Source organism: Magnolia sinica, chromosome 11 (genome assembly GCF_029962835.1).
Source record: "Magnolia sinica isolate HGM2019 chromosome 11, MsV1, whole genome shotgun sequence".
Classification (NCBI taxonomy): Eukaryota; Viridiplantae; Streptophyta; class Magnoliopsida; order Magnoliales; family Magnoliaceae; genus Magnolia; species Magnolia sinica.
The window spans coordinates 8,016,272-8,085,856 of record NC_080583.1 but is presented as its reverse complement, the minus strand read 5'-3'; the positions used below and the strand labels follow the sequence as shown (position 1 = coordinate 8,085,856).

Sequence of the window (69,585 nt, the reverse complement as noted above, 5' to 3'; positions counted from 1 at the left end):
GATTGCAGATGGACAGTTGGTCCAAGCAGACAGTGGGCAGAAAACCAGTTTGATATGTGGTGCATGGCATATCTGTTGTAAGGCATGATACTCCGGTTTCCTTGTCATTTATTGACAGTGCAAGTGTTGTAACTACAGAAATTGGAAACGGGAAATAATCAATTATAATAAAACGGAATAAAGGAACTCCACATCTGTATTCGAAATATGCAATGTCAGCACTAATACAATCATTGATAATCTAAAATCACTGGGTCGAAGGTTGCTAATGTGGTTATCTCTCAGGATATAGCTTCCCAGCAAATGGATCTCCATATGCACTATCAGTGAGAATATCAGCACATAAACTACACCACTCAACCATTGAGCCCATGATACCAAAATAAAGAGAGAGAGAGAGAGAAAAAAAATAAAAAATAAAAAAATCTACTAGAGGAAGTTTGATCAGAAGATCCCACAGAGGGTATATTTTTTTTAAGCCCTGCAATCCAGCTACATTTACCTAGTGGGCCACACATATATGTATGAAGAAATGGATGGTTAGAAATGCCACCAACTGGTCTACATTCGATCAACGGTGGTGGTAACAAGATGAATAATCCCGAATGATGAATCCCATGAATCAGCTGTTCTGTGAACAGATGGCCTGAGTCGTGTTTGTGCTGTTGAGTCTGGCTCAGTTCAGTTCAGAGGCCCACCTACATGATTTCTCGTTTCGTTTGCATGAGGTAGGTCCTCGTCAATGGCCCATTCACAGTGCAGCCCTAGACCGACCCATCTGATCACGGGGCTCATACTCCACCTAACCATAAGTTTCCCAAGTGCTGCAGTGGCAGGGCAATGGGCCAGATTGGCACATTAGGTTTCGGATCCTGTCCGGATACACCAGACCGCAATACAGGCCCTTGAATTGGGTATGTGCCTGATTTTTGAGCCTGCTACTGAATGGGTCAGGCCCAACACCATCCATAAACATCCGTCTTGGGCCTTCGTTTGTAAAACAGGGCCCGTGCTTTCATGGTCCTGTCCATTGGCCTGATTGGCTCCGCCATGTATTGGTGTTACATATCAAGTACTGGTGTTACATCTTATAAATAGCATCTCATCATACGGTTGTCACATCTAAGCTCTTTACATGCACTACTGATCTTTTGCAATGCATATTCGGCAATGTTTTCTTAATTATTGTAGCAATCATGTTACTTAATTATATAAGCATATGGGTGATTGCTAGCTCCTATTATTTGAATACACATCAATTTTGAGCCTATTAGTCTTCTTCTGCATTCAAATGGGTATGAAGAGATTTATCTAAAAGATTTCCCATTACATTAGTTACTGGACATGCCAGTTTGATGTATACCATTTCATATCTTTGTATCTTAGATGTGAGTTTGTAACCAATTTGATCTTTTGTACGTACGGATCAAATATTAATGGTCCTCACCTTATGGGATGGAGTGGATTTTTCATGTACAACATTCTAGACCTAGGAACCCATTGTTTTTATGGTCTATTTGAATTGTGTATCGGACTAAGATGAGCTAGAAAAGCAGATGAATGATATGGATAAAAACAAATATTATGGTGGGCCCTATAGTCGGGTTACTAAATATAAATTTGGTGACCTGATCTTAAGGCACAATACAGTAAGGCACACACCTGAGTAAAATGGTGTAGTAGAATGGATGAATCGGACTCTCTTGGAAAGAGTCTGAAGCATGTTGAGTAATGTTGCATTAAGTAATGAGCTTTGGATTGAGGCCGTGAATACAACCTATTAGCTTGTGAATCGGCCCCTGTCTACTGTAATAAACTATAAATTTTCTAAAGAAGCGTGGAACGGTCATGATGTTGATTACTCACGATTGCATGTATTTAGTTTTGAACTTACTTTCATGTACCGTTAATTGAAAGAGATAAGTTAGACCAAAGAGTGAAAAAAACTTACCTTTGTGAGCTATGGTGATGGCATTAAAGGATACAGGCTATATGACCGGGTTACTCGAAAAATCACTTTGATCTGTGATGTCAGGTTTGAGGAGGATTTTGCATTTCACAAATACGAATACAATGGACCAAAGAAATCGGCAGTGATCATTGTTGAAATAAAAAAGGGTAAGACATAGTTTGAAGCTGAACTGTAGACAAATGTATATGAGTAGGTGAATCAGCCATCTCTCATAAGAAATCCGCCAAAGAATCGTATATTACCAGTTAGATACAAAGATGATTTGAATATTGCATTCACCCTTATTATAAATGATGGAGATCCGTTTACCTTTCAGGAAGCATTAGATGTCTCTAATGCTAAGAAGTGAATAACAACTGTGGATGACGATATGAACTCTCTATATAAGAATGAGACTTATGAGCTGGTAGAGCTTTCAGTGGAATGTAAAGCGATCGATTGTAAGTGGATTTACAAAAAGAAGCAAGAGAGATAAAATGGAAGATTGGTCATAAAAGGGGATGCGCAGAAGGATGGTGTCAACTTCAATGAAATTTTTGCTCCTGTAGTCAAGCATGTATCTATCAGATTTATATCGGCGTTAATTGCCCAATACAACATGGAATTGGAACAGATATATGTGAAGACTTCTTTTTTACGTGGGGAGTAGGAAGAGAAAATTTACATAACGTAACTAAAGAGTTTGAAGTACAAGAACTGAGAATTGAGTTTGCAAGTTGAGGGGGTCGTTATACAGCCTAAAAAAGGCGCCTATGTAGTGGTACAAAAGGTTTGATACTTTCATGATGGGTCAGCAATTTACCAGAAGTGAATATGATCATTGTGTCTATTATATGACATTGAATGATGAAAAGATCATCATACTGGTATTGTATGTAGATAACATGCTTATTGCTAGCCATAACATTTCTGAGATCTATACATTTAAGACTCAATTATCAGGGACATTCGAAATGAAAGATTTAGGAGTTATAAAGAAAATTCTCAGCATAGATATTCACAGAGATAGACAAATGAGTAGGTTACAATTATCACTAGCAGAATACCTTGAGAATATATTGGTTAAGTTCGGTATGGATAAAGCGAAACTGGTTTATACACTTCATGCTGCTCACTTTAGGCTTTTTTTAAAATAATGTGATGTCTCGTATGCCTTATTTGAGCATTTTTGGTAGTTTGATGTATGTCATGTTCTCTATGAGATTGAATATTTCACATACAGTGGTATTATAAACAGATATATGAGAAACTCCAACAAGCAATATTGGGAAGCAATAAAATGGCTACTTCTATATATTCGAGGTAAAGTGGACTAAGTCTAGACATTTAAAAAGTCAGAGAACAAATTAGTAGGCTATGTAAATGTCGGTTTCACAGAAAATGTGATTAAAAGGGGATCGACTTCTGGTTAATTATTTGTTCTAGTGAGTGGTGCAATCAGTTAGATATCAAAGCTTCAGTTTGTGGTTACCTTTTCCACCATCAAAGCTTAGTACATGGCGGTGATAGGGGCTTTCAAAGAATGTGTTTAGTTGAGAGAGATGATAAATTAGCAAGGGCTTCAGCAGTAAGTCGTGCCGATTAATTGTGATAGCAAAAGCAATTGACTAAAAACTCGGTTTACTACTCTCGTACTAAATATTTTGATATTCATTATCATTTTATCCAACAAATACTTGAGGAAGGCGGTGTGACTCTTAAAAATATCCACATGAGCGTAAATCCGTCTGACATGCTTACAAAAGTAGTTCCTATAGAGAAGTTCAAGTTTTGTACAACTTCTCTGTATTTAGAAAATGCTTAATGAAGACAGATTGTGCACAAGAAGCGACGATGAAGATATAATAGATGATAATTAGAGATGGTGATAATATGATAGAGCAATGGAGCATGAAGATTGAATCCATAGTGGAGATTGTTGGATGGATGTCTTCAATTTTACTGAAACAGAAGACTTTGAGCGATCTACAGCCTTGCTCGATTAATCGAACCTCTTCGGAATTAAACAAATTGCTCACTGTATAGTTTGGACCATGTGTGATCAATCGAACCATCGAGTTAATCGATTGACAATATTCGAAAAATACCTTAAAACTCTCTAGACGTTTTTGGCACAGTTCAATTAATTAAACTGGTGCCTGCTCGATTAATCGATAGACCGTTGGATCGACGGCGCATGCGGAAGTCCATAGGTGCGCGTGTAATCGGGATTATGGTAATATTAAGCATGTTTAAGGGTTCTAAAGAAAAAAAGTTGAGAATTTTGAAAGATTCTAAGGGGTTTTCATCATTGTAAGTTTCTTTCATCTCTTGTGTATTGCTTTCATAATTGATTGAGTGTCGCTTTGTGCCGTGGTTTTTTTTCGGGAGGATTTTTCCACATAAATCTCATGTATTCTCTATGTGCTTGGTTATATTTGGTCTCTAATTGTTTGATTCGAACTTAGGATTTCTTTTGTACTATCCCTAACAAGATGGCCCATCCAAAGCATGCTTTAAAGTTGTTGGGTGGGGTGCCCATTGGGTATATCCCCACCAGGACCTAGCTAGAGACGAATGGGTCATGTCAGGGGCTCCATGGGGCCCACCGTGATCTATATGTTTTATCCACGCCGTCCGTCTATGTTGAAAGATCATTTTAGGGCATAAGCCTAAAAAAGGGGGTAGATTGAAGGCTCAGGTGGACCACACCACATGAAGCGGTGGCAATTTAAAACCTACCGTTGAAAACTTTTTGGGAGTCACGGAAGTTTTGAATCAACCTAAATATTTATGATCCCTTCATACAGGTCTATGTGACCTCATAAATAGGTTAGATGTCAAATAAGCATCACGATTGACCTTAGGATGTTTCCAATCCCATTGCTTCATGTGGTGTTCTCCATTTGAGCCTCATATCTGCCTCCTTTTGGGGCTCATACCTAAAATGATCTGTCAAGATAGATGGACCATTGCTTCATGCGGTGTTCTCCATTTGAGCCTCATATCTGCCTCCTTTTGGGGCTCATGCCTAAAATGATCTGTTAAGATAGATGGATGACATAGATGAAACATATAAATTAGTTGGCCCACAAAGTCCCTAATAGGCCGTCCATCTCTAGCTAGGTCCTGGTGGGGTAACACCCAATCTGCACGCTGTGTTTGGTGGAGCACCTACTCGAGTGGGCGCATCTCTAACAGCGGCAAGTGGCCATTCAAATCCAACAGGATTCCAGCACCAGGCAATCAGCTTCATGCCATGATGGTACTCATGCACATAAAAATTCCAATTTAGATTCATCATATGTACCAAAATCTATGTTTATTTGATTATTTAACCATTGGATTAATGGAAATTTATTAGATGGAAAAAATTAAAAAATGCAATATATATATATATATATATATATATATATATATATATATATATATATATGGTCATATTTCAACAAACAAGTTTCCAGGAATCCTGATTTCTCAACCAGTCTAATCTTGTAAATGTAACTTTAGCAGCAGTGGGTTCCATGATTTTAGGGGTTCAAAGTGAGATAATATAATGCCACATGTAAATATTTTGAGTGCTTGAGGATCACGCCACCAGAGTATTTTAAATGAACTCCTTTTTCTTAAAAAATTAAGAAAGGTTTTGATGCTCAGGAAAGCGCGTTGGGTGATACTTGGCACATAGAAATTCCTTAACATGTCAGTCAGTCAAATGATAACGATCAAAGTTATGTTTATTTCATTTTTCAGCCTTTGGATTGATGGACATTTAGTGAACGGTTTAAAAAGAAAATTCCAATAGTCTGATTTGCACAAACAAGTGTCTATAAATCAAAGGTCATGATTGCTCAACCAATCTGATTCTGGGAATGTGACTCATCGAAGTTAGGTTCTACAAATTAGTCAGTTGAATCTTAGTTAACAAATGTATAGGTTTTGAGTGCTTGCGTATCAAGGGTGATGCTGCCAGAGTATTAAATAGATAATTCAGCTTGTCCACCACGCCACGGCCACTGCAACTTTGCAACATACGACCAGAATCTCTTGCAAAAGAAGAAGATTAGTGCCTTGGACGGTTGTGCTTGGATTCTGATCTCTTTTTCCTTTTTCTTAAAGCTTGTTATAGGCAGACCATACAAATCGTGTTTTATATGTGTTGATAAAAATACATGAATTACTTTCGAAAAGCGCATAGTGAATACACATATAAGAGGGGTATTATACCATGTATTTGTTGTTGGCTATCGATTTGTTTTATGTAGTCGCGTGAGGTGTGCATGGGCACGCTAGAATCGATGTAACGGTTGCATTCAAAGTTTCAAACCAATCAACTTTGACCCCAACCCTATTTTGACCACTTGGTTTACTTTTAAATATGCATTCGGATGTTCTTGTATTATCATTATAGTAGCTTTGATTCCATAAAAAGCATTTTAAGTATTTTTAAAGATTTTTACTATGTTATATGTTTCTCTTCCTATAATGCATGCCCATCTTTAATTGACTACCTTATAAATAGTCAGAAATATGGTACAACTTGTCCTCACATCACTTTGCCTTTGGTTAAAAATATGAGAGCAACGTTAATTTGACATTTGGTGGAATAGATGTAACTGCTTGACCGAGCAAAAACATCAATTTCGGTCATCTTGATTGAAAATATCAACGTCGGCTACCTTGGTCAAATTTAACCATTTAGATAGAAAAACATCAAATTCAGTCATCTTGATCGAGAAACATGAAAGTCAGCCGCAGCAATGAAGACTGCTGGTCAACCCATTCCAAATAAGGCTTATATATGGTAGACTGGAGTAGTAGTACAACATATAACTTGGCCTGCTACTTCTTGAACCAATTAAATGATTCGGTCACAATCCAGATGATGTGGTTCAATCATTGGTGGCAGATAAAGACCTACCTAGTTTTGTCTTTCATGATACGGTGAATTTCTAAGGAGAGGCTGCCCTCCAACTACATAGTTCAGGTCGTCGAAATTAAATAGATATTGGAGCATTCCATATCTCCTGGATTGGAGCCCGATGAATATTTCGTTGTGGAAGAGGTAAGTGTGGTGCTGGCAGTATATGCGTCAGATTTCTGACATAATTAATATAAACAATTGGTTGGGGCACATTTTGTTCCGGCACAGTATCTTTCAAAAAGCATCATATACAAGCTTTCGGCCTGGCTAGGCATTCATCTGTTGAAGGTTTCTTCCCAAATTCGTGATTGCTCCGCCTAAGCTTGTAACTAATCTGTCATATGTTGATTCCACATTCGCATATCACGTAGCTCAACCATCATTATCTCAAAAAGATCTGTCGGTCATCCGTTTTCTCCTGACTTTCATACTGACTCATGTTATCAGGTCTCATCAGGTGAACCAAAATTTGTTTGCATTCGGTTTGTTTTTTGTCACGTATGGTGTGTGGGCATGCCAAAATCGATATAGTGGCTCTATACATGAAACCAATCAACTTTGACCTCAAACACTGAAATAAGCAGATACGTCCAATATGAACATATATGACTAGAATATGATTAGATTGGTCACGTACTCAATCACTCACAGAATTTTATAATGATCAGGCGATAATCGAAGTGTGGGGTCATTCCTCCAAAGATAGGTTGCACTTTGCCTTTTACAAGAAATAACTTTTTAGTATATCACTGCAATCAGACAAAAGGAAAAAACTCACAATCGATCGCTCTGAACGACTATAAGAATGCGTCTCTTGAAAGAACTGATTAATATTGGATAAAAGACAAATCTGTCGTATGAGCGTAAATTTAGATTACAACTAAGAATTATAGTTAAGAATTACCACTATTGGATTATCGTCACTCCTATGATAAATTGAGATAAAGTAAATTGATTGATTTGATTTGGTTTGATTAGTGTAAGAAAATGCCTTGCTTCATTGATTTCTTCTATTATTTATAGATTTCTCCGTAGCTATTCCTCGTACGTTTCTCTCCTTCAATCCAATGGTTATTACAACTGAGGAGCCACCACGCCAGCCTTCAAGATTCTTCATTTCTTTCTTGATACATGTCCCTTTAATCATTCCTCTTCTACTTGACCACTTTCTGCTTCCAAGCTTCTTGGCCGCTCATTCCACTTCTAGACGACTCTCGACTACTCAGTCTGCTTCTGCATGCCTCTCGACTGCATCTTTTCTCTCAGCTGCACATTGTTGGATGCCTCTCAACCACCTAGTTTGCTTTTAAATACCTCTCGATTGCACCTCTTAGATGCTTCTCGGCCGTACATTCTGGATGCCTCTCGGCCACTTAGTTTGCTTTTAAATACCTCTCAGCTACTCCTATTGCTATTGGATGGGCGGCCCCGTTGATACACCAACCCACACGCCCGTTAACATTTCGAGCTCTACCATGCAGAATAAAAACCGTGAGTCAGTGTTTTGCCATATGTTTAGGGTGCATTATAAAATTAGATGGTCCACACAATGAGAAACGATTTAAAACATGCTGAAAACCTCTAAATTCACCATTGTGTGGACCACTTAACATTTGGATTACGATGATTTTTGGTGTCAGGAGCATCTAATGGACGATTTCAATGGCTTCGAGGCTCACACGACTCGCTCAAAGTGTTATGTCATGGAAATTTTGACCAGAGAAAAGCTTAAAAAGCACGGAAGAAAGCCGTCTATCTCATGGGACCTGCTCTTGATGGTTCATTTAACAAAAGAAATACACGAAACCAGTGTCCTAAGTGGCAGATCAAACGGCATTTAATATCCAAAGGTCCGGATTGAATAAGGTTAGAGTGATTAAATAAACCAGCGGAAAACGTAAGGAGGGAAGAAGCTGGTAAAATCCAAGCCAAATTCTAGCCATTGGTCTGCAAGTACATGTATTTTTTAATTTTCAAAAAATACCCCTCGAATTTTAAAGTCCCATTTGATATCCCGTGCAATCTCAATAGCCACTATTCTCCTTAAATGAATGGGATGGGCAGACATGTCCATCAGCGCTTGGTAGAGATATCGATTTTTGAGTTGTTAAATAAATATAGTGGGTCTTAATATTTCAATGGCTAGATTTAAATCCAACTAATCCCACAAGTGTAATTCTAATCGAATGGGTAAGAACTTAATAACTTTATATAGAATAATTACTCCCCCAGCTGAGACAGAGAAAGTGGATTGGAGATAGAGACAGGTAACAGATGGAGCACTAATATATTCCAACGCGCTTAAGGTGGGCGAGAGAAAGGCCAATGTGACAGGACGCGGACTACTGGTGGTGGGATTAATTGGGCCACGTATTGTAGATAAAGATAGCCGTACAAAGCATGTCTGAACATTGTTTGGACGCTGGGACAGCCTTTCGCAGGAAGTTACCGCACAAGGATGCTGGGCAGGGCCCACCGCCATGTTTGTGGTAAAGATATCCCGTTCATCCGTTTGCAGAGTACATTTTAAGGAAAAAACCAAAACTACTAAGGTGTATATAATACTCAAGTGAACCACACGAGAGGTAAAATTGGTGAAAGAAATATATACCGTTGAAACCTTCCTAGGCTCCACCTTGATTTTCATATGGCATCAAAACCGCCAATTAGGTCATTGACACTTGGATGAAGTGAAAATATTAAAAATTTAACCTAAAACAAAGCTTTTATAGCCATAAGTATGTTTCAACGGTTCTCACTGAATCCCTGTTGTTTCCTCCCGTGTGGACCACTTGAGTTTTGCATCCAACTCATTTTTTATTGAATGTCGTAAAATGAGCTCAAAAGACGACGGAGTAGGTTTCCTACAGACATGGAGGTGGGCCCAACCGGACCGGATTGGATACTGAACACTTCAGTGGCTTTTTGGCTACTTCACATGGCAAATTTTTGTTGGTGGAATACCAATGGACGGTTTCCTGTAATGAATGCTTGTTTACTGCAGCTCTGTTAGCCTCCGTTACAGCCGTGAACCAGGTAAACTTCTTTTTCAGTTTTTTATTTTATTTTTTATATTCCTTCACTCTCTCTCAGTTTTCTTACCACCGTCTGTGACACTTTTCAATTTTATGCAAATCATAGGTCCTCGACCTAAGATATATATGGGTATTATACTAAGGCTTTGAGCTTGTAGTATTGGACCCATAGTTCAGTAATAATCCAGGCCGTTGATATTTTGGCTCACATAGAAAGTGTAAATGATCTGAAATATTTCGAGGTTTAGAAGATCAAAACCACTAATCTTGACCGTTTTTCATTTGCATGTGGAATATCATTGGTTTCTTGTCTTCACCGTTTATTTGTAGGCCACAAATCCAAATGTTATGAAAATCTGATGGAGGATTATTTTAGAAATTGGTTCATCCATGGTAGAAACCAACGAGTTAATGGTCTCAATTTCCCATTTGTGGGCCTCACTTGTACAAACCAGTATACCAAGTATAGTGCTCATGTGGTTCTATCATGGCATGCATGTGTTATATCCGCATTATTTTTTTGCGCTTTCTATGCAACGTTTTTAGAATAAGCTTACTCTACCAGGGAGCTCCCTGGATTGAATTCACACCAATGGTCTCTTGCAAGTGAAATTGTCTCATTCAAGCTATTCTCATCAAGTAAATGAGACTAGGATGACTCTAGTTTTAGTGGCCGGAGTAATCAAGAATGTCTATATTTTTTTCAGGACTGTGATACCCAACTTATAACAAGGCATATACAATGCCTATATAAGAAAAAACTTAATTGTGCGCTTAACTTTTATTGCTACCAATGACTACTAACATATTGCCGGGTTGAATTTATTGCTAAAAACTTATTAGCTAGACATTGGCCATATTTTAACATTGATGTGCTCAAATTCAGTTGTTTGGTTCATGTGTTAGAGTTGGGTATTCCTTGAGCTGAATATTATATAAAGCGTGTATTGTGAAATTGCCTATCTTTTGACTGGGTGTGCGGTGTTTGTCAACTTGAATGGGTGGTCCACTTAGTTAAGCTAACAAACCTTTTTGGACAAAGGAACAGTCACTGTCCATCCAACTTATTCAATGCCCCACATCTTGTACACATGCATCCATAGTTTGTGTAGCAAATAAGTGACCTAATGAAAAATGAGAAATCGAAGTTTCACTGCAATCTAAGAGCTCTAGAGAAGTGCTTCAGTGTTCTAAGATCACATCTTCTATGGAGTCTTCTAGTAGTGTATTTTTCATGATGGCCCATGCAAAAGTGATTTTAATACTGTCTGGATGGCTGATTCAATTGTCCACATTTTTCAAAGCACCAGAGTGGACAATCTCTCCATTTGCCTAATGACTAGAGAGAAATCCACGTGCAAGTAATTGCCACATGGGCTTATGGATACTTGTTTGTTCATATCATTTTAGCATGTGGACCCACCAAATAATATAATTGAAGAAATTACCCAAAATGAACCATCAATCCAATTTTTAGGTAGGCGCCAAAAAAGAAAAAAGAAAAAAGGGCCACACCTATCAAATATATCCAACAAAAAAAAAGCTGCACAAAAAGAGTGATTCATCCAATGGTTTCGATGGGCGCCAATAAAAAAAACTGGGGCAACGGAAGCTCCATATATATTGCTCATGAATGAATGTCATTGTCCTGCATAACAAAATTCACACTTAAATGAATAACATATTTTGCAATATCTAAATTGATAAGGTTTATTAAATATCATAAGAATTAGAAATTTTCAATTTTACCTGGCTAATCACGATATTTCCTTGAGATGAGTCTTGACTTAAATGTAAAAATTGCAGGTTGCTTGAGTGAATTTGTTGGTATAAGTTGATGTTTGGTTGGTAGCCAGAAGTAACCAAAGGAACATTCATGAATCCACTAGGGCCACTCTCGTGTATGCAGTCCGGTAACATTTGAACTCTAGTAAATTAAAAATATAATAATGGAAGTTCCAATAAGCATAAGTGATACGAATGCTAAATGTAATATAACAAGTTAACTACATTAAAACCCATGTTTACCTGATTTCCAGTTGTCAAAGGGTTATGTTGAAACATGCTAACATGAGGTGGTTGGTACCCACATTGAGTGTAGCCCACCACCGTATTATGACCATGTCCTGCATGGGATCCACTTGGTAATTCAAAAGGACTCACCACCGTAACTTGTGATCCCTAATAAAGAAAAAAAAAAAGGAATAAGAAATTTAAACAACAATAACATATGATATAACAAGCTTTAGTAAATATGTTTTCTATAATACCTGATTGAAATGATGCAATTGGGGGATTGTAAATGTATAATGAGAAGGTTGGAACGCAAAATGGTGCATGATGTTTGGTGCTTGGGCCATTTCTTGTCTCTCTCGATTTTCTTGTAGTTGCATAGATTCATGTCGGGATTTTTTTTTCTTTAATTTATCTAGCGGATTTTTATACACACGAGAGTTGCCCCCAACTCTAGGCTTTACTTTAATTCCACTTATGGTTTGTGAACTCAGACTATCAACAAAAGTAATCTCCTTTTCCATCGGCTCATGGCATGCTTGCTTATTATGTAGAGATTCAGTCGGCTGAAGGCATGCACATTCAGTATCTATACTTTCATCAATAAATTGAGACAACCTTAATGGAGGTTCCTTGATCCCTTTCATACATTCTATCACTACATCATGAAATTTATCTGCATATCTATCAGCCACTTTGAAAACCTCGTCATGTTCCCCAATCATTGCCGCAATTTTAAGAAGCTTGCGAGATAAATATTGGTACCGCTTGCCTAAAGTAACATTGGACTCGACTTGTATTCTTGAACCATTATGATCTCTAGCAACACCGACCTTTGCATCTCTTTGCCATCTCTTCAAAACATAACGGGGATGAAGCACCTTTATATTATAATAATCTAAAACTTTCAATGCATGACTACATAAAATTCCCACGAACTCAAACTTCTTACAACTACATGTCACTGAACTGTCTAATGAATCAAATATAACAGTCCGTCCTTCATCTTTGTTATTATAAATAACTTGAAACTTCGTAACTGTATCAAACTCACCACATTTATAAATTGCGGCATTAAGAATTTTCTTATACTCATTTTGAAATATATCAAATACTTCTGGAGTGTATACTTTTGCCACTTCCTTTAACATATTTGCATCAACAAACATTACAGGGGTACTTTGCCTCATTCTGAAATCAGCCATGGATTCCTGGTATCTTCGATCAGCCACCACCCGTTCGTATTGAGTAAAGAAACGCAAGAGATTGTGTTTACATTTCAAATATTTTTTTAATAAACTATTCATGCTCTCACTTCGTTGAGTGCTCTTCATATCAGCATAAAATGTATTTCGTCCATAAACTAAAGCCCATTTTTCTCTTACTTTAAACAAATCATGTAGCCACTTGTTTTGCACTAAATCATACTTCTCAAGCATAACATTCCATGCAGTCATAAAATCTTCCTCCCTCTCACAATCATATACGCACTTACCAAAATCAATTTCAAAACCTTTGGAACCTTTAAATAGATGGTTAAGGTGCTTGGCAGCATTTTGGTAAATATGCCATATACACAAACGATGATATGATTCTGGCATCACTGAAGCTATCGCATTAGCCATTGCAGCATCTTGATCTGTTAGAATTGTTATTGGTTGTTTTCTAGACATCGCACTTAAAAATGTTTGAAACAACCATTTGAAAGATTCAATCGTTTCATCGTATAGTAAGGCCGCACCAAATATTATAGTTTGCTTATGATGATTTACCCCAATAAATGGGGTAAATGGCCGCCCATAACTATTTACTCTATATGTGGTATCAAAGCAAACCACATCTCCAAAAATGCCATAGTCCATTATTGACTTTGCATCTGCCCAAAACATATTTGTAATTTGATCATCTTCATCTACTTGTATTGCGTAAAAGAAAGATGGATCCTCTACTTGCATTTTCTGAAAGTATTCTAAAACAGCTCCTGCATCACCCTTTTCCATTGTTTTCATTTGCTTCTTCCGTAAGTAATTTTTATAATCAATGGGTAAGAAACCCAGATTTTCCCGACCACCATATTGCTTACTTAGATAATCTACAGTTGCTTTAGGTGTTATTCCTGAATCATCCGCCATATCTGCTTGAGCCCTTTGAACATCAGCCATGCCTTTTTGTGATCTTAACATATGTACCTTTGATGGTGAAACAACCTCATGGTTATGCTCCGCCACAAAGCCGGTTACACAATATTTTCTATTTGCCTGAAGCTTCAAACTCATGCTTGCTTGACATTCAGTTCTTGTAATTGGACGATTAAACTTCGGTTGATTGATTTGTTTCTTTTCATATTTTCGACCTTCTTTAGAACAACAAAATCTTCTTTGAAGTATGACCCCATCTGATTTTCTTACCCAATCCTTTCGAACACTGAATCCTATCTTCCCAGCATAACTATTGTAATACTCATATGCACTCTCGTCAGAAGTGAACTCCATTCCGACTTTTGGTTGTTCATCAAACTTTTCATATGCATTGACTAGTGCATCTTGTTCTGCTTCTTGATCCTCTATTTGCTAACCTGCTTCTTGATCCTCTATTTGCTTGCTTGCTTCTTGATTATATATTTCAACATCAAATTCTAACCTCCGACATGGTTGAAAAAATGATTGACTTTTAAAAGCGTTATCATCCATTTCACTACCTACAAATGTAAAAATCACAAAACAGAGTAAAGTCAGAATCATTCAAATGCTAACCCAAAGAAATGAAAATCATATTTTTTAGATTTATTGAACCTTCAGTTGGTTAAATTTCAAGAGATGAATATCCATAGTTACAAGGCTAATGCAAATGGAAGATATCATTGTTGTGTAGGTTTTTGGATAAATAAATAAAGGAAAAACAAAATGTCTTGACCATGAAGTGAAGTGACAGGCATGTTGATCAGTGTACTAAGGCCGGCAATAGACTATACATCTAGGATTTAGCACCTAAACTTGGCCCAAGGACTAATGCGGGTTTATTTTTTTATTTTTTATTTTTTACACAAAAGATGCTAGTACTGATATTTTATACAAGAAAATGGACAAGACAATAAACAATAACCCCAGTGATGAGGATTGAGGGACATGGTCAACAAAATGCAAGGTTGTGCTTACATCATGAAAGCCATGACCCACTTATTCTAAGCTTAACATAAAGTCCTAAGATTTCGAACTCTTAGGTAATAACTTTTTTCTTAAGTGGAAAGAGCGCCATCAAGTCCGGTTTACGGTGATTTGAAACTTCAGATGCCACCATCATATTCTACGGTCATCCAAGAGTAAGAGAAAGGATCATGGCGCATTCGCATGGAAGGAGAATGTGGCAGTGAGGAATTGAGGACTTGGCTTTGTATAAACAGGCGGAAAACGGACTTGGTTTTTGGGGTGCATGTTCGTGATTACAATTTATCTAAGAGGCGATGGTGGATTGACACTTTTAATCTGAGTAATTGCATATTTAAAGCATACATATAAATAAGCAGAATTTTTGAGTCTGTGGTGGGGCAGATGTTTGCGATCTCGACATGACTAAATCTAGTCAATTAAACAGGTCATGTTACAGGTGCATGAAAGTATGTTTGTTATTTGTTAAGAAATTAGGCTTTCTTCACATTTTATATTTATTTGGCATTTTACAGTATGCCGAGAGTTTGATGAAAATTACTGAAATTCATTTCATATAGAAATTAGGCTTTCTTCACATTTTATGTTTGCTTTGTAGGGAAAGCTTTAAGAAGATCTACAAGAACGTGGATCAGATTGAGATTGATCAAAGGAGATTTCAAAAGTGGAAAAATATGCCGGAAGTGGTAGAAGTTTAACTAGAAATTGATGATAGAATATTCCCTAAATGATTTTCTTCACCTGCCTTTGGACGTGAAACTGAATTGAATTGCAAACTTCAAGTTCAATAAAGAGGAAATGACTAAATGGTATGGACATTTGCTAGCATCAAGTCCTACTTGAAATTAAATCTAATTGCAATATGGAATCTAGGCCCTCAATATCAAGATGAGGAGGGTAACTCCAATATGATTATTTCCACTTTATTGAAGTAGTTATTGCAATTCAATCATCCAAATGCAGCCTTAATGAATTGGTTATTTTGGACTTTAGTTTGTGGCTTTATTTTTTAGCAGAGGCACCCTTCTGTTGTTGAAGCAAAAAAGGTGAATTCAGCTTACTATGCAATTATGCTCAAAGAGATAAATGATACTTCAGAGGTAATAGGAACCATCTCATAAAAGATAATGAACTCATATGTGATTCTCATTTACATTTTTTTAGGCAAGTTGGGCTTGAACCTGAGTTGCAGGTTCAATTCCTAGTAGTATTACCTTTCCAAAAAAAAAAAGCTAGTGGACTCAAACCTTGCAGCACCCTGTCTACTGAAAAAAAAAAAAAAAAAGCTGGGCTCAAACCTTGCAGCACCCTGTCTACTGTTGAGCTATGGGGCTCAAATCATTTGAAACGCAGACTTAAATAGGTGCCCTCTCACGTATTATGCGAACCTGATTTGGATAAAGGCGGAGGTGGGTGTCGTTGAGGGCCTGATCAAAAAAATAGAGGAAATGAGATATTCTGTGAGTGGATGACGATTAGGATGCAAGACGGGTGGTAAGAAAATTGAGAGAGAGTTCAGGAAAAAAAAATTGAAAAAGGAGTTTACCTGTTAATGACGGAAACGGAGGCTAACGGAACCGCAACAAACGGGCATTCATTACAGGAAACTGCCCATTGGTATTCCACCAATGGCAATTTGCCACGTCACTTGTTCAGTATCCAATCCGCTCCCGGCCCAACCAGCATCCTTGCGCAGGAACTTCCTGCAAAAGCCTTCCGCAGGAAATCCGCGTCCACGTTGTTTGGTCGAGCACGGAAACGGATTGGCTACTCCCCCTGCCACCGGCCAATGGCTAGTGTTCGGTGCTCTGTGAGCCCCACCATGATATATTTGTTTCATCCATGCCGTCCATTTATTTTAATAGATCATTTTATAATATTACACAAAAAATGAGGTATATCGCATTCTCAAGTAGACCACATTACAGGAAACAGTGTTGAATGAATGTCAACCATTAAAAAATTTTTGGGGGCCATAAAAGTATTGGATCATGCTGATCTTTGTTTTTTCCCTTCAGCTGGGTCATTATGACCTAATAAACAGATTGGATGTCAGATAAACAGTACAGTGGGCCTTAGGAGGATTTAAATGATGGATATCCAATCACTATTGTTTTCCTGTGGTGTGGTCCACCACCTAAGATTTATATCTCTCTTAGGAGGATTTAAATGATGGAGCATATATCAGTACATGGTCCAATTAAATCCTACCACATCGGGACATTAGGATTATCCTACTGATTCAAATTGACGCTTGTAGATTTGGTTATTACATATAGGTAGAGTCATGTACATCCATGCACATCCATATGCACAAATATGAAACTCTTTGGATAAACTACGGCTTAGATCTTCTACCTAAAATGCCTAAAAATTTTAGGGCCAGTAGATGGGCTATAGCCATCTTCAACCGTAAATGTTAGACAATTTTCCAGTGGAGGTAGGCCACAATGACTCGATGGTGGTTAAAATTTTCTTTCAAACCATTCTTTTGTTTCTAACACAGTGTAAGCTCATCTTAAGTATGACATGGGCAGACTCTCACCGAGGGCTTGTTTGGATTTATGGAAAACCTAAGCAAAGGAATCATTATTTCACAAGAAACCTTATTTTCAAAAAACTTGTGCAAAAGTATGCGTCACATATTGTACATATATACCGAAGATTAATAATAACACATGTAGTAAATGTGGGTTGCAACTCAAAGATAAATAAAAGCTCTGGTACGAGACAAAAGATAATGGGTATTGAAAAATCAACATGTGCAACACATTGATGCAGGGAAGGATGTGTAAAGGTTGAGCACCGTCTTCTTTAAAGATTACTACTTTGATTTCATGGAGTTTCTCTCTCTTCACAGAGATGCTCAAATCCAGAAGGAAAAATAAAAATTAATTCTAAAAGTTTTAAAATAATTTTATGTATTGATGAATGTCTAATGCGTCCTTCAATGCCATTAACAAAGAAAAAATAAACCAAAATTTGTAATTACCAATGATATCAAAATCATAACTCTAATAAGAATTATAATTCTAATGAAACTCTTTTAAAGCCTAATTTTCAAAAAAAAAAATTTTAAATAAAGTTTTGCTAGAAAAGCACGAACACAATTAAGAGTTGTTTCTAAAAAAGAAAAAAATCTACAACTTCACAAATAAGAAAAAATTTAAAATTTTAAAATTACTAAAAATAGTAATTTTTTTCTTAAATTTTTGTTTTTGAGCTGAAGGTGTGTGCTTTCTGATGGAATGAACAGATCGGTTCACCTCGGATGGCCCTTTTTAGGAAAGATTAACAAATTGTGCATCCAGTAACAATACCTTATATCAAAAGTTACAATTGCTTTGCGGTCCACTTTCTTTTGTCCCAACCATACTAAGAAAGCATAGGGGACATGTTCTACATCACACATGCGAAGCACTTTGTACATGCAAGGTTCAAGTGAAGATATATCGATAGTGGCACACATCCAAAACAACATAAAAATTAGCACTTATAGCACATGTTAAGTGCTTGGGCCAAAGTGAAGATGGATGGTGACATATATATGATATGATTTTAAAAAAAAAAAATTAAAAAAAAAAAAAATTAAAAAAAGAAGAGAAGATAGTAGCATATGTGTGACAAAATTGAATATGAAAGAAGATGTAATATGTAACCCGTGAGGCAATTGGAGATCGATCGGCAAAGTCGTCCAGAGCATGCTCCCTGAGGATCGGTCTACTCCATCCATATCTAATGAGTGGGCCACCACTTAGATGATCCATACCTACTAGAATGATTGAATGACCCTGACCGTCCATTTATAAATAGTGGAAGTTTCCCGAGCAAAGAAGCCTATCCACGGTCAGGACCATTAGAGATGCAACTGCACATCCAAGAGGTGGCCTGTTGGGTTGGGAGTATGGATCACTTATCTATGATCTAGTTGGACGGTGGAGATTGTTATATCACTTAATTTGTCATGCACGCGCATATACAAGACAACGCATCAGGCGGCAAAACATGTGAAAACTTAGAAGTTGCGTGCAAGATCAAAACCGCCTATCGTCTGGGACCTGCAACACAGATGCTCGTTCTCTGAAATCATGCTAGTTGACTTATCAGGTTAACCATACTGTTAAAACAAATCAAGGGCTTAAAAATAACATCCAATATTTAATCATCAAATCCGAAAAACGTTTCGATACTAATCCATCATGGTACACATCATTTCAACGGTCCAGATCCTGGAAAATTTCCCTCAATTGTACAAATAAATGCATCATATCCTTCTCATTTATTTGCGAGAGTGGGAACTTGGAAGTGGGAAGAGAATATGTAAACAGTGTATCGCATTGGATCGTATTGTATAGAGGATACACCAGAGCTACGTTGGGCCCACCTTTTCCTAAGCATACGTAACATCCACTTCGTTCATCAGGGACAACCCCTCGATGTTAGGCTTGTGGAGAAATATCTTCCCAATCCACCATTCAAGTCAGCCACAGCATAGGAAACAATTGAAATGCAACGCCAACCATAGCTTTTCTTGGGGTCCAATATGGTTTTACATCCCATCTAACCCGTTCATCAGGTAAAAATCACCTGGATGAAGCAATTGTTTAAAAAAATCAGACTAATCCTAAATTCAGGCAGGCCAGACACCTGAGTTTAGAAGTTTCGGTTGTAATTTCATAAGTTGGACGGAATGGATTTCAAGTAAAATTATGATGGGCCACACAGAGCTCCGGCGTTGTACCGGCTTCCAATAACACCCGCTGAAATGGTAAAATCAACACCATCCTTTTGTTTCTTGGCGAGCGCGCAACTTCAAATGGAAGGTTGCGGTGAGTGTAAGTTAGAATTACATAAATACCCTTCTGTGTGTTAGAAACCTAATCTGGGAGCTTAACAAGTCAATGCAATCGAGTGTCAGATTCTGACCAGACTTTCCGTCATCACCTTCGTTCCTTTCCTTCCATAAAGTAACCATACAGTGTCAAAAGCAATCTTATCCGTCGATTCTGACCGAACATTCTCTCAAGCTTACCATCGTTGCTGGGAAGAGAACCGTGACATGATTCAACCATCCTAAGAAAGTATGCATGGCAGGGTTATGCATCGATCATGTACATCCATATTTTGGGCCATAGCACAGATGGTTTATTTTGCAAAAACGGCACTTTATTGGTGTTGGTTCAGTCACGTGTGACCGTGCGGGCGTACCAAAACCGATTGTGCGGTTTTTTTCAAACCGAGCAACCTGACTGAGTGCATGACTTAGACCCCGCTCACAAGACCACTCACGATATAACTGTAAAATTGTCAAGCGGGTTAAAGATGGGTTGTACATTGCATTCCGCGTAAAAAGACTTTTGTAAACGAAAACAACGAAACAAAGAAGAAATACTTATGATATATCATATGGAGTAACAGTAATATACATGTCTAAAAAATGAAGTGATGATATATATCGATGCTGAAAATATTATGGTGCAAAAGCATAGACTTGGATTATAGTCAAAGATTATCGTTACTAGATTATTATTATTAAAGATCACTGCTACTCCTAAGATAAAGTTAAAATATGATAATGATAGATGATTTGTTTGATTGGTTTGGTAAAAGATAACTTACTTTAGTTAGCTTCTTGTTATTTATAAATCTTTGTTGTAACTTTCTCTTCAGACATTTCTCTTCTTTATTTCAATAGTTATGACAGTTGAATCATTTGTCACGTCGATCTTTCAAATCCATGTCTTTTCGTGGAATGTTCCTCCACCTGCAGAGTTCTTTTCCACTCGACCCCTTTATGCTTCTTGGACTTCTCGATCATGCCTCATCATCAGAGATGACGTGTATCATCTACCTCAGCATCGGTTTTACTTCCTAAGGAAAGGTTGACCTTTATGGATTCCTTAATTTCTAACCTTATGAATGAAATTCGTGTTTTCTCATTTGAATTGTCTGAACTCTACAAGTGGAGGAATATTCCGCGCTTCCTGTACTGGAGCAGGATGCATGTTCCGTTGTGAAAGAAGTACTGGTGGTGTTGGCTATGTAGGCTCCCAATTTCTAACAGAACTAGTTTCAACATTTGCGAAGGTATAACAGGTGCTCTTTTAGCAAAAATAATCATCATTTAATTTAATCTCTCAGTCTAATTGGCCATCTACCTATTGAAATTTTAAGCCTGAATTCGAGATTACTCAGTCTGAACCCATGACTGCTCCACAATATGTTAAATCCCCATTTGCATATCACATAGCCCGGCCGACATTATCTTAAGTGGATTATTTTAAGACGATAATGCCCTGCCCTAATTTGGCGAATTGGGTACTAGGTTTAGTAATAATTCAGGCATCGGTTGCACCTGCATTTCTCCTTCTTGTATAGAAGGTTCATCAGCCCCATAAGTATTATGACCTCTTTGGTTCATATTACATCAGTATGAATAATATGATAGTCGGTCACTAAATATTCATGGTAACTAGATAATGTTGTGTCCCATCAATTGTTGTGTTTGCACAACTGGTATGCAATTATGGCAGCTGAGTAGATTTTAGTCCCATCAGGCATACCAGAAATTGTTGAATTTTGGTTTGGTTCGGTCACATGTGACCTGTGCGGGCATGCCAAAATTGATTGTACGACTCGATTCAAATCAAACAACTTGACCCCAAGCACCAAGATAGGTACATACGTCAAACGTAAGCGTATATGACCAAGACCTAAGAAGATCGGTCGCCTATTCAGCCACTCGCAATCTGGTCGTAAGATGATAAGGTGATTGTCGGAGTGTGGGGCTCTTCCTCTGAAGATGGGTTACACATTGCCTTCCATATGAAATGACTTTTATAAACAAAAATAATCAAACAAAAAGAAAATACTTACGTTCGATTACATAGAGCAACAGTAAGATGTCTTTTCAAAAGATGAAGTGATTATATTGATATTGGGAATAGTCCAACACAAAAGCATAGACTTCGATTATAACTAAAGATTATCGCTACTGAATTATGACTAAGGATTACCGCTACTCTTAGGATAAAAGCTAAGATATGATAAGGAAAGATAATTTGATTTGTTTGATTAGTTTGGTATGAAACATCTTGCTTTGTTGAACTTCTTGTTATTTATAGATCTCTGTTGCAACTTCTCTTTAAGCGCTTCTCTTCTTTATTTCAACGATTATGACAACTAAACCATTTTCCACGTTAGTCTTTCGAATCTTTCTGCCTTTTGTGTCCTTCTAACTATTCTTTTCCGTTTGAACGCTTTCCACGTCTTAGACTTCTCGGTCGTGCTTCATCATCAAATAATGCGTATCATCCAGCTCAGCACCAACTATACTTCCATAGAAAGTATTTCAAATTTCTAAAGATCTTTCGCATGCTATACATTTCCCATGCAAGCACACGTATCCTTTTCAAATTACCTATTTCAGGAACTCAGAAATAGGGTACAACAATCGTACGTTAAAATCCTTCTGATCCATGGCTCTCAATGTTATGGTAGAAATGGAAAGAGTTATATGTGTGTGATTGTCCGACATTTTTCATTTAAAAATAAAAATAAAAATACAAGTCATCCATTCTAGGACTCAATTGATGGATCGACCCGATTCGTGTATCATCCTGCCACGTGTACCATGGAGAGATGGCTCTACCAGTTAGGATTTATGCGTTCTACCGTACCATCTATACCCTTCTATAACTACTGATCCATTATATGATCTCTTTAGCTCCTAACAACTTTTGTTTTGCATCATCACTTTAAAGGGGCACTAATCAAATGGCTAGGATCATTTGATTGATGTGCATTCCTACTCATTTGCCATCCACGGTACAACATACAAGATGAACAGTCCACAACAACAATATGCTGTCCACTTGTATTGATACCTTTAGCATATTTTTCGCAGTTAAATCACCACTGATGAGAGAGGCCGAGTAATTTTAAGGATGTAGGTCCAGTCATCAACACCAATGAGAGAGGAAGATTGAACCATGACTAGATGAAAGGTCCACTCAAGTAGCTTGGTACCTTTAAGTGGGGTCGTGGGCCCCACATGTGATGTAGGATGAGAATTAAACACATTCCTAACACACATGGACTAGAAGAAGCCCAATGAGAAATTGACAAAATTCAGCATAGTTTCAACCGGTTGACCTTTGTGGTCAACTGGTTGAAATTCCGCCAGAAATTTCAAATTGCTTGTTGACTAATTTCTGTCAGTTTAAATAGGTTGGAATACTGTTCGACAGGTTGAAATATTGTTCTAGATTGTTTTCTGGCTGATTTATGTCAATTTATATAGGTTGAAATACTGTTCGACATGTCGACAGATCAGGTCGATAGGTCGACAATCATAGAATTTTCAGTTTAAATCTCTAGACACTTTTTGGCTGTTTCGACCTATTAACTCAACAAGTTGATGGACAAAGGAATTTTACACGGGTTTTGGAATTTTTTTCTTTATTTAATTATGACTCTTTTAATTACGTTTTAAGGTTTTTTTAGAGTTATTTGACGATGCTAAACTCATTTTTTTCATAATGAATCTATCTATCAATAAAATTTCTTAGAAATTTTTATATCTATCATGGAGTCAAGAATTTTCTCTTGTGGATTCAAGATCACCTTATGGATTCAAGGTATTTATCAATCTAGGAAAATGATGATCGACCTCATCACGTCCTCCCTTACATCAATTGGTATCAGAATGAGACTTTTCCTCGGGTCGATGGCTTCCAACAACGGGTTGGGTACAATCCTATGGACAATGCTCAAGAGAGTTATCATTTAACAGTGACGACTTTCCAGGCGATGCAACAAGAATATCGATAAGTCATGCAAGGGCTATAGGCTTCTATCGATCGCATAATAGAGGCCCTAGGGCAACTCCATGTTCATGGCGATGATCCACCTCCGGTAGGTACTTGTAACGCCCCGTCCAAAAAGTAAACAGTGTCCTGAGGCACTCACGTGTGAACCGACTCAGGACCGAGCGATTCGATCGTATGCGTGGGCTTAAAACAGATTAATTAACCCCAAATCACCCTTCTGTACAATTTAAATTAAATTAAGATCGGGTCGAGCATAAGCCGTCAAGCCAGTCGGTCAAGTCATACTTAGCGACTGTCCGTACGGGCTGTGTATCGCCCGAAGAAGGTCTAAAAATTTTAAAATTTTTTCAGATCCTTGGGCCTACTGGGCTCATGGTCCCACGGAAACGCTAGGCCCTGATGATGCCCAAAAATGATCGAATAGCGCTGCCCCGCTAGCACTTGCAAACCGCGAGTCGCTAAGCCTTAGAAAAGGAAAATCCTGAATTTTAATCAATTGGCCCTGCTACTTGAGTCAGCAAATTCGGGCGTTCTAGCTGTCAGATCTCTTCTAAATTCACACCGAATGTTGAAAATAATTTCAGACCCGCACCTACAAAATCTGGCCGTTGATCGTAGAAGGATGACCATTGATCGTGAATCGGGCCGTTACGGTAAAATTCCGTATCCGTTTGCGATCAAACTTCACCCAACCCTTCATCGGGCAATGAGGCACCTATCCCATGTATCAAATGGGTCAGGGGTCTATTAGAGCAACTCCAATAACATAAAATGGGCCCCATCTGGCTAATTGGAGAATTTTCTCAAACATTAGGGTCAAAGGAAATAATCCCGGGTATATATAAACTCAACCCTCTCTCTCAAACCCATTTTTTCAGTAGCTGAGAAAGAGTGAGAGAGAGAGAGAGTGTGTGTATTTGTGTGGGAGGAGAGAGAAGGCCCCACCTTGATATGCATGTGAGACTTGGTGCTTAGATTTTGAAGATCTCAACAGCCTCACCTCTCCTCTAACGATGAATTCCATCGTTCTCCGTTGTTGGAAGAAGAAATTTCAACCCATCTAAGGAAATTTAGGATTTCTCGCCTCATTTCTCTGATTACTACAACATTCATGTAATTCTTATCATCCAATGCAATGCAGGACCCCGGCACCTCGAGCTTGTGGACCCAGCATCGCTAGAATCATCTAAGCAACCTCTAGCCAAATTTAGGTGAGGACCATTACCCCTTGGTGGCCGGTTATCGCGCCTAGCTTAGATTTAATGAACGTGCTTGGTGTATTATTAGTGCATGTTGTTGAATTTTCATTTGTATTATTAGGTTAATGGACTAGAAATTAACAAATTGTTGGGAAGAGATTTGGCCCTAATATTCCAAATGGTGAATTGTGCATTGGCATGCTTATGTAGGGTGCAATTATTTAAATTTCCTTAAATTGCTGCTAGTTGATTTTTATTTTCCTGGTTTGGTGTTAACTATGCTTAACATGATGACATGGATTGCTGTAGAATGGTAAATAATGGTTGGTTTCCTGATTTTATGATTAATCCTGCTTGGGTGAAAGTATGAAACATTATAAGTTGCTGATTGGTTGGGTCACTTGTCTGAATTTCTAAGTCATGGCCGAATAACGTGATGTATGATTGGCCTATAGAAGATCTATTTCGGTATATTGCTATATGGCTGTCCATGTGATCATACAGGCTGGAATATGTCATGTTGAATCTGTAAATTCGGGTGGAACATTATATGTTGCTATCCTTGTAATGATCACACTGAAATCTTGTCTTCCATATTTGAGTTGTATCCAAGAAACCTATGTTTGTGGTGCATTGTTGCATATTTTTCTTATGGATCAGCCGATTACCTGGAAGTTCTTGGGCAGTCCTTGTTAGACCTGTCCCTAAGTGAATCTGGCCCGATAGTTGAACCGTAGGTCATTGGCCATAGTTGGACTACATGAGATCTTGTTCTCAGCCTGATTAGTTATAGTTCAGCCCGTCGGGACACATTAACTATTAGTCAACCATCCTTATATGTTAACCTTGTTTGATTACGCTTGTATGAACACGAAGTACCTTAAGACCATTGCGCCCATTTTAAAATATGATTTACGGCCCACAAAGTCTCATGAGCCGGAGATGGTAGTATGGGACACTATGCTCGTGCTGTCAGCCTACACTGAGGTGACGAGCCTCCCCGTAGTGTCCATTGAGCGTTTGGACTCATGAGCCGGGAATGGTGGTATGGGACACTGTACCTGCATTATCGGCCTGTGTTGGGGTGACGACCTCCTTATAGTGACTGCAAGGGGGACATCTAAGTTCCAATTTTGATTCCGTCCATGTTATATTTTGTTTGGGATCAACAACTCCAATTCAGGACTAAGGATCGCAAGAATTAAATGACCACGACCCTTGAGCCGCGTGATCGGATTAGGGCAATAACTCCATTAGGGTATTCTGGTTTCCCCAACCTGCTGAATGAATGAACTTAACTAAACAACCTGGCTAACATGTTCCACGGCATTGCATTTATTATTGTTGGCGATTATGCAGTCAAGGTCACTTTTGAGGGAGTTTTGGTTCATTGCGAACGTGAGATATAGTTGCTTGAGGGAGTGTTGGTTTGTGAGAAGCATGCTTCATATCATAACCATGCATTTGCATTAACAACAGTGTTTAGGAATATGTGTTGTGTTGCTATTCATTAAATGTATTCTATGCATGATAATTCGATGCCTATTGCTAATGGTACCACTGAGTTGATCACTCACTCCCACTTTGGGACGGTGTTCTAAAACACCAACCAGAACCCGATATAGATGCAGGTACCCTGGAGCAGCACGCATTGGACGATGTCAGTGTCGACGACGATGAGGACCGGGTGTACTACCAGGAGTTTGGTGATCCTTATTAGCACAGTGGATGTCGGCGGGACTAGCCTAGACCCCAAGTCATTTTAGGGATTGATGAGTGTTTGAGATTAAATCCATGGATAACTGTTGAACTAAATTTATTAGGTTGATATGGTAGATGGGAACTTTTTATGAAACTTCAATTGGTTAGTGGCACTTGAATCTTAATCACTTGATTAGAAATTGAATATGTTTAGATTAATCCATCATTGCTTATTAATACCTGTTAAATGCATGCATCCGTGACTTATTATTGCACACGTAGCACTCGAGAATTCGGGAGCCGAGTAGCTACTCGGCCCTCAAATTTTGAGGCGTTACAATACTGAAATTCGTAATTGTGTTGATCGTATGGTGATTCTGGCGATCAATCGCAGAATCACACCCAAGAAGGTGGGATCCGCGACATGATTCCCCAACATCCCGGACGAGGCATTGATCGCATAGATTGGACAAATCGAGAATTCTGCGTGAAAGTCGATCTTCCTAGTTTCAATGACCAACTCCACATCGAGAACTTCCTTAGTTGGTTGCTGGAAGTCAAGTGCTTCTTCGACTACATAAATATTCTTGAGGAGAAAAAGGTTAAATAGGTGGTATACAAGTTGAAGGGTAGAACTTTAGCTTGATGGGAGCACCTACAACTCGAGCACACGAGGCAGATGAAAGCATCAATTCATACGTGGCCGAGGATGAAACAATTGTTATGTGCACGGTTCCTTCCTCGCGACTATAATTAGGTATTACTCCAACAATTCCAAAATTGTCGACTGGATAGTCGATCGGTAAGAGATTATTCAGAGAAGTCCTATTATTTATCAGTAAGAGTTGACCTAGTTGAGGAGTCGCGACAGGCCATTGGATTTGTTAGTGGCATGCACGTGGCCCTTGTAGGGGTGTAGAACCAATCCAATACTTTTAAAGTGGACAAGAAGTATCTCGTAATCGAACGGGATTTCATCAAATACTCTAAGGAGACGGGAGTGATGGTGGCACTAGTAGAAAAGAAAGTGGATGTGGAGTCCATGGTCGTTCTAGAAGATGTTAAACTTGTGTTGCAGGAGTTCAAGGCGATTGTGCTTACTAAACTTCTTGACGAATTATCCCTTATGCAGGCAATTGATCTTTCTCAAGTTGAGTTTGTTTGTAGCATCATGAAGAAACAACCTACCGTCCAGGCCCAATTTGAAGTTGTATATGCCTAAGTTCCTAAACCTGAACTCAACTTGTTTTCGTTGCCTAAATTACCCGGGTTAAATATTACAGCGAAGAATATAACAGTTCGAGTAACAAACTATTCATGCTGATGTCTAAGAGAAATCAGAGAAGCCTATTGCAAAATATAAGGAATAAGCTAATAAATGTTGACATCCGAAGTTGAATATATATTGTTAAATGAGTCCGTTGAATAATTCGAGGAAGTTGAACACGTACCGTGAACCAAACTCGATGACATATTTTTTTTAAGTGGAGGGGTCTAATATAAGACAAGAATCAAGTATATTCTTAACAAACATGGACTATGAGAAGCCCAAGGAGAAATTGACGAAATTTAGCATAATTTCGACAGGTCGACCTTAGGGGTCGATAAGTCGAAATTCCAGAATTTCCAGATTGCTTTCTGGCTTATTTATGCTAGTTTAGGCAGGTTGAAATAATGTTCGATATGTCGAAATATTGTTTCAGATTGCTGGCTAGCTACTTTTTGTCGGTTTAAATATGTTAAAATACTATTTGATATGTTGATAATTCAGGACGGGTTGAAAATCACAAAATTTTTATTTTAAATCTTTGGGCACTTTTTGGCTACTTCGGCCAGTCAAGTTGACAGGCCGACATATGGAGGAATTTTGTACAATTTTCAGAATTTATTTCATTAGGATTCTTTTGATTAGGCTTTAAGATTTATTTAGAGTTACGTAAAAATATTAAACTCTTTTTTTTTTCTTTTTAATGAATCTATATATTAATTTTAAAAAATTGAGAAATTTTCATACCTCTGACAAACGTAGATCCAAAAATCAAACAATAGTTCATCAGCCCATCCGGCTGTTCCGTACCTGGCACTCTTGATTAAATCCTGGCCATACGTCTTTTCCTTTCCGGTATCTTCTAGAATCTTCCAGAAGAACGCGATGGACCGGATATCGCACTGACACTGCCAGCAGCTACTTCGTGATGCTTTGTGAGCCCCACAATTATGTATGTAGTTTATCCACACCGTCCATCCTTTTTGGATCATTATCTTAGCCATAATCCAAATAATAAGTTAGATCCAAATCTCAGGGGGACCACACCACGGAAAAACAGTAGTGATTGAACTCCCACAATTAAAAACTTCCTACGGCCCAGTGTAATGTTCATTTGCCATCCAACCCATTGATAAGGTCACACGGCTCTGGATGAAGGGAAAACAAATATATCAACTTTCCAAAAGCCTTTTGTAGACCCCGGGAAGTTTTAATGATGGATGTTCAATAACTACTATTTCTTGTTGTGTAGTCCACTTAAGATCCGGATCTGACTCAAATTTTTTTTATCAAACCATAATCTGATCTGAAAAATTATATGAACGGCATAGATAAAACATATACATCATGATTGTGCCTACAGAGCATTGAGCAATAGCTACTTGCTGCTGCAGCGCCAGGCAGCTGGCAATCTGCCTCTCATTAGATATACCATACCAAGTAAGCTCCGTGGGGCCCACTGTAATTTATGTGTCTTATCCATTCCGTCCATCCGTTTTAACAGATTATTTTACTCTATCATGGAAAAATCGAAGAACATCTAAAGCTCAAGTGGACCACACCACATAGAACAGTGGAAATATTCACTTCCACCGGTCCAAGGTGATGATTATTCGTCATCCAACCTGTTCAAAATCTCACATAGACATGTACGAAGTGAAAAAAAAAAAAAAAATCACCTTGATCCAAAACTTCTGTATCCTTAGGATTTTCAACTGTAGACGTTCAATTCACATAGTTTCCAGTGTTATGGCCCACTTGAAATTTGTATATGCTTCAATTTTGGTATAATGCCCTAAAATGAACTGATAAAACTGATAGACGGAACGGATAAGATGCATACATAACAGTGGGCTCCACGGTTTAATCAGTATGCTGTAGTGTATGGAGTAACTTAGTACCCCCAAATCCCGACCGCGGGCTACATTGATGAGCTCAGGCCCACCTTTCAGAATCTTCTGGAAGAGCTCGACGATAGTGGCTGGGAGAAAAAGGGCCCGAGGGCAGTGATTGGAAGAACGCAGGGCAGTGCTTGCGTACTGAGTACACTCCATGGAGCTCACATGTGATATATGTATGTTATCCACGCCGTCCATCCATCTTACCAACTCGTTTTAGGTTGTAACTCAAAAATTAAAACATACATAAAGCTTAGGTTGACCACACCACAAAAAACAATGGAGATAATGATATACACGGTTGAGACCTTCCTAGGGCCAACTTTAATGTTTATTTATCATCTAACATGTTGATAAGGTCATACAGACATGGATGAAGATAAAACAAAAATATCATCATGATCCAATACTTTTGTGGCCCACAAGAAGTTTTCAACTGCGGGCGTTCAATTCCCACTGTTTCCTGTGGTGTGATCCAATTAAGATTTGTATATGCTTCAATTTTGCATTGAAGCACTAAAATAACTTTAGAAAACGGATGGACGGCGTGGATAAGACACATACATGTCAATGGACCCCACAGAGTTTACTCAGTACACTAGTTACTCAGTACGCAATCCACTCTCGAAAAAAAAAAAAAATATTCTTGTAAATTTCACTCTCCTTCCCCAATTATAAAAACGTCCATCTCCGTTATTTGTTACAAGCGCTTGCATACATTTCCAGAATCGTTTGTTTCAGTACATTGCGGAGAACTGCTTGATTAGAATGGAGAATCACGCTAACAGAGGCAGGGCTACAGGATCTAGAGGGAGGGGAAGACACCGATCAGAAAACCCGCATCAAAATCCTAACTTCTGGCAGAATCGCCAGTCGCCGGCGACCCATGTGCAGAATTCGGGCCGGGGTCGATTGTTTCGTGATCCGGCCACGCCCCACTCCGCGGCGCCTAGAGGGTATGGTGGCGATGGTGGGAGAGGGTCTGGTGGCCGGGGACGCGGTGGGAGAGGTGGGGCCCAGTATGTAGCCCGCCGACCAAATTCGGAGAGTGCTGCGACGACTGCCTCTGCCGGTGAGCATTTCTTCCACCATCTTATCGTCTTCGTTACTCTGTATTATTATTATTAATATTTTTTATTTTTATGATCGTGATTCGGATTATTTGGGTTGGTCTGGGATTGAAGAGAGCTTGACTCGGTTGGCTTGGGTGAGTTGACTGCAGATCACGTGCGAAAGTTGTCAGATGTGTGAAATCCAGCCGCTCATCAGGTGTGTCCCACCATGTACATGCACTGGCTTGAAACCCAGCCTGGCCCGATCATTTGGTGGGCCCCACTGTGAGGATTCCCTAGCCTGATCATCAGGTGGGGTCCACGGTGAGGATGCCCTGGCCCGAAACCCTGGTTAGCCCAATCATAGAGTAACCACACCATGAGGATGCCTTGAGGCTTGAAACGCGTGATGGTCTAATTATCAGGTGGCTCCACCTGAGAATGCCCTAGCCAGAAACCCAGGTGGGCCCAACCATGTTGATGGCCTGGTCTGAAACTCAGGCTGGCACAACCATCAGGTCCGCCCCACCAGGAACAATCGCTAGTCAGAAATCCGGGTTAGCCCAATCTTCAGATAGGCCCCAACATGATGATCATGCCCTGGTCTGAAACCCAGTCTGCCCAATCATTAGTGGCCCCACATGTACAGGGAAGATAAATAACTTCAGACAGGCTTAAAACGCTTGTATATCACGGAAGAAAAGAATCAAATAAACAAGTGACAAGCTAAAGCAAATTAAAACAAGAGGCATAAAGATCTACGTGGTGTGTGTATATATATACACACACACACACACACACACACTTTTTTAGATATCACATTCAAAATTAGACAATTACTCTTTAAGAATTTATATATTAGTATTATAACAAAAAACGTGAACGAATAAATGAATAATTAATAAGTTTTTCAAACAATACTTCTTTAGAGATCTTGAAATCTAGTGCATTTGTAGGAGAACGATACTCTTAAGTAATAAATTGTGTTAACAGCTTCTGCTATAAAAAACTGCTCAAGCGTAGTGGAACTTAGCACTAAGCGTACCATTTATACATTCAATGATTATGTTCTGTCATCGAGTACTAGGGACCATGCATTGCCTTTCGTTGCCATGCTCACCGTAAATATCCTTGAATTCTTTTAAGGTGAGCTCTTCATTGTTGTGGGTTCTTAGGCACTTTAATCTTCTCCTTTTAGTACAAATTTTATTATTTGTCTCACAAATATTTTGCAGTAGTTTGATCAGATACTTTAAACAAAACCATATCATCGAGTGCAATAAGAAGATATGTCACAACTAATTGATTTTATCCTTAAATATATTATCTATCATCAGGCTTATTTTGTTTTTCTTGAATTACAGTTGTACAACCTTCATTCACCAATACCGCGTCCATCTTGAGTTTCCACAACATGTAATTGGATTTCTCAAACTTCAGCACCTTGAATTTGGTAGAACTCGATTCAGCCATCTAAAACATAATTGCAACACAAATGCCAACATGTATTTTGTGTTAAAAGGCTTCTCAAATTTTGGATTTAATAGCGTTTATCACGGAAAAACACTCTCAAATGATCAATGCAAGTAAAGTAAAGCCATAAAAGAAAAATGGGCCAGACAAAAAACCCAAGAGAACCCTATTTATAGGTAGGGTTGTAACCGATCGACCCAACCCAAGTTTAGGTCAGGTTGGGTCAGGTTGTCAAGGGGCTAGGGTTGTTGGGTTAGGGTTGGAAAGCGTAAACTGATTTGAAATTGGATTGGGTGTGGGCCGAACAAATTCGGGTCAAGTTGGGAATAATCTCATGTATTTGAGTCAGATTGGTTGGATCCAACCATAACGTTTGTGGTGGCCTAAATGTGGCATTAGGTGCAGTTCTTCATGAAGAACCCGAGGGAGGTCGGCAACACTGGGAGCATCGCTCCCGGAATGGTTGTCGACATTGTGATCATTCAGTTTGAGGAGTATGATTTTTATCTATGCAGCTACAATGGACGCCTCAAGACAAGCAAGGCGACCAAATATTAATTCCTTTCCGACGAGTTCCGCTTCCAGTGGCTCGTCTTCAACCTCTGTTACACATTTCCCCGGTGCTCAAAACCAACATCACCGGTCCCACCACCGCTGGCGTATGTTGCCAGAAGTATGCCGACTCCTTTATGTGCTCGCCACCTTCATCGGCATCCTCTTCTTGGTCATCAATGGTCGCTTCAACGAGATCGCCAGCTTCCTGGAGGTGGTTGCTGTTCTCAAGAATCTCATGCTTTCAGGTTGAGGCTTTGGGCAACTCACTTAAGCTTCTGAATAAGCTTTGATTTTGTGAAAGTAGTCCATTGCTTAGAGAATGTTGGTTTGTTGGTAGATCCCAATAGATATCAACATTCTCTAAGTCATGGGCTGCTTTGACAAATGATAGTCTATTCAGTTAGTTTACTGAGTAAGAGTCTCTCTGGAGGTTTAAGCAGTTTAAGATCATTGTTTTTAAGTGTTTGTGTGTTGCTTGGACTAATGATTGCTATGGTTTGTTTTTTGGATAGCTAGTTTACTTTGAGTTGGAGTGTGTTTTAGGAAAGTTGTTTGAAGTAGGTTATATATAGTTATTGAAGAATCTAGTCAGTCTATCAGATATAACATTGTACAATCAAAGTCTAGCCATGAAAGTTCTACAAGCAAAAATCCATGGGATTGACTCTCTCAAAGAGATTGACATGAGTCATCTCTTCCCATGTATACCTCAATCTCTTGATCTCTTCGACTGAGTCAATCCCATAGATTTGGAATGAAATGAATCTTTGTTTGTAGAACTTCCATAGCTGGACTTTGATTGTGCACTGTCTAATTGATGAACTGATTAGATTCTTCAGCAACTATTAACCTACTAAAACATGGTCCAACTCAAAGTAAGCTAGGTATGCAAAAATCAAATCATAGTAGCCGTAAGTCCAATATGATGGATTGTTTAGATTCGTCAATAATAGGAATGTTGGTCTTGTGATAGTTAGTGTGTATTTTTGCTTTGTTTCATGTACTCTTATGAGACTCATTTCTACTATGGTTTGTTATTTGAGTACTGTTTGAAAGGTGTTGTTACTCTTCTAATAAATTTTACTTGTGTTGAAGATTTTCTTGTAAATTATCAAGGAGGCTTGCTGTGATCACATGTTATTTGAGCTTTTCCGTTAGGTGGGCCACAGATATTTTGGCATGACTCCTAGCACAAAACAAACGGGCAAATTTATTTATTTTTAACCCAACCCATCCAATTGTTTTGGACATTGGGCTAACTTAGGAGCAAAACAACGTGAGTTTTTGGCCAGATATTTTAACAGTGTGGCCCACCTGATATGTGGTGCATGGCATATTGGCTGTAAGGCATAATAGATGAATGGTGGAGATTTAAGTGCTTCATAACTTAGACATTAAACATTGAGATATGCATATATGATAGTTCTGTTTTCCTGTCATTGGACGTGTGAATTTGTTATTAATCATTCCTTCACATATATGGAGAAATAATTGCTTCTCCAAGTCCATGGATGTGGCCATCATTTGGGGTTCGAGCAGGTGGTGGGACCCAGTCATCCAAGTGTCGTTCTACCTATTTGTTCTAACACCACGTTGATGGACGGCTGTGAAAGAACTCGGTATTGAAATTTGTGTTTTGAATTAATTTTTAATCAGAGAGAGGCTAATCAGATGAGGGAAGATGGTTCATGGAAGTCTTACGGATGTGATCCAGATTTAGAAGTGGTATGGTGATCAAGACCATTGATCTGTTGGTCCCAGAATCGTAGTGATTTGACAATGGTAATCAAGACCATCGATCCGGTGGCCCACAATCGTAGTGGTTTGACAATGGTGGCCATGGGATCATTGTGACATTCTGCTTTTCTATTGGGGACTGTAGCCATCCTTCTGCTAAACTTTAATGTGACTGTACATGTGCGGCCAACCATTGGATGGAAACCATGGTCTGATTGCTTTGATTTTTTGGGCTGAGGCCCAGAAAACCAATGGCCTTGATCACTGGACACAAGTGCCAGATGTAGGATTAGCTCTTTTTTTTTTTATTACATGAGGCTAGATCACTACAAAGCCTTGTGGGTTAAGCTTAACCAACATCACTCTATGTGGGGTCCACCGTTGTGTGTATGATATCCAATACGTCCATCATTTGTCCCCCTCATATTCTTGCCACCCAAAAAGCAGGCTGATCCAAAACTGGTGGGCCACTCATGGGAACGGTTGGGATGCACGCCCACCATTAAAAGCATTCTAGATTGCATATGAGGCCCACCATATCCTTCCATAGCTATCTACTACATTTAGAAGATGCGCCCCAATTGGATGAACGGAAATCCAAAAATCAGGCCCATTCAGAAACTCGGATTTGCCACACCACTTAAATCTATGGGTCTTAGTCATGCTTTTACATGGTGTGGCCCACCTAAGTTTGGGATCAGTTTGATTTTTGGCCACCAAATAGAACATGAGAGGCGCACATGATGGGATGAAATAAATGACATGCACACATCAGAGTGGGCCCCACACACTTGGTATTGAAATGACCTTATAAACGATTTGAATAGCATATAAACATCAAGGTAGAGCCCAGGAAGGTTTCAACGGTAGAAATTTCTTTCCCCAATCTTCCCTCTCGTGTGACCCACTTGAGTTCTTTTTCCACCTAATTTTTGGTTGTGCGACCTGAAATGAACTCGAAAAACGAATGGACGGAATGGATTTCTCACATACATTTCAGTGGGCCCCACCCAGCATCCTTGTGCAGGAACTTCCTGCGAAAGGCTTTCACATGAAATCCGCGTCCGAACTTCAACATGCAAGGCTTCCCTTCCCGGAAACGGATTGGCTACTCCCCCTGCCACCAGCCCCGTGGCTGATGGTCGGTGCTCTGTGGGCCCACCATGATGTTTGTGTTTCATCCATTCCGTTTATCCATTTTTACATATCATTTTAGGGTTTTATACCAAAAATGAGAGGATATAAATATCAGGCGGACCACACTATAAGAAAACAATAGTGATTAGATATCCACCATTAAAATCCTCCTAAGGCTTAATGTACTGTTTATTTGACATCCAATCTGTTGATTAGGTCATACAGGCCCAGATGAAGGGAAAAAACAAATATCAGCTTGATCCAAAACTTTCATGGCCCTCAAAAGGTTTTTAATGGTCGACGCTTATTCAACACTGTTTCCTGTAATGTGGTCCACTTGAGATTGGGATATATCTCATTTTTGGTCTTATACCATAAAATGATATGGAAAAATAGATGGACGGCATGGATGAAATACTTACATCATGATCGGGCCCACAGAGCACTGACCACCAGCCATTGGCTGGTGGCAGGGGGGAGTAGCCAATCCGTTTCCCTTCCTTCCGGCCAATGTCTGACTTCTTTGGAACATCCGGTGGTGCGGACGCCGATCGGATACTGACAGGTTGAGTAGCGAGACTGGCTATTGAAGTGACGTCACCAACTTCTTTGGGCCCCACCATGATGTATGTGTTGTATCCATGCGGTCCATGCATTTGGAGAGATCATTTTAGGGCATAGTCCAAAGAACGAGGCAGATCCAAGGCTGGGTGGACCTACCACAGAAAACAGTGATGAGAGTGACGCTTACCGTTGAAACCTTCCAAAGGTCCACCATGATGTTTATTTGAGATCCTACCTATTCATGTGTTAAAGCAGACATGAAAGAATGGAAAACACAAATATTAGCTTGATCGGAAACTTTTGCAGCCCATGGAACTTTTTAGTGGTGGCTGTCACTCTCACCAAAACAACCAAATAAAAAAGAAATACTTATGATAAATCAAACGGTGCAACAATAAGATAGCTTTATAGAAGATTAAGTGATTGCATTGGTAAAGTAAATATTTTAGTACAAAAGTATAGTCTTCCATTGCAGTTAAATATTACCTTTTACTAAATGATTAAAAGATTACCACTACTCTTAGGATAAATCTAAGATACGATAATGATAGATAATTTGATTTGTTTGATTAGTTAATTTGGTACAAGATGTATTTTACTTCTTGTTTTTTATAGATATATGTTGCAATTTCTCTTTAAGCGCTTCTTATTTTTTTTATTTCAATAATTATGGCAACTAAATTGTTTGCTATGTTAGTCTTTTAAATTTTTCTATTTTTTCATGACTTTATAATCTTTTTTTTTCACTTGATCACTTTCTACCTCTTAGTCCTTTCCGACGTGTTTCATCATCAAATGATGTGTGTCATCCACCTCAACACCAACTATACTTCCATAGACAGTGTTCAAAATCTCTAAAAATCTTTCGCATGGTATATATTTTCCATGTAAGCACACCTGTCCTTTTCAAACTGGCTATTTCAAAGACTCGGAAATAGGGTAGAACAATTAGACGTTAAAATCCTTCCAATCCATGGCTCTCAATGTTATGGTAGAAATGGAAAAAGTTATATGTACCAGATTGTCCAACATTTTTCATTTTTATAAATATAATTCATCCATGCCAAGACTCGATTAATAGATCCACCCGATTCAAATATCGCTCTGCCACCCGTACTTTGGAGAGATGGCTCTACCAGTTGAGATTCCTGGGCTCTACCCTTACGTAACTACTGATCCGTTGTGTGATCTTTCTGACTCTAATAATTTTTGGTTTTGTACCGTCACTTTAAAGGGCACTAATCAATTCCCTATGATCATCTGAATGATGTGCATTCCTACTCATTTGCCATCCATAGTATGACATATAAGATGAACGGTCTACAATGACAACATGCCTTCCACTTATATTGATACCCTTAGCATATCTTTCACAATTGAATCACCACTGATGAGAGAGGCCGAGTAATTTTGAGGATGTGGGTCCACTCATCAACATCGATGGGAGAGGAAGATCAAAACATGCCTAGATGAAAGGCCCACTCAAGTAGCTCAGTACCTTTAAGTGGGGTTGTGGGCCCCACATGTGATGTAGGATGAGGATCAAATATATTCCTAACACACATTGACTGAAAGAAGCCCAAGAAGAAATTGACAAAATTTGGCATAGTTTTCAAAATTCTTCAAAAATTTTCAGATTGTTTGCTGGCTAATTTCTATAAGTTTAGACAGGTAGAAATACTGTTCGAAACGTCAAAATATTATTTGACATATCAAAATACTATTCCAAATGTTGGCTAATTTCTGCCAGTTTAGACATGTTGAAACACTGTTCAACAGGTTGACAGGTCAAAAATTACATAATTTTCGATTTAAATCTCTAAATGTTTTTTGGTTGTTTCAACCCGTTCACTCAACAGGTCAAGAGACGACAAAATTTTGCACGATTTTCAGAATTTATTTCTTTATTTGATTAAGACTCTTTTGATTATGTTTTAGGGTTTATTTAGAGTTATTTAAGGATGATAAACTCATTTTTTCATAATGAATCTATCTATCAATTTATCAATAAAATTTCTTAAAATTTTTTATATCTCTTATGGAGTCGAGAATTCTCTTGTGGATTCAATAGCACCTTATGGATTCAATGTATTTATCGATTGATGAAGACGATGATCGAACTCATCACATCCCACCCGTACGTCAGTTTGTATTAGAGTGATGCTTTTTCTCAGATCAGTGGTTATTATCCCATGGATGGTGCTCTAGGGAGTTATCTTTTAACAGTGACGGCTTTTGAGGCGGTGCAATGAGAGTATCTCCAAATCATGCAAGGGCTACAAGTTGTCGTTGATTGTATGACGGAGGCCTTAGGACAACTCTGTGTTCGTGCTGATGATCTGCCCCCGGTAGGCACTGAAATTCGTAATCGTGTTTATTGTAGGGCAATGCAGGCAGTGAATTATAGAATCGCACCCGAGAAGGTGGGATCTAGCGACATGATTCCCCAACATTTCAGATGAGCCATTGATCGAATAAATTGGACGGATCAAGAATTCTGCATGAAAGTCAATCTTCCTAGTTTCAATAATCAATTCCACATCGAGGACTTCCTCGATTGGTTGTTAGAAGTCAAACGCTTCTTCGACTACATAAAAATTCTTAAGAAGAAGGTTAAATTGGTGGTATACAAGTTGAATGGTGGAACTTCGGCTTAGTGGGAGCAATTTCAACTCGAGCACACGAGGCAGATGAAAGCACCAATCCATACGTGGCTGCAAATAAAGCAATTTTTGCGTGCACGGTTCATCCCTCGCTACTATGATCAGGTATTGCTCTAACAACTCTAAAATTGTTGGCAGGATAGCCAATTGGTAAAAGATTATTTAGAAAAGTCCTATTGTTTATCGGTGAGAGGTGAGTTAGTTGAGGAGTCACGAAAGATTGCTGGATTCATCAATGGCATGCATGTGGCTCTTGTAGGATTGGAAAACCAATCCGATACTTTTAAAGTGGATGAGCAACATCTCATGAATGAACATGATTTCATCAAACACTCTAAGTAGACAGGAGTGATGGTGGTACTAGTAGAAAAGAAAGTGAATGTGGAGTCCGTGACTGTTCTAGAAGATGTAAAACCCATGTTGCAGGAATTTAAGGTGATTATGCTAGCCAAACTTCTCGACGAATTATCCCCTATGCAAGAGATTGATCTTTCTCAAGTTGACTTTGTATGCAACACCATGAAGAAACAGCCTACCTACCAAACCTAATTTGAAGTTGTATATGCCCGACTTCCTAAACCTACATTCAACTTGTTTCCATTGCCTAAATTATCTAGGTTGAATGTTACGGCGAAGAATATGATAGTTCGAGTAGCAACTATTCATGCTGATGTCCAAGAGAAATCAGAGAAGCTTACCGCAAAATACAAGGAATATGCTAATAAATGTCGATATCTGAAATTGAATACGTATTGTGAACCAGGTACCTACCTTGAAGACCTCGAGGAAGTGAACACGTACCGTGAACAAAACTCAAGTATAGATTTTTTATTTTTATTTTTCAAGTGGAGGGGTCTGATGTAGTATGATGTAGTACAGGGATCAAGCATATTACTAACATATATGGACCGGAAGAAACCCAATGATAAATCGACAAAAATTAGCATAGTTTCAACAACTCGACCTTTGTGGTTGACAACTTGAAATTTTGCCTAAAAGTCTATATTACTTGCTGGTTGATTTCTGCTAGTTTAGACAAGTTAAAATATTGTTCAATATGTCCAAATATTGTTTCAAATTATTTGCTAGCTGATTTCTATAATTTTAGATAAGTTGACAAATTAAGTTGACAGGTTGACAAATTCGACGGGTCAAAGAAAGTGGAATTTTGCATGATTTTTAAATTTATTTCTTTATTTGTTTAGGACTCTGTTGATTACATTTTAAATTTTGTTTAAAGTTATGTAAGGAAATTAAACTTTTTTTAAAAAAATAAAGAATAAATCTATATCTTTTGTCTATATGAAAATTTTCTCTTATAAATTCAAGATTACCCCGTTGTTTCAAGGTAGCTTTTGATTGAGAAAGATGATGATCAAGCTCATCACGTCCTGCCCTACGTGACATTTCACCACCATCCAATGAGATCCATGGATCAACAATTGATGGAAAAGCCCAGGCGTAAGTTTTGGGCCTTGGCCAGGAAGTTAGTGACTTTAATCAACCTCGTGGCCATACGAAGTGGGCCCATTCATCAACGCCATCAGATGTTTGATCAGCACCGATGAGAGAGGAAGAATGGAAGGTGACTAGACAAGGCCCACCCAAGTAGCTCGGTGCCTCAAGTGGGGTGTGGGCCCCATTGCCACCTCCAACAAATGTAGATCCAAGGATCAAACAATACCTCATCAGGCCACCCGACAGTTCCGTACCGGGCACTCTTGATTAAATCCTGGCCATGCGTCCTTTCCTTTCCGGTATCCTCCTGAAGATCACAAGGGCAGTTTGGGACGCAGATTGCGTCCTACTAATCCGTCCGTTCAGGGCTCTGTGGGACCCACCATGATGTAAGTTTTTATCCATGCCATTCATCGCTTTTCTCAGATCATTTTAATGCATGTATGTAAAATTTAAACAGGTCGACAACTCCAATGGACCACACCGGAGGAAGCTGCAGTGATAATGACACCCACCGTTGAAACCTTTCTAATGGCCACCGTGATGTTTGTTTTTATCATCCAACCTATTAATAAGGTCATGTAGGCGTGGATGAAGTGAAAAAATAAATATTAGCTTGATCCTAAACTTCTTCAGCTCCTACGAAGTTTTTAACGGTGGAAATTAAATCCCTACTTTGTGGTCCACTTAAGCCCTATACCTTGCTCAGTATTTTTGATCATAATTTAACATGATCTGAGAAAAGCGATTAACGGCTTGGATAAAGCACTTACATCACGGTGGGCCCCACAGAGCCCTGCCGTCCGGGCGGGGGTAGGACGCAATCCGCGTCCGGCAGTTTGGTGGTCAGGACGTGGGCCACTTTTATGAGCTCAGGCCCACCTTTTAGAATTGTCTAGAAGAACGCTAGGGGTGCGGATTTCGCACCAGCAGCGACTTCGTGGTGCTTTGTGGGCCCACAATTATGTATGTAGTTTATCCACTCCGTCCATCCATTCTTAGATAATTACTTAGGGCATAATCCAAAAATTAAGGTAAATAAAAATCTCAGGTGGACCACACCACAGAAAAAATTGAACGACTGCCGTTAAAAACTTCCTAAGGCCCACTGTAATGTTTATTTGCCATCCAACCCATTGATAAGGTCACACGGATCTTGATGAACGGAAAACACGTATATCAACTTCCTAAAAGACTTTTTTGGATCCCAAGAAGTTTTAATGATAGGTGTTAATAAATATTATTTCTTGTTGTGTGGTCCACCTAAGATCGGGATCTGCATCATTTTTTGAATCATGCCATAATTTGATCTGAAAAAGTGCACGGACGGCGTAGATAAAACACATACATCATGATAGGGCATACAGAGCATTGATCAATAGATACTTGCAACTGCCGCGTTCGGCAGGCAATCTGCCTCTCGGTAGCTCTAGCATACCAATCAAACTCCGTGGGGCCCAATCTAATGTATGTATCTTATCCACTCTGTTCATCCGTTTTACCAGCTTAATTTACTGCATTATGAAAAAATTGAAGAAAATCCAAAGCTCATGTGGACCACACCACATAGAACAGTGGGAGTATTGACTTCCACCGGTCCACGGTGATGATCATTTGTCATCCAATCCGTTCAAAATATCAAATAGACATGGATAAAGGAAAGAGAAAAAAAGAATCACCTTGATCCAAAACTTCTGTGCCTTTCAATTCACATCGTTTCCTATGGTGTGGCCCACTTGAACTTTGGATATGATTGAATTTTGGTCTTATACTCTAAAATGAACTGATAAAACTGATAGACCGTGCGGATAATACTCATAAATAATATTGGGCCCCACAGTTTAATCAGTACGCTATAGTGTATCCAGTAACTCAGTATCCAATCCGCAAGCGCAGGCCATACTGATGAGCTCAGCCCCGCCTTTCAGAATCTTCTGGAAGAGCGCGAGGGTAGTGGTTGGGAGAAAAAAAGGGCCCAATGCCAGTGATTGGAAGAGCGCAGGGCAGTGATTGCGTACTGAGTACACTCCACGCAGCTCACATGTGATATATGTATGTTATCCACGCCGTCCATCCATCTTACCAACTCGTTTTAGGATGTTACTCAAAAATTAAAACATATACAAAACTTAAGCTGACCACACCGTAAGAAACAATGGGGATAATGATATACACAGTTGAGACCTTCCTAGGGCCCACATTATTTTTTTATTTTTCATCTAACATGTTAATAAGGTCATACAGACATGGATGAAGATAAAACAAAAATATCAGCTTGATCCAAAAATTCTGTGGCCCACAAGGAGTTTTCAACTGCAGACGTTCAATTCCCGCTGTTTCCTGTGGTGTGATCCAATTAAGATTTGTATATTCTTCAATTTTTGATTGAAGTACTAAAATACTTTAAAAAACGGATGGACGGCGTGGATAAGACACGTACATGTCAATGGGCCCCGCAGAGTTTACTCAGTACACTAGTTACTCAGGACGCAGTCCGCTCTCTAAAAAAATGAAAAAGAAAAAAGTCTTTCTCGTAAATTTCCAGTCTCCTTTCCCCACTATAAAAGAGTCGTCCATGTCTCTTATCTATTACAGGCGCTTGCATACATTTCCAGAATCGTTTTTTTCAGTACATTGCGGAGAACTACTTCCTTAAAATGGTGAATCACGCTACCAGAGGCAGGGCTACAGGATCTAGAGGGAGGGGGAGAAACCGATCAGAAAACCCACATCGAAATCCTAACTTCCGGCAGAATTCAGTTCAGAATCGCCAGTCTCCGGCGACCCATGTGCTGAATTCGGGCCGCGGTAGATCGTTCCGTGATCCCGCCACGCCCTACTCGGCGGCGTCTAGAGGGTATGGTGGCGATGGCGGGAGCGGGTCTGGTGGTCGGGAACGCGGTGGGAGAGGTGGGGCCCAGTATGTGGCCCGCCGACCGAATTCGGAAAGTGCTGCGACGACTGCCTCTGCCGGTGAGCATTTCTTCCACCATCGTTACCCTGTATTATTATTATTTTTATGATCGTGATTCGGATTATTTGGGTTGGTCTGGGATTGACGAGAGCTTGACTCGGTTGGCTTGGGTGAGTTGACTGCAGATCACGTGCGAAAGTTGTCAGATGTGTGAAATCCAGCCGCTCATCAGGTGTGTCCCACCATGTACATGCACTGGCTTGAAACCCAGCCTGGCCCGATCATTTGGTGGGCCCCACTGTGAGAATTCCCTAGCCTGATCATCAGGTGGGGTCCACGGTGAGGATGCCCTGTCCCGAAACCCTGGTTAGCCCAATCATAGAGTAACCACACCATGAGGATGCCTTGAGGCTTGAAACGCGTGATGGTCTAATTATCAGGTGGGCCCCACCTGAGAATGCCCTAGCCAGAAACCCAGGTGGGCCCAACCATGATGATGGCCTGGTCTGAAACTCAGGCTGGCACAACCATCAGGTCCGCCCCACCAGGAACAATCGCTAGTCAGAAATCCGGGTTAGCCCAATCTTCAGATAGGCCCCAACATGATCATGCCCTGGTCTGAAACCCAGTCTGCCCAATCATTAGTGGGCCCACATGTACAGGGAAGATAAATAACTTCAGACAGGCTTAAAATGCTTGCATATCACAAAAGAAAATATATATATATATACACACTTTTTTAGATATTACATTCAAAATTAGACAATTACTCTTTAAGAATTTATATATTAGTATTATGACAAAAAATGTGAATGAATAAATGAATAATTAATAAGTTTTTCAAACAATACTTCTTTAGAAATCTTGAAATCTAGTGTATTTGTAGGAGAAAGATACTTTTAAGTAATAAATTGTGTTAATAGCTTCTGCTATATATATTTAAAAAATAAAAATAATTAAAAAAACTGCTCAAGCGTAGCGGAACTTAGCTCTAAGCGTACTGTTTATACATTCAACGATTATGTTCTGTCGTGGAGTACTAGGGAACATGCATTGCCTTTCGTTGCCATGCTCACTGTAAATATCCTTGAATTCTTTTAAGGTGAGCTCTTCGTTGTTGTGGGTTCTTAGACACTTTAGTTTTCTTCCTTTTAGTATAGATTTTATAATTTGTCTCACAAATCTTTTGCAGTTGTTTGATCAGATACTTTAAACAAAACCGTATCATCGAGTGCAATAAGAAGATTTGCATGTCACCGCTAATTAATTTTATCCTTAAATATATTATCTATCATCAGACTTATTTTCTTTTTTTTTTGAATTACAATTGTACACAGCCTTCATATATCAATACCGTGTCTATCTTGAGTTTCCACAACATGTTATTGGATTTGTCAAACTTAAGCACTTTGAATTTGGTAGAACTCGATTCAGCCATCTAAAACATAATTGCAACACAAATGCCAACATGTATTTTGTGTTAAAAGGCTTCTCAAATTTTGGATTTAATAACGTTTGTCACAGAAAAACACTCTCACATGATAAATGCAAGTAAAGTAAAACCATTAAAAAAAAAAAAAAAAACCCAAGAGCTCCATAAGACCCTATTTATAAGTAGGGTTGTAACCGATTGACCCAACCCAAGTTTAGGTCAGGTTGGGTCGAGTTGTCAAGGGGCTAGGGTTGTTGGGTTGGGCTTGGAAAGCGCAAACCGATTTGAAATCGGGTTGGGTTCGGGCTGAGCAAATTCGGGTCAGGTTGGGAATAATCTCATCTATTTGAGTCAGATTGGTTGGGTCCAACCATAACGTTTGTGGTGGCCCAAATGCGGTACAGTTAGATGCAGTTCTTCGGTCAGCAACACCAGAACATCGCTCCTGGAATGGTTGTCGACATCACTGTCATTCATTTTGAGGAGTATGATTTTTATCTATGCAGCTACAATGGATGCCTCAAGACAAGCAAGGCAACCAAATATTAATTCCTTTCCTACGAGTTCCACTTCCAGTGGATCATCTGCCACGTCTGTTACACATTTCCCCGGTGCTCAAAACCGACACCACCGCTGGCGTATGTTGCCAGAAGTATGCCAACTCCTTTATGTGCTCGCCACGCCAGAAGTATGCCGACTCCTTTTTGTGCTCGCCACCTTCATCGGCATCCTCTTCTTGATCATCAACGGTCGCTTCAACGAGATCAGCAGCTTCCTGGAGGTCGTTGCTGTTCTCAAGAATCTTATGCTTTCAGGTTGAGACTTGGGCAACTCACTTAAGCTTCTGAATAAGCTTTGATTTTGTGAAAGTAGTCTATTACTTAGAGAATGTTGTTTTCTTGACAGATCCCAACAAATCCACATACTCTAAGCAGTAGGCTGCTTTGACAAATGATAGTCCATTCAGTTAGTTTACTGAGTAAGAGTCTCTGGAGGTTTAAGCAGTTTAAGATCCTTGTTTGCAAGTGTTTGTGTGTTGCTTGGACTTATGATTGTTATGGTTTGTTCTTTGGATAGCTAGTTTACTTTGAGTTGGAGTGTGTTTTAGGAAAGTTGTTTGAAGTAGGTTATATATAGTTATTGAAGAATCTAGTCGGTCTATCAGATCAAACAGTGCACAATCAAAGTTTAGCTATGAAAGTTCTACAAGCAAAAATTAATGGGATTCTCTCCTTCAAAGAGATTGATATGAGTCATCTCTTGCCATTTATACCATGTATACCCATGGATTTTGAATGAAATGGATCTTTGTTTGTAGAACTTTCATAGCTAGAATTTGATTGTGCATTGTCTAGTCTAATGAACTTATTAGATTCTTCAATAACTGTTAACCTACTAAAACATGGTTCAACTCGAAGTAAGCTAGGTATGCAAAGAGCAAATTACCATAGTAATCATAAGTCCGATCTAATGGATTGATCAAATTAGTCAATAATAGGAGTGTTGGTCTTGTGATGGTTTGTGTGTGTTCCTTTGTTTCATGTACACTCTTATTAGACTCATTTCTACTATGGTTTGTTATTTGAGTGTTTGAAAGGTGTTGTTACTCTCCTAATAAATTTTAATGGTGTGGAAGATTTCTTGTAAATTATCAAGGAGGCTTGCTATGACCACATGTTATTTGAGCTTTCCATTAAGTGGGCCACGGATATTTTGGCTTGACTCTGCACAAAACAAACGGGCATTTTTCTAACACGACCCAACCCACCCACTTGTTTTGGACATTGGGCTAACTTAGGAGGAAAACAACCTGAGTTGTTGGCCAGATATTTAAACAGTGTGGCCCACCTGATATGTGGTGCATGGCATGTTAGATGAATGGTGGAGATTAAGTGCTTGATAACTTAGATATAGACCATTAAGATATGCACATATGATAGTTATGTTTTCCTGTCATTGATTGTGTGAATTTGTTATTAATCATTCCTTCACATATATGGAGAAATAATTGTTTCTCCAAGTCCATGGATGTGGCCATCATTTGGGGTTCGAGCAGGTGGTGGGACCTAGTCATCCAAGTGTCGTCTTTCATATTTGTTCTACCACCACGTTGATGGACGGCTGTGAAAGAACTCGGTATTGAAATTTGTCTTTTGAATTAGTTTTTAATCAGAGAGAGGCTGATCAGATGAAACAATTCGGTTGTGCTTGGATTCTCTCTTTTCCTTTTTCTTAAAGCTTGTTATAGGCAGACCATACAAATCATGTTTTATATGTGTTCAGATAAAAATAAAAAATAAAAATACATGAATTACTTTTGAAAAGCGCAGAGTAAATACACACACACACATATATATAAGAGGGGTATTATACTATGTATTTGTTGTTGGCATTTGATTTGTTTCATTTAGTCACATGCAGTGTGCACCGGCACGCCAAAATCGATATAGCGGTTGCATTCAAACCAATCAACTTTGACCATAACCCCATCTTGACCAATTGGTTTACTTTTAAATATGCATCAGCTGCTCTTGTATTATCATTATACTCATTTTGATTTCGTAAAAAATGTTTTAAGTATTTTAAAAGATTTTTAGTATGTTATATCTTTCTCTTACTATAACGCACGCCTATTTTTTATTGACTACTTTATAAATTGTCAGCAATAGGGTACAGCATTGCCCTACGTCGCTTTGCCTTTGATTGAAAATGTGAGAGCGACGTTGGTTCGACATTTGGTGGAATAAATGTAATTGCTTGTCTGAACAAATACATCAATTTCAACCATCTTGATCGAAAAATATCAAAGTTGTCTGCCTCTATCAAATTTAGCCATCTGGATTGAAAAACATCAAATTCAGTCATGTTGATCAATAAACATGAAAGTCGGCCGCAGCAATGAAGATAAACAGTCAACCCATTCCAAATAAGACATATATCGTAGACCGGAATAGTAATATGATAGATAACTTGGCTTGTTACTTCTTGGACCAATTAAATGATTCGGTTACAATTTAGATAATGTGGTTCAATTACTAGTGGCGGTTAAAGACCTACCTAGTTTTGTCTTCTATGATACGGTGGATTTCTATGAAAAGTCTACCCTCCAGTTACCTAGTTTAGGTAGCCAAAGCTCAATAGGTATTGGAGCATTCCATATCTCCTGGCTTGGAGCCAGATGAATATTTCGTTGTGGAAGAGGTAAGTGTGGTGTTGGCAATATTGGCACCATATTTCCGACATAATTAATATAAACAATTGGTTGGGGCCCATTTTGTTCTGGCACAATATCTTTCAAAAAGCATCATATGCAGGCTTTCGGCTTAGCTAAGCATACATCTGTTGAAGGTTTCGGCCTGAATTCATGATTGCTCCGCCTAAGCTTATAACTAATCTGCCATATACTGATTTCTCATTCGCATATCATGTAGCCCAATCATCATTATCTCAAAAAGATCTATTGGTCATCTTGCTTTCTCCTGACTTTCATACTGACTCATGTTATCAGGTCACATCGAGCATGCCAAAAGTTGTTGGCATTCGATTTGTTTTCTGTCACGTGTGGTGTGCAGGTGTGCCAGAATCGATATAGCGGCTCCATTCATGAAACCGATTAACTTTGACCCCAAACACTGAAATAAGCAGATATGTCCAATATGAACGTATATAACTAAAATATGAGTAGATTGGTCGCGTACTCAGCCACTCACAGAATTTTATAATTATCAGACGATAATTAAAGTGTGGGGTTCTTCCTCCGAAGATAGGTTGCACTTTGCCTTTTACAAGAAATGACTTTTTAGTATATCAGTGCAATCAGACAAAAGGAAAAAAAACTCACAATTGATTGCTAGAAACGACTGTAAGAATGCGTCTCTTGAAAGAACTGATTGATATTAGATAAAAGACATATCCGGTGTATGAGCATAAATTTGGATTACAATTAAGAACTATAGTTAAGAATTACCACTATTGGATTATCGTTACTCTTATGATAAATTAAGATAAAGTAAATTGATAAATTTGATTTGATTTGATGTGGTTTGGTTAGTGTGAAACAATCAATGCTTTGCTTCATTAATTTCTTCTATTATTTATAGATTTCTCCATAGCTATTGCATATATGTTTCTTTCCTTCAATCCAATGGTTATTACAACTGAGGAGTCACTACGCTAGCCTTTGAGATTCTTCATTTCTTTCTTGACATGTGTCCCTCTAATCGTTCCTCTTCTACTTAATTGCTTTTTGCTTCCAAGCTTCTTGGCCACTCGTTTCGCTTCTTGGCCACTCGTTTTACTTCTAGACAACTCTCGACCGCTCAGTCTGCTTCTGCACGCCTCTCGACCATATCTTTTCTCTTAGCCGCACTTTGTTGGATGCCTCTCGACCATCTAGTTTACTTTTAAATACCTTTCGGTTGCACCTCCTGGATGCCTCTTGGCCGTGCATTCTAGATGGCTCTCGGCCACTTAATTTGCTTTTAAATACCTCTCAGCTACTCCTATTGTTATTTGAAGGGCGGTCCCGTTGATTCACCAACCTGCACGTTTGTTAACCTTTTGAAATCCACCATGCAAAATAAGAACCGTGAGTCAGTGTTTTGCCCTATGTTTAGGGTGCAAAATATTATAAAATTAGGTGGGCCACACAATGAGAAACGATTTAAAACATGCTGAAAACCTCTAAATTCACCATTGTGTGGACCACTTAAGTTTTGGATTATAATGATTTTTGGTGTCAGGAGCATCTAATGGACGATTTCAATGGCTTAGAGGCTCGCTCTAAGTGTCATGTCATGGAAATTTTGACAGAGAAAAGCTGAAAAAGCACGGAAGAAAGCCATCTATCTTGTGGGACCTGCTCTTGATGGGTCGTTTAACAAAAGAAATACACGAAACCAGTGTCCTAAGTGGTAGATCGAACGGCATTTAATATCCAAAGGTCCGGATTGAATAAGGTTAGAGTGATTAAAAAAACCATAGGAAAACGTAAGGAGGGAAGAAGCTGGTAAAATCCAAGCCAAATTCAAGCCATTGGTCTATAAGTACATATATTTTTTTATTTTCAAAAAATACCCCTCGAATTTTAAAGTCCCATATGATACCCCGTGCAATCTCAATAGCCACCATTCTCCTTAAATGAATGGGATGGGCAGAGATGTCCATCAGCGCTTGGTAGAGATATCAATTTTCGAGTAGTTAAATAAATATAGTAGGTCCCAATATTTCAATGGCTAGATTTAAATCCAACTAATCCCACAAGTGCAATTCTAATAGAATCTGTAAGAACTGAATAACTTTATATAGAATACTTACTCCCCCAGCTGAGATACAGAGAAAGTGGATTGGAGATAGATACAGGTAACAGATGGAGCACTGATATATTCCAACGCGCTTAAGGTGGGCCAGAGAAAGGCCAATGTGACAGGACGCGGATTACCTGGTGGTGGGATTTAATTGGGCCATGTGTTGCAGATAAAGATAGCCGTACAAAGCATGTCTGAAACATGGTTTGGCCGAGCACATGCTTAATGGAGCTTATAACAGTACATGGTCCAATTAAATCCTACCACATTATGACATTAGGATTATCCAACTGATTCAAACTGACGCTTGTAAATTTGGTTATTAGATATAGGTAGAGTCATGTACATCCATGCACATCCATATGCACAAATATAAAACTCTTTGGATAAACTACTGCTTAGATCTTCTACTTAAAATGCCTAACAATTTTAGGGCCAGTAGGTGGGCTATAGCCATCTTCGACAGTAAATGTTAGACAATTTTCCGATCGAGGTAGGCCACAATGATTCGGTGGTTAAAATTTTCTTTCAAACCATTCATTTGTTTCTAACATGGTGTAAGCTCATCTTAAGTATGACGTGGGCAGACTTTCACAAGGGCTTGTTTGGATTTATGGAAAGCCTGAGCAAAGAAAACATTATTTCACGAGAAACCTTATTTTCAAAAAACTCGTAGGAAAGTATGTGGCATGTTATCACATGTTGTACATATACAGCAATTGAAGATAGATAATAATGGATAATAACACAGGTGGTACATGTGGGGTGCAACTAAAAGATAGATGGAAATTTATGTATGACACAAAAGATAATGGGCATTTAAAAATCAGCACATGCAACACGCTGAGGCGGAGAAGGATGCTTAGAGGTCGAGCACCGTCTTCCTCAAAGATTACTACCCCGAGTTCACGGAGTTTCTCTGCAGGACACCTCACGGAGATGCCTCGAATTTATGAGGAAAAATAAAAATTAATTCTAGAAATTTTAAAATAATTTTATTAATTGATGAATGTCTAACGTGTTCCTTTATATCATTAATAAAGAAAAAATAAATCAAAATTCGTAATTAACAATGATATCAAAATCATAGCTCTAATAAAAATTATAATTCTAATAAAATTCTTCTAAAGCCTAATTTCTAAAAATAAAAATTTCCAATAAAGTTTTACTAAAATAGTCCTAACATGATTAAAAGTTGTTTCTAAAAAAGAAAAAAAAATCTATAGCTCTAAAAATAAGAAAAATTAAAAAATCCAGAATTACTAAAAATAGTAATTTTTATTTTTTTTAAATTTTTGGTTTTGAGCTGAAGGTTTGTGCTTTCTGATGAAATGGACAGATGCGACCCACTTTGTGGGTCAATTTACCTCGAATGGCCCGTTTTAGGAAAGATTGATAAATTGTGCCTCTAGTAACAATACCTGTATCAAAAGTTATGTTTAATTCACGGTTCACCTTCTTTTGTCCCGATCATGCTAGGAATGTATATGCGACACGATGTACAACGCACATGCAAAGCACTTTGTACATGTAAGGCTCAAAAGATAGACGGTGGCACACATGCAAAACAACATAAAAATTGGTGCTTCATACATGTAGGGCCAAAGTGAAGATGGAAGGTGACATACATATGATATGATAAAATAAAAAATAAAAAGATGGTGGGCCCGTGGCACATGTATGACAAAATTGAAAATGAAAGAACATGTAATATGTAACCCGTGAGGTAACTGGAGATCGGCAAAGTTCATCCAGAGTATGCCCCCTGAGGATCGGTCTACTGACCATCCATATCTAATGAGTGGGCCACCACTTAGATGATCCATACCTACTAGAATGATTGAATGACCCTGACCGTCCATTTATAAATGGTGGAAGTTTCCCGAGCAAAGAAGCCTATCCACGGTCAGGATCATTAGAGATGCAACTACACATCCAAGAGGTGGCCTGTTGGGTTGGGAGTATGGATCACTTATCTATGATCTAGTTGGACGGTGGAGATTGTTATATCACCTAATTTGTCGCGCACGCGCATATACAAGACAACCCATCAGGCGGCAAAACATATGAAAACTTGGAAGTTGCATGCAAGATCAAAACCGTCTATCGTCTGGGACCTGCAACACAGATGCTCGTTCTCTGAAATCATGCTAGTCGACTAATCAGGTTAACCATACTGTTAAAACAAATCAAGGGCTTAAAAATAACATCCAATATTTAATCATCGAATCCGAAAAACCTTTTGATACTAATCCATCATGGTACACGATACTAATCCATCATCGTACACATCATTTCAACGGTCCAGATCCTGGAAAAATTCGCTCAATTGTACAAATAAATGCATCATATCCTTCTCATTTATTTGCGAGAGTGGGAAGTGGGAAGTGGGAAGAGAATTTGTAAACAGTGTATCGCATTGGATCGTATTGTATAGAGGATACACCAGAGCTACGTTGGGTCCACCTTTTGCTAAGCATACGTAACATCCACTTTGTTCATCAGGGACAGCCCCTCGATGTTAGGCTTGTGGAGAAATATCTTCCCAATCCACCATTCAAGTCAGCCACAGCACAGGAAACAATTGAAATGCAACGCCAACCATAGGTTTTCTTGGGTCCAATATGGCTTTACATCCCATCTAAACCATTCATCAGGTAAAAATCACCTGGATGAAGCAATTGTTTAAAAAAATCAGACTAATCCTATATTCAGGCAGGCCAGACACCTGAGTTTAGAAGTTTCGGTTGTAATTTGATATGATGGACGGAATGGATTTCAAATAAAATTATGATGGGCCACACAGAGCTCCGGCGTTGTACCCGGTTCCGATAACACCCACACCCGCTGAAATGGTAAAATCAACGCCATCCTTTGTTTCTTGGCGAGCGCGCAACCGCAAATGGACGGTTGCAGTGAGTGTAAGTTGGAATTACGTAAATACCCTTCTGTTCGTTAGAAACCTAATATGGGACCTTCAAAAGTCAATGCAATCGAGTGTCAGATTACTTTCCGTTATCACCTTCGTTCCTTTTCTTCCACAAACTAACCATACAGTATCAAAAGCAATCTCATTCGTCTATTCTGACCGTACTTTCTCTCCAGCTTACTATCCTTGTTGGGAGGAGAACCGTGACATGATACAACCTATCCTAAGAAAGTATACATTGCAGGGTTATGCATCGATCATGTCCATCCATAATTTGGGCCATAGAATGGATGGTTTATGTTGCCAAAACCGCACTTTATTGGTACTTGGTTCGGTCACGTGTGACCGTGCGGGCGTACCAAAACTGATTGTACGGCTCGTTTCAAATCGAACAACTGAGAGACCGATACGCCAACCGTGAGTGCGAATGATCACTTGAGAAGATCGGTCATTTATTCCATCACTCGCAGTATGACTGTGGCTCTTCCTTCAAAGATGGATTGCAAAATAATAATCGACAGTGTGCAGCAAGACTTTTATAAACCAAAACAAGCAAATAAAAAAGAAATACACATGAGAAATCAAAAGGTGCAACAATAAGATGTCTTTGTTGAAGATTAAGTAATTGTATTGATAAAGTAAATATTTCAGTACAAAAGTATAGACTTAGATTGTAGTTAAATATTACTCTTAGTAGATGATTACAACGGATTACCGCTGCTCTTAAGATAAAGCTAAGATATGATAAAGAAGGATAATTTAATTTGTTTCATTGATTAATTGTTGAGGGTCAAATATTGCATATTAGACCCCAGTTATTACTTGGATTTACAAACATAATACCGTTTAATGGCTGATTTAATCGTGTTTGTGATGCAGGGTGTGTTTAAGAGCCTGGACTGAAAAAGGGTGGTAAATGTATGGATTTGACGCTCCAGAAGCACCAAGGTAAGGAACGGACTCTAGAAGACCAAGAGCGACGGAATTATACACCAGGGGTCCGCGGAAATTGAGAAACTGAAGCTCAAGTGACCTGAAAGTCAGCCAGAATGCAAGATCATAAGATTCCCACCATCTGATCAGTTCGAAACTTCATACGTGGCCTGAGGACCATAAAGTAACCGTACACGTCAAATTGCAGCCATTGGATCCCTCTAGAAGTGGCCCAACGGACAGATCAGCCCCTTTAATCATTATGTGGGGCCCGCCTGATATCTGGATATGCTTCAAAACTGGTCTAGGCAGTCTAAATGATATAACAGAATGGATGGACGGAACGGATTTTTCACGAACATCACGATGAACCCACATGTACACTGCATGTACATGGGGTACATGTGCGTGAGAAGTGCACCGGACGGAGAGTCCGGTCAAACCATGGGCTGACCCGAGTCCGTCTTCTTCTAAGAAACAGCGTCCGACGCTGTTTTCGCCGGGAGATCGTTGTGGGCCCCACTCGATCCTCAGTTCGATGATCCAAACCGTCCATTTGATCCGTAGGATGGCCAAGACCCTCGCCTAGGTGTTTTTTCTCCACCATGCAACCTATCGCACGTTCCTAGCCGTTTAACGCAGAATGGGCGGTGAAATTCAAAATTCAGTGGACCGCATCAACGGACAACCAAAACCGTCCATCTCCAACCAGAATTCTGAGGCGAATCCAACTGACGGAGTGGATTTCCACTCCAGCATCGTTCATAGCCTCCACCAACATCCCAGCGCAAGAACCGCGCAAGCCCTGTTGCGCGCAGCCGGGACTTCCGGGCCCTTCCCTGATCAAGACAGTGATCGGATCAGCAATCCAAACCGTTCATTCTCATCAACAGGGAGCCGTGACCACCACCAAGAAGTCCGATTTTGATTTTGGACGATCAGTCGTCCAAAATCTCAAGCCAAACGCGGGTTGATCGCGGGTCCTCCGCCTGTCGCTGCGAAAACTGTTTCATTCCGACTCCAACACAGTCTCTGGTGCGTAAGACTTCCGCATGGAGGACGGAAACTGGGCTCCGACGAGAGTGCTATAAAAAAAAGAGAGGGAGAAAGAGTAAATTATCAGAAAACGGAGAGAGAAAAGGGAGCAGGGACGTGGCTGCTGGCACGTTGGCTGGGGAGGGAACGTGAGGGCTGGACGTGGCTTGGGTTGCTGAGATCGTGTGGAGTTTGGCTTGTTTTCTTCAGGCGTGAGCTGAGCTTGGTGATAGGGAGCTTAGTTAAGGCACGGCTGGAACGTGAGAGAGAGGGAAAAGACTAAGTTCTCTTCTTTTCTTTTCTTTTTCATGTTCTTTTCCTTTGTATTTGCTTTGAGTTCAGGCCAATAATGTTGGGCTAAACCTCTTAGCTGGGGCTAAGAGGTGAAACTTGTAGCCTGATGGGAGAGATGTTGCTTGTGCCTTTTGATTAGATTGAAGAGATTTTTGATTTAATTTTATGGGAATATTTTTAGTTTTTAATGGCATGTTGTGACTGAAATTACAATGGGCTTGCAATGGCTTTGAGTATTCCTCTTCTCTTATTTTGATTATAATGTCAGGAAGCCCTGATGTTCGCCATCGTCTCCTGGGCATGGTTGGATGTCGGTACCCTTCCTAACCTTCATAATCATCTGATTGGTTGGTAATTAGTTTAATTCTGTTATTTGCTCTGTCTCCTGGGCATGGTTTGATGATGGAATCCATTCTGATTCAAATACCTTTCATCCCTTTAAAGTTATATCAGAGGAAATTCAATTTAATTTCCATGATTTTTGAAGCAGGCATAAAGATCTCCCTGATCCCTACAAGTGGATCCTCTGAATCCCTAGTTTCCTTCCTCAGAATTCCTTAAAGTTTTAGATAATTTTTCCACAATTGTTTCTTAAATTCTATTTGGTTCAGATCGCATCCTAGACTAGTTCTATTTCTACCTAGTTTCAGGAAACGTACAGGTATCAGTCCCTGTGGATTCGACCTCGGTCTTACCGAGTTTATTACTACATCACAACCCTATACTTGGGGAGTGAACATTAATTTGGTATGGGGGACAACTTGTTTTGATAAACTTTTTGTTATTTATAAATATATGCTGCAATTTCTCTTTAAGCACTTCTTTTCTTTATTTTAATGATTATGGTAATTGAACTGTTTGCCATATTGGTCTTCTAAAATTTTCTATTCTTTTCGTGTCGTTGTAACCATTTTTTCTCGGCTTGACCACTTTCTATCTCTTAGACTTTTCTGTCATGCTTCGTCATCAAATAATATGTATCATCTCCCTTAACACGTACCAACCATACTTCCATAAAATGTGTTCCAAATCTCTAAAAATATTTCGCATGCTATACATTTGCCATGTAAGCACACGTGTCCTTTTTAAATTGGCTATTTCAGGAACTCAGAAATAGAGGGTACGTAGAACAATTGAACATTAAAATCCTTCTGATCCATGGCTCTCAATGTTATGGTAGAAATGGAAAGAATTATATGTACGGAATTGTCCAGCATTTTTCATTTTTATAAATATAACTCATCCATGCCAAGGCTTGTATATTGCCTACCACGTGTACTTTGGAGAGATGGCTTCCGTTGTGTGATCTTTCTGACTCCTAACAATTTTTGTTTTGTACCATCACTTTAAAGGGCAATAATCAAATCACTTTAAGGGGCACTAATCAAATCTTTATGATCATCTGATTGATGTGCATTCCTACTCATTTGCCATCCATAGTACGACGCATAAGATGAACAGTCAACAATGACAACATGCCTTCCACTTATATTGATACCCTTAGCATATTTTTTGCAATTGAATCACCACTAATGAGAGAGGCCAAGTAATTTTGAGGATGTGGGTCCACTCATCAACATCGATGAGATAGGAAGATCAAAATGTGCTTAGATGAAAGGCCCACTCAAGTAGCTCGGTATCTTTAAGTGGGGTTGTGGACCCCACATGTGATGTAGGATGAGGATCAAACATATTCCTAACACACATGGATTGGAAAAAGCCCAAGGAATAATGGACAAAATTCAACATAGTTTTTGAAATTCTACCAAAAATTCCAGATTGCTTGCTGGCTAATTTTGACAAGTTTAGACAAGTAGAAATATTGCTCGAAAGGTCAAAATATTGTTCGACGAATCAAAATACTATTCCAGATGCTGGCTAATTTTTGCCAATTTAGACATGTTGAAATACTGTTCAACAGGTTGACGGGTCAAAAATCAAATAATTTTCGATTTAAATCTCTAAACGTTTTTTTGTTGTTTCAACCTGTTGACTCAATAGGTCGAGAGATGATGGAATTTTGTACGATTTTCAAATTTTATTTCCTTATTTGATTAGGACTCTTTTGATTATTTTTTAGGGTTTATTTAGAGTTATTTAAAGATGTTAAACTCATTTTTTCATAATGAATATATCTATCAATTTATCAATAAAATTTCTTAGAAATTTTTATATCTCTTGTGGAGTCGCGAATTCTCTTGCGAATTCAATAGCACCTTGTGGATTCAAGGTATTTATCGATCGAGGAAGACGGTAATCAAACTCATCACATCCCACCCCTGCGTCAGTTTGTATCAGAGTGAGGCTTTTTCTTAGATCGGTGGCTATTATCTCATGGACGGTGCTCCAAGGAGTTATCTTTTAACAGTGACGGCTTCTGAGGCGGCGCAATGAGAGTATCGACAAATCATGCAAGGGCTACAGGCTATCATTGATTGCATGACGGAGGCCCTAGGGCAACTCCGTATTCGTGGTGTAACGCCCTGAAAATCGGGGGTCGTGCATACACTGGACTCCCGAGTTCCCGAGTATCACTTATAACTAATTTCCATTAATTAATATGCGTTTAATCAAGTTTAAATGTGCAGCCTGGAATTTCCTGGAACATGAAGCACAACCACACAAGTCTATTGAAATGAAGAGATCTAGCATATATACAGGTCCAAAAATATAAATGGGTCGCACAAGGCATTACCCAACAAAAATCACAAAAAGAATGATATATCCAAAAAGAATAGAACTGAGCTCACTGCTCAGCGATCCAAATCCTACCTATCAAGCCGATAGAAAGCCGCCCATCAGCTGGAAGTAAGACAGCTCATCATCCTTGTCAAGACTCGCGCCATCAGGCTCCTCGTACTCTATGCCACCTGCATCTACGGGAGAGTCTGGTTGGTGTTTTAAAACACCGTCCCAGAGTGGGAGTGAGTGATCAACTCAGTGGGTGTTATTAGTCTTAAGTTACAACAGGCATGAATTAAATTATGGATTTAATGAAAGACAATACATTCATAAGCAACTAACAAATCTTATTAATACGTGTGCATGATGGATGATATGATGCATGCTCTCGCCACAACACTCCCTCGAGCTACTCCATCTAACGATCGCGTATGACCGATACTCCCTCAGAGCGACCTCGAGTGCCGAGTCACCAACCTAGCTAGTGCGATGCGATGATAATGTTAGCTAACTTCTTAGTTAATTCCATTCATCCAGCAGGTTGAGAAAACTGATACACCCCACATATCAATGCCCTAAACTGGTTGCGAGGCCAAAGCCCCCCAACATGTGAGGCCAAGACCCCGCGATCCTTAATCCCGTCGGGTTTCCTATCCCTGACTTCAAGCACATGAGGAGTGCTGAGAAAAGGGATCGCTCGCGGTCACTACGGGAAGGCTCGTCGCCCCAGCGTAGGCCGACAGCTCGACCACATTGTCCCATTCCACCATGTTCGGCCCACGAGTCGGTGGATCGGCTTCAATTGGTTATCAATGGGTTACAACGGTTGTAGGGTGTTCCAAGTTCCATACATATGTGAGCAGACATGGTTAACAAATAAGGTTGGTCAGTAAGTAGACTATACCACACGAATTCAAGCGAGCACGTGAAAGACGACATCCGGTACGAGCGACCCATATAGTCGAACTACTTTCGCCCATGCGCTCTCACCCAAATCCACGGGTTTAGTCTTAGGATAGTCCTACCAACGGGACCACCTTTACTCTCCTCATATTCCTGACCAACCCAAGAGTTTGATAGTAATCCATAGCATGTCAACTATCAGGGTTATCAACTAGCATAAACAACATCATGTGTTCATATTTTCCCAACATACAATTCGGATTTCCTAACAAGCAAGCTAACAATATCAGGAAACAAAAGTGCATGTGTTTGTATGGGGTAGTGAGGAAGCTAAGAACTTCATATATTTCCTAATACAAAAAATTACATAAGGCTTAGCACATCAAATATATTATGAGAAAACATCATGTAGGAATCGAGTAAGGAATATATAACCAATCATCAATTCACACTCAATCATGTTTAGAACATCAAACATTCCATAATCATTCTACATTGATTTGGGGAGGATCTAAGGTATAAGGTCTTGTCTAGGTTTCTCTAGATTACACAAATACATCACCCAAGAAGCAAAATCATTAGATTCAAAATAAAATTGGTGCTAGGCCACCTAAGAATAATAGTCCGCACCTATGGATTGTTGAAATCTCGAAAAATGACATAGAAACGGCGAACCTGGTGCCGATCTGCCGGAATCCTAAGACATTACACTTGCATATTAGAATCTCATGCAAAACCTCCCTTAACATGAGGGGTTTCCAAAAAAATGAGAGATTTACCTACCCAATCGGCGGAGAGGGGTTCTCTCAGTTGTGGATGATGGATTTCCTTGAGGGAGAGGTAGGGTTTTGCAAGATGGGACTCCCTTGGGCCCCACTTTGATCTATGGCCCACCTCCACTCTCGTTCATTCTCCCTTCCTCTCTTCTTCCTTTCTTCTTTCTCCCTTTTCTCTCTTCTCTCTTTCCTTCCTTAGGGCAAATTCGTATGGGGAGAGGGGTGCCCTAAATGAGGCCCTTTTATAATGCCAGATTTGGTGTCAATGGCCCCAAGTGTTGGGTTTTTACTATATTAACCCTATGGGAGGGTTTATCTAGCCTTTAGGGCTCACTATGGGATGTATAAGTCAATATACACCATAGGATAATTAGGCCTAATGATAATCTACGTATGAATATGATTGTCCTGCCATTTGGATGCGCCAATCAACAGATATGATGAGAAGTTTATTCAACGGTCGTTGATGGTCGATCGGGGCCGCGGCTATACTGATATGAGCAGAGAAATATCCTCACTCCATGTGTGAAGTTTGGTCGTAAACCGATGGTCCGAAATCCTCAACTTTGCATAAGAGTGGATGACCCAATTCACTTAAGTTTCAGCTTCTTTCTTTAGGGTATTTGCACTTCTCATGCACTCATCCTTTGGCTCAAGTTGAGCAGCTCTGGGCAGTACCCAAATCCGACTCCCACGATGGACATCAAGCCCAGTAAGACGGACATTACTCTATAATTTTGGAATTAGTGGCCCACTAACGAGCGGTCTAGAGCTTGTTTGAAAAATCGGGGCATTTCTGGAATGAATTTGGTAGTGAGATTTCTCGTGAGCAATGATTAAGGTTTGGATTAACTATGTTCATGGTGTGACCTATTTATAACTAATGAAAGTGAAGATTTGGTCATGATTACTCTAAACCGTTGGTTTTAGGCTAAAAAAGTAACGGGGTTCATTTGGTCTATTAGCTAAGATCCGGGCCTTGTCTGACTCGGTTTCAGTTGGATCTTTAATTTAGTTATGATTGTCTTGATTTATTAGCGATGGGTCGTTTAGATTTGGGCCCTCTGTGAGTAAATCATGGGGCTAAACTTGTTGTTCAAATGATCGGGAAGATTCGTTGGCTTCCTACGGTTGATTAAACGGACTTGTGCGATTCTTTACTGGTACCACCCTTGTATAAACTAACATTGAGTGCTAATGGTCATTAAGTGATATTATAAGTTAATTAATAAAAAAAATTCAAGAATTTTTTTGGAAATCCAAAACAGTGAAAATCCAGGATGTTACAATCTACCCCCCTTAAAAATAATTTCGTCCCCGAAATTGCCTAAGGGTAATAAGTAAGGATTTTATTATTTCATTTGCTTAGGCTTTATTGATTTTAAGTTTATATGCATGGTAGGGTGTATACTATTTATACTAGTCTGGCTCATTTTAGTTTACCCCCCTTAAAAAATTTTCACCCTGATAGTTTAATATAATTTATTTAATTATCTATTTATTTTTAAAGATTTGAATTCGTGACGACGATTTCCCTCTATCTAGAGTAAAAATATTTGTTTTTAATGTTAGACCAATACGGAGAGATGGTTGTAGTGGGCTTGAACCCGATACGTCGATCATCTACCTGACCAGAGTAGAAGGCTCATCGTATCCTTTCTTCGTCCTGGTGGATCCTGGTCTTCTGTTCGGTCAAAGCAGTGAGTCCATTGGTAGTCATACAGGATTGAGAATTAGGTTAAGCCGTGAATACTTCGTAAATGTATGGTGTTGTAATTCCGTAGTCTGATCAATCTAAATGTTTAGGGAAAGGCCATCATTGGAAAGTTTAAATCTCTTATTTATAAGGTTGTCCTTTGGGTCTTGGTTTACGAGAGTCCTCGTTTTAATTTATACCCAAATTGGGGGTTAATAAATCTCTCGATACGCCTATGGTCAAAGATCATCCTAAAAAGTTTCTAAAGGCACAAAATTTTATATGAACTACCATTTCAATCTTAGGGCTAGGGGGTTATGAGCAGACTATACTTCAGTTTCATAAATTTCAAGAATGAAGGAATAGTCGGGTTCTAAGGTATTTCAGAGGTTTAAGTGCTAATAACGCTAAGAAGGATGCAGAAAAGGAAAGAAGAAGAATGTCGTCTTCTCAATGTGGTACGAACCTTAAATCTATAACAGAATAGAAAAACTTGAAATATTTTACCATAATCCGCCTTTAATACGAACTTTCGGAGCCTTAAACTATGAAACCCAATCCTATTCAAGGGTTCTAATTCGATTGCATTGAAAACTACTTAAAATAGAAAAATATATAAAAATTAATCTAATCATAGGATGATTGCTAGTATTATTAGAAATAAACATTCTTATCTTTGTATGCATTTTTTTTCTTTAATGACTTAGCCTTGACATACTTTACATTGAAAACCAGCATAATGACATTCCTGTACTTCATAAGCATGGATCACTGGTTGTTCCTGTGCATTCCACATGTTATCTACAACTAATCAGCCAAATTTCATAAAAAAAAAAAAAAAAAATGACAAGTGCACACCAACATAAGATGATATATGCTTTATGGCTATCCTTTACATTTTCTGCAATAGATTGGCACATAGCTAGAGATATACATGGAACAGAAAAAGAGGCTACACTTCCATTTCGACGGGAAATCTAATGGAGAAGAAAAACTAAATTAATGAGGAATCTGAATAGGCTCTTGGGAGTTCATTAAGGAAGTAGGACTATTAGAGTTGGAGAGGTAACTTGGTTTCCAGTTCTAGTTTAGAGCTTTTGAAGAGAATATCAAATTGGTTTTGTAGATAAGTGCGGTGGACCAAATTCAGCTTTTGAGAGCAATTAGTTAAAATGATTTGTTTCCTACCTTAAAATTCTACTACTCAAAATTGTCTCGATGCTAGATTTTGTTTTTCTGCTAGAAATTTCATATCACTACCAGTCAGTTTAATTTGTTCTACTGTAATCCTAGCATGGGAAAATTAGAGGGCGTGGTGGATTCTTTTGTTGCGTCAATAATTAGCCATCTGTCTTCATAACTAATCTGTTTTCTAGCCACTTCCACACCCAACATTAGTACCAAAATCTAGCATTGAGTGTCCATGGCTACAGAGTATCTTTAATTGTGGACAACACAATATTCAGATGGGGATGTGTATATGGAATCACAGTCTATTTATTTTCATTTGGAGCAACATCACCTATCTGTGATGAAGCACATTAGATGAATGGATTGGGTGGCAGATAAAGACCATGGTAGGCGTCGTATATAACTAACAGTGGATGTTACTTCTCAACTATTCCATGGGATGATCCATTTGAGTTTTAGATGATCATATTCTAGTTCAATGGTTGCCTTTGGAAGTAAAAAAGAAGAAGAAAGGATTGTAGTAATGGGTTTTTTTTTTTATGATGGGTTTAGAGAAGAAGAAAAAGAAGAAGAAGGAGAAGAAGATGGGTTTGAGGTTGAGAGAGGGAGAGTGATGGAGTGGGAGTAGAGGGAAATGGGCTCTAAACACCCCTAGGTAGCAAGAAAATGGGCCCCACATGTGTGTATATTGCAAAGAGGGAGGGAAAACCCATCATTAGAAGTCGGGCGCAGACAGGGGTGGTTTTGAGGGAAATGATCACTGGAATGGGGAAGAAAGAGGCAACGGTTGCTAATAACGCCATATCCCTCGGCTAGGATTGATTGGCTATGAGAAACGTAGGTGGGTCGTTGGAAGGAAGATTTTAGGGGTGGTTTTGAGAAGACTTGAGAATGAGTTTGGGAATGTATTTGAGGAAGGTTTGTTAAGGATGGGTCGTGGGGAAATGGGTTGGAAATGAATGTGGAAAGATGGGTGTGGGAATGGATTTGAGAATGAGATTTGAGAAAGAGAATTGATGTTGGGTTTTATTAATGAGTTTTGGTAAATGGGTTTTGTGAATGGAAGTGGAAGTGAATGAGTGAATGGAGTGGGATTTTTGAGGATGGGTGTTGAGATGGGATGGTTTTGTAAAGGAGAAGAAGATGGGTTTGTGAAGGAGAAGAAGATAGGTTTGGAGATGTTGAGTGAGATGAGTTTGAAGATGAGTTTGAGAAAATGGATTTGAGGGATGGAAGTTGAGAAGTGATTAGGAATGAGTTGGAGGAATGAGATTGAGAACAATTTGGAAAGGGTTTGAGAGAATGAGGATTTGAGGTGGGTTTGGGGATTAGACTTGAGAATGGGATTAAGATTTGGAGAGGGAGAGGGTTTCTTTAGAGGTTTTGGGAGGGTTAGTAGTGAAACGAGGAAAAAAAAATAAAGAACCGAAAGTTCTACGATATTTCAGATGTTTGAAGGGACGGTGACCCTAGAAAGGTCATGGGAATGGAAAGAGGAAGAACATCATCTCTTCAATGTGGTATGAATATTGATTCCATAAGAAGATAAGAAAACTTACAATATTTTAATAAAGTCTGCATTGAATATGAACTTAGAAAGTATTAAACAATCAAACTCAACCCTATTCAAGAGTCGCAGTTCATCCATTCTAGAACTATTTGAAGTAAAAAAATATACTAAAAATAATCTAGTTTAATCATACAATACGATTTCTATCATGGTTAGAAGAAATTCTAAAAAGAAACGAAATACTAAAACTCCAATATAAATACTCTTGGTTCATTAGCAACTTTTATTTGTAGAAACTTTCGGTCTCAATACATCTCTTGTTCATAATATATTTATCACTTTTAATTACTGGATAATTTTTATAGTTTTTATGGTAATTCATCATTAAGTTGACTCTTTTCATACAAAATTTCAATCTATTTCAGATTCCATAAAGATAAAAAAAAAAAAATCTTAGAAGCATAAGTTATTCGAAACTAACGATTTTCTATAAGATACTAAAATGTCTCTAATTTTTGCAACATTTCTTATATTTTTAGTAGTTGAATTATTTTAAAAAATTTTATTATGATTTATCATTAATTTTAAAGTCATCTTACAAAATTTCATCTTATTTAGAGTTGTAAATAAATAATTAAAATTCTAGGAGCAACAGCTGTCCAAAATTATTAATTTTTGGATAGTTGGAAAAACATCTTAATTTTAACTATATCATAATTTTTATTTTATTTTTTTTTCTTATTTTTATATAAAACTAGACTCATCAAGCTTCAATCTGGCCTTTTAATCACATAAATCGGAGTTGTAGCGAATGAGATATGAATTTTTGAATTTAACCTAAATTTGTAAAAATTTTCAGCGGGGTCCCGCCGACCCTCTGGAGGTCTGGGCGGGGTCCCACCGGCTGGGTGGGGTCCCGCGGACGCCCGGGCGGGGTCATGTGGTTGGCTGGGCGGGGTCATGTGGTCAGGCGGGGTCGTGCGAGCGGGGTCCCGCCGGGCCTCTGCACTGCGGGCAAGGCCCACTTTATTTGATGTTTCTCGGGCGTCGGTAAGGCCCCCCGGGACGTGCTATATATGATTTTTTGGGGTAGGAGAAGCTGTTCTATGCAATGGGCCTATCTATTTTATGAAATTCCTCCCGGTTAGTGGCCAAAATCCAGTTTTTCTCCAATTTCACTATTTTCGGTAAATTTTCGTTCACCTCTAACTCTTTACCCCCAAATGGGTCGAAACTACCAAATTTGGCCCAATATTCGCTCATTTGGTCTAGAACGATGTTTTCGACCGTCAAATCTTTCGATTTCTGACTCGTTCCTACCAATGTACTGGGGAAGTTCAAGAATAGGGTGATGTCAGGTGAATATTTAAGGAGATATGTTGGAAATAGGGATTTCGACATAGGCCTGTCTGGCTAAGGGCATTTAGTTGTACTAAATGGGATTGCAATGCTACTCCCAACTCAAGATTTGGGAATGGCATGTGTGGAATGGGTGTAGGACAGAATTTAAAACTTATTTCATAGGCTTTGTAGAATGAGTCATGTGTTGGAAGGTGTGATATGGGATTTTCAAGTGTAATTTGAAAGGAAATCCTGCGATTTACTTTTAATTACATGCATCCCAAACTTGGTATTGGAAAACATGGGATATAGACAATCTAGGGACAATACCTTACACATGTATATATTGCTACTCTTACCATTCCATTCACCTTAATCTCACCTAACGCAGTTGGCTAAATGGGCCCTTAGGGATTAGGTGGCCTAGACTACCTAAATTTCCTAGTTAGTCGGATCGGGTCTCACCGTTAAGTTCCCGACTTCTTACTCAAGAATGGGTTGAAACGTGTTGTAAGACTCCCAGGTCGAATTCTAATATTGTTATCCTATTTCTCTTTAGCCTAAGCCATTCATAAGGCTCTTGGACCTATTTCCTAGCGTCACTACTTACTCTTGCTACTCAACCCTAACACTCTGGGAGTCTTACCTTCCATTTAGGAGCGATAGTTCAGGGACTAGGGTGGTTCCTAGCATTTTCGTGTTTTCTATTATGTTTCCTCTTAAGTCAGTGGACGCGTTAGTGAGTTCATGACCCATGGCCCAATTGATTCCAAACTATTGCTCTGATACCATCTTGTAACGCCCTGAAAATCGGAGGTCGTGCATACACTCGACTCCTGAGTTCCCGAGTATCACTTATAACCGATTTTCATTAATGTGCGTTTAATCAAGTTTAAATGCGCAGGCTAGAATTTTTTGGAACATGAAGCACAACCACACAAATCTACTGAAATGAAGAGATCTAGCATATATATAGGTCCAAAAATATAAATGGGTCGCACAAGGCGTTGCCCAACAAAAACCACAAAAAGAATGATATATCCAAAAAGAATAGAGCTGAGCCCACTGCTCAGCGATCCAAATCCTACCTATCAAGCCGATAGAAAGCTGCCCATCAGTTGGAAGTAAGACAGCTCATCATCCTTGTCAAGACTCGCGTCATCAGGCTCCTCGTACTCTGTGCCACCTGCATCTACGGGAGAGTCTGGTTGGTGTTTTAAAACACCGTCCCAGAGTGGGAGTGAGTGATCAACTCAGTGGGTACTATTAGTCTTATGTTACAATAGGCATGAATTAAATTATGGATTTAATGAAAGGCAATACATTCATAAGCAACTAACAAATCTTATTAATACGTGTGCATGATGGATGATATGATGCATGCTCTCGCCACAATACTCCCTCAGAGCGACCTCGAGTGCCGAGTCGCCAACCTAGCTAGTGCGATGCGATGATAATGTTAGCTAACTTCTTAGTTAATTCCATTCATCCAGCAGGTTGAGAAAACTAATACACCCCACTTATTAATGCCCTAAACTGGTTGCGAGGCCAAGGCCCCCCAACATGTGAGGCCAAGACCCCGCGATCCTTAATCCCGTCGGGTTTCCTATCCCCGACTTCAAGCACATGGGGAGTGCTGAGAAAAGGGATTACTCGCGGTCACTACGGGAAGGCTCGTCGCCCCAGCGTAGGCCGACAGCTCGGCCACTGTCCCATTCCACCTTGTCCGGCTCACGAGTCGGTGGATCGGCTTCAATTGGTTATCAATGGGCTACAATGGTTATAGGGTTTTTTAGGTTCCATACATATGTGAGCAGGCAATGTTAACAAACAAGGTTGGTCAGTAAGTAGACTAGACCGCACGAATTCAAGCGAGCACGTGACAAACGACATCGGGTACGATGACCCATGTAGTCGAACTAATTTCGCCCATGTGCTCCCTCCCAAATCCACGGATTTAGTCTCAGGATAGTCCTACCAACGGGACCAGCTTCACTCTCTTCATATTCCTGACTAACCCAAGGGTTTGATAGTAATTCATAGCATGTCAACTATTAGGGTTATCAACTAGCATAAACAATATCATGTGTTCATATTTTCGTAACATACAATTCGGATTTCCTAACAATCAAGCTAACAATGTCAGGAAACAAAAGTGCATGTGTTTGTGTGGGGTAGTGAGGAAGCTAAGAACTTCATATATTTCCTAATACAAAAAATTACATAAGGGTTAGCATATCAAATATATTATGAGAAAACATCATGTAAGAATCAAGCAAGGAATATACAACCAATCATCAATTCACACCTAATCATGTTTAGAACATCAAACATTCCGTAATCATTCCACATTGATTTGGGGAGGATCTAAGGTATAAGGTCTTGTCTAGGTTTCTCTAGATTACACAAATACATCACCCAAGAAGCAAAATCATTAGATTCAAAATAAAATTGGTGTTAGGCCACCTAAGAATAATAGTCTACACCTATGGATTGTTGAAGTCTCGGAAAACGACCTAGAAACGCCGAACCCGGTGCCGATTAGCCTGAATCCTAAGACATTGCACTTGCATGTTAGAATCTCATGCAAAACCTCCTTCAACATGAGGGGTTTCCAAAAATATGAGAGATTTACCTACCCAATCGACAGAGAGGGGTTCTCCCGGTTGTGGATGATGGATTTTCTTGAGGGAGAGGTAGGGTTTTACAAGATGGGACTCCCTCGGGCCCCACTTTGATCTATGGCCCACCTTCACTCTCGTTCATTCTCCCTTCCTCTCTTCTTCCTTTCTTCTTTCTCCCTTTTTTCTCTTCTCTCTTTCCTTCCCTAGGGCAAATTCGTATGGGGAGAGGGGTGCCCCAAATGAGGCCCTTTTATAATGCCAGATTTGGTACCAATGGCCCCAAGTGTTGGGTTTTTACTATACTAACCCTATGGAAGGGTTTTTCTAGCCTCTACGGCTCACGATGGGGTGTACAAGTCAATATACACTGTAGGATAGTTAGTCCTAATGATGATATACATATGGATATGATCGTCCTACCGTTTGGATGCGTCGATCGATAGATATGATGAGAAGTTTGTTCAACGGTCGCCAATGGTCGATCGGGGCAGCGGCTATATGGATATGAGCGGAGAAATATCCTCACTCCACGTGTGAAGTTTGGTCGTAAACCGATGGTCCAAAATTCTCAACTTTGCATAAGAGTGGATGACCCAATTCACTTAAGTTCCAGCTCCTTTCTTTGAGATATTTGCATTTCTCATGCACTCGTCCTTTGGCTTAAGTTGAACGGTTCTGGGTAGTACTTTGGTCCGACTCTCGCGATGGACATCAAGCTCAATAAGACGGACATTACTCTATAATTTTGAAATTAGTGGCCCACTAACGAGCGGTCTAGAGCTTGTTTGGAAAATCGGGGCATTTCTGGAATGAATTTGGTAGTGAGATTTCTCGTGAGCAATGATTAGGGTTTAGATTAATTATATTCATGGTATGGCCTATTTATAACTAGTGAAAGTGAAGATTTGGTCATGATTACTCTAAGCCGTTGGTTTTAAGTTAAAAGAGTAACTGGGTTCATTTGGTCTATTAGCCAAGATCTGGACCTTGTCTGACTCGGTTTCGGTTGGATCTTTAATTTAGTTATGATTGTCTTGATTTATTAGCGATGGGTCGGTTAGATTTGGGCCCTATGTGAGTAAATCATGGGGCTAAAATTGTTGTTCAAATGATCGGGCGAATTCGTTGACTTCCTACGGTTGATTAAATGGACTTCTGTGGTTCTTTACTGGTACCACCCCTGTATAAACTAACATTGAGTGCTAATGGTCATTAAGTGATATTATAAGTTAATTAATAATATAAAAAAAATTCAAGGATTTTTTTAGAAATCCAAAACAGTGAAAATCCAGGATGTTACACGTGGTGATGATCTGCCCTCGGTGAGCACTGAAATTCGTAATCGTGTTTATCGTAGGGCAATGCCGGCGGTGAATCGTAGAATCGCACTCGAGAAG

The 69,585-nt window shown here is 39.1% G+C and overlaps 2 protein-coding genes and 1 long non-coding RNA gene across 4 annotated transcripts; 2 read left to right on the top strand and 1 right to left on the bottom strand.

The window, feature by feature from the left end:
• Window positions 1–10,939: 10,939 nt before the first annotated feature.
• On the bottom strand, window positions 10,940–14,623 carry LOC131218733 (uncharacterized). Its single transcript, XR_009157843.1, has 3 exons — window positions 14,564–14,623; window positions 11,939–12,091; window positions 10,940–11,558 (listed from the first exon to the last, which is right to left on the bottom strand). It is a non-coding gene; the product is annotated as an uncharacterized LOC131218733 (long non-coding RNA).
• Window positions 14,624–30,656: 16,033 nt separating this feature from the next.
• Window positions 30,657–46,245, top strand: LOC131218730 (uncharacterized). 2 transcript variants are annotated; one of them, XM_058213483.1, is made up of 3 exons: window positions 30,657–31,055; window positions 33,024–33,210; window positions 45,650–46,245. In XM_058213483.1, the coding sequence occupies exons 1-3, from the start codon at window positions 30,752–30,754 to the stop codon at window positions 45,786–45,788; spliced, it is 630 nt and encodes a 209-aa protein (XP_058069466.1). In that variant the 5' UTR covers window positions 30,657–30,751; the 3' UTR covers window positions 45,789–46,245. The 2 variants fall into 2 exon arrangements, with proteins under 2 accessions (XP_058069466.1, XP_058069467.1); XM_058213484.1 differs by lacking the exon at window positions 45,650–46,245 and having other exon boundaries at window positions 30,660–31,055; window positions 33,024–34,157.
• Window positions 43,208–44,258, top strand: LOC131218732 (uncharacterized). Its single transcript, XM_058213486.1, has 2 exons — window positions 43,208–43,595; window positions 43,722–44,258. Exons 1-2 carry the CDS (start codon window positions 43,280–43,282, stop codon window positions 43,748–43,750), a joined length of 345 nt encoding a protein of 114 aa, XP_058069469.1. The 5' UTR covers window positions 43,208–43,279; the 3' UTR covers window positions 43,751–44,258.
• Window positions 46,246–69,585: the final 23,340 nt, after the last annotated feature.

What these genes read in the sequence shown, in the direction of transcription:
- LOC131218732 (XM_058213486.1), top strand. Translation starts at nt 43,280, where the DNA reads ATGGTGAATCACGCTACCAGAGGCAGGGCTACAGGATCTAGAGGGAGG. An exon ending in TGCGACGACTGCCTCTGCCG is followed by an intron (nt 43,596 to 43,721) that starts GTGAGCATTTCT and finishes AGTTGACTGCAG; the next exon opens with ATCACGTGCGAAAGTTGTCA.
- LOC131218730 (XM_058213483.1), top strand. Translation starts at nt 30,752, where the DNA reads ATGGAGAATCACGCTAACAGAGGCAGGGCTACAGGATCTAGAGGGAGG. An exon ending in TGCGACGACTGCCTCTGCCG is followed by an intron (nt 31,056 to 33,023) that starts GTGAGCATTTCT and finishes TTATCTATGCAG; the next exon opens with CTACAATGGACGCCTCAAGA. An exon ending in CTCCTTTATGTGCTCGCCAC is followed by an intron (nt 33,211 to 45,649) that starts CTTCATCGGCAT and finishes TGTGCTCGCCAC; the next exon opens with GCCAGAAGTATGCCGACTCC.